The sequence below is a fragment of the Orbicella franksi genome, chromosome 5 (assembly GCF_964199315.1).
Source record: "Orbicella franksi chromosome 5, jaOrbFran1.1, whole genome shotgun sequence".
Taxonomy (NCBI): domain Eukaryota; kingdom Metazoa; phylum Cnidaria; class Anthozoa; order Scleractinia; family Merulinidae; genus Orbicella; species Orbicella franksi.
The window spans coordinates 6,868,410-6,939,865 of record NC_138149.1 but is presented as its reverse complement, the minus strand read 5'-3'; the positions used below and the strand labels follow the sequence as shown (position 1 = coordinate 6,939,865).

At 38.7% G+C, this 71,456-nt stretch overlaps 7 protein-coding genes and 1 long non-coding RNA gene across 10 annotated transcripts in view; 4 read left to right on the top strand and 4 right to left on the bottom strand.

Annotated features, from left to right (window-relative positions):
- The window catches only part of LOC145486603 (G2/M phase-specific E3 ubiquitin-protein ligase-like), a 2,152-nt gene extending 2,137 nt beyond the window's left edge, over positions 1-15 (top strand). For both annotated transcript variants that reach the window (XM_081465297.1, XM_081465296.1), the window contains one exon: positions 1-15. This exon is cut by the window's left edge and continues 734 nt beyond it. The gene's annotated coding sequence lies outside the window, so the exon portion shown is untranslated.
- Positions 16-4,186: 4,171 nt separating this feature from the next.
- Positions 4,187-9,666, bottom strand: LOC145486615 (uncharacterized). The gene is made up of 4 exons (XR_014049314.1): positions 9,416-9,666; positions 7,600-7,647; positions 6,128-6,165; positions 4,187-5,070 (listed from the first exon to the last, which is right to left on the bottom strand). It is a non-coding gene; the product is annotated as an uncharacterized LOC145486615 (long non-coding RNA).
- Positions 9,667-14,930: 5,264 nt separating this feature from the next.
- LOC145486613 (uncharacterized) lies at positions 14,931-27,143 on the bottom strand. Its single transcript, XM_081465311.1, has 2 exons — positions 26,690-27,143; positions 14,931-17,510 (listed from the first exon to the last, which is right to left on the bottom strand). The coding sequence occupies exons 1-2, from the start codon at positions 26,952-26,954 to the stop codon at positions 17,200-17,202; spliced, it is 576 nt and encodes a 191-aa protein (XP_081321437.1). The 5' UTR covers positions 26,955-27,143; the 3' UTR covers positions 14,931-17,199.
- LOC145486976 (uncharacterized) lies at positions 27,074-36,144 on the top strand (the record flags this gene model as incomplete). Its single annotated transcript, XM_081465684.1, has 2 exons — positions 27,074-27,707; positions 33,708-36,144. Coding segments are annotated over 2 exons (753 nt in total), but the record flags the coding sequence as incomplete, so codon positions are not given.
- A 4,029-nt stretch (positions 36,145-40,173) lies between these two features.
- On the bottom strand, positions 40,174-41,959 carry LOC145486610 (uncharacterized). The gene is made up of 2 exons (XM_081465307.1): positions 41,590-41,959; positions 40,174-40,460 (listed from the first exon to the last, which is right to left on the bottom strand). Exons 1-2 carry the CDS (start codon positions 41,957-41,959, stop codon positions 40,174-40,176), a joined length of 657 nt encoding a protein of 218 aa, XP_081321433.1.
- A 153-nt stretch (positions 41,960-42,112) lies between these two features.
- LOC145486611 (uncharacterized) lies at positions 42,113-44,599 on the top strand. The gene is made up of 2 exons (XM_081465308.1): positions 42,113-42,617; positions 43,840-44,599. The coding sequence occupies exons 1-2, from the start codon at positions 42,113-42,115 to the stop codon at positions 43,968-43,970; spliced, it is 636 nt and encodes a 211-aa protein (XP_081321434.1). The 3' UTR covers positions 43,971-44,599.
- Positions 44,600-44,687: 88 nt separating this feature from the next.
- LOC145486597 (uncharacterized) lies at positions 44,688-63,968 on the bottom strand. The gene is made up of 12 exons (XM_081465285.1): positions 63,596-63,968; positions 61,752-61,877; positions 61,201-61,269; positions 60,831-61,092; positions 58,292-58,425; positions 54,635-54,842; positions 52,404-52,788; positions 51,814-51,940; positions 50,160-50,393; positions 49,102-49,206; positions 48,012-48,090; positions 44,688-46,809 (listed from the first exon to the last, which is right to left on the bottom strand). The coding sequence occupies exons 1-11, from the start codon at positions 63,908-63,910 to the stop codon at positions 48,031-48,033; spliced, it is 2,025 nt and encodes a 674-aa protein (XP_081321411.1). The 5' UTR covers positions 63,911-63,968; the 3' UTR covers positions 44,688-46,809; positions 48,012-48,030.
- Positions 63,969-64,123: 155 nt separating this feature from the next.
- Positions 64,124-69,086, top strand: LOC145486606 (vesicle-trafficking protein SEC22a-like). 2 transcript variants are annotated; one of them, XM_081465301.1, is made up of 6 exons: positions 64,124-64,308; positions 65,199-65,362; positions 66,587-66,757; positions 67,043-67,170; positions 67,632-67,694; positions 68,585-69,086. In XM_081465301.1, exons 1-6 carry the CDS (start codon positions 64,133-64,135, stop codon positions 68,783-68,785), a joined length of 903 nt encoding a protein of 300 aa, XP_081321427.1. In that variant the 5' UTR covers positions 64,124-64,132; the 3' UTR covers positions 68,786-69,086. The 2 variants fall into 2 exon arrangements, with proteins under 2 accessions (XP_081321427.1, XP_081321428.1); XM_081465302.1 differs by lacking the exons at positions 64,124-64,308; positions 65,199-65,362 and adding an exon at positions 65,413-65,860.
- Positions 69,087-71,456: the final 2,370 nt, after the last annotated feature.

The window sequence follows — 71,456 nt, the reverse complement described above, 5'->3', positions numbered from 1 at the left end:
TAATTAAGATTTAACGTGATGTGTAAATTGCAGAAGTTCATGTACATGTATGACCATTTTTTAACTTTCATACTGTACTTTCACTGGCATTGACTATTAAAAGAGAATATTCAGGGAACATGCACTCATGAAACCACAGTGTTAAGTCATTTTCACCAGTAGTTTTGAGTTGTTTTGAAGCTAGCTATCCTTAAATTTGGATTGATCAGGAAATGATGCTGGAGCTGTTCACAATGTTTGTTCGTGAGCAGGGAGCACCTGCATCCCCATGTAATTTACTTACTTGTAGTGTTGCATGACAAACAACTTTTTTGTGTAACAGTGGAAAAAAATGACAAAGTGACAATAAATGTTGTGTTTTATTTGCCATTTTATGCTTCCTCAATTTGTAACAAGAGTCACTTAAGTCTCCACATAACCAAGGTACCCGTAGTTTTTTGCCAAGGGTAATAATATAATTTGTAAAAGATGCTATTGAGTGAATTTAAACATGAATAACTCAGTTGGAGTCCCTCAATACAGCAACACATGGACCTGACTGTCCTGCTTGTTTGTCTTTATAGGATCTTAGCTGTCTAATGATTACCTAGTGACCTGTTTTGGTGCTGCTGATGCCAAAAACAACAACATTAACTAACTGTGATGTTAAAAGACAAATTTAAGCGGTAACCTGAAACACAATGGAAATACCAGTAAATTAAAAAAAAACAATTTGAAAGAAAACCTTAGTTGTCAATACTGTGTGGCATTTGCAAATTGTTTCTTTACTGAACTCACATGCTACATCTGCTGCTGTGAGAGAAAAGAGAAAAGAATTCCTGGGTCTTGTGAAATGAGTGGAAGACACTGATCCAGTTATTCCCAGTTATGGCAAGATTGTATACAAATAAATTTCTAAACTTGAAATTAACTTAGCAAACCCAGACTGAACCTCCATATGTCGTTTTTTTCCACTACTGAGCAAGCATTTTTTGGTACTGACATTACTTTTCCCAGTCCTCTAAAAGGACCTGTTACTTTTCCTCAAGTTACTCCCCATACAATAGTTATGTTCTAATTATTCCTGATGCATAGCATGAACAACCCCAACAAGCTCAACATATTTGAGGATTCTTTCGTCCTTTCTCAGGTTTGTGGGTATTAGGGAATGAAGGTGGTCTAGTTGACTTCCACTCAGAGGTATGTTACTACTTGGAACAACTACCTCTTGGTCCTCTTCTGTAACAGAACTGTCATCTTCATCTACTCCGTACCAAACTAATTCTTCCTCTGTTAAAATAACATCTAAAGGCGAGTTCCTGTCTGTTGCAGTTCTCAGAATGCCCTCGGTCCAAAGCTGGAGAGGAGATGAACCACCTTCTGTGCTAAGACCATGGTAATTCCATTGTCTGGTAAATTCTTCCAGAGATTTGTTAATTTCCTGCAAATACACAAGATGAAGTGATAACAAATGAACTTCATTAACAGGGTCTAATAGGCCAGAAGTCTCCATCATGTTGAACTCGTCGATATAACTTTTGAGGACACCACTGGTTACATCCCTATGAAGCCGTTCAACTCTTTGATTGTGCACAGAACTTCCGGTTATCATGCTTCCTCTGTTGACTCCCCGGCACTCCAACATCATTCGGGCCACGCCCATGTTTTCAAGACCATGGTCACTTCTAACTCTTGAAGGTATGCCAGAAGATTGGCAGGCATTCTGAAACAGTTCAAGTACGGTATCTGATTTGTTATTGTCTGCACAGTACACATATGGTATCAACCTGGAATATCCATCAATAGCCGTGTGTACCACAAATCGCCAGCGTATCATCTTGTGATTTCCGTCGATGTGCCAGAGCGCATTTGGACATTGTACATTGTACTTTCGTCTACATATGGTTCCTCTCCACCGAAGTGCTGTTCCAACTGGATCCAGCTCGCGCATCATTTCTCTGACTTTCCATCGTTGCACTCGTATTCCCCTGCTATGTAATGCACCTAACATTCGGGTTTGACCAATTCCAGGAGTGACCGTCATTATTTCTTGCATGATTTCCCTTAGTGCGCCATTTCCAGCAGACGACCAGTTCATCTCTTCCTCGCCATCGATTTGAAACTCTTGCCGCCTTCTTGTTAGGGTTTTTGTGGAGATTCCGAGAAGTTCCGCTATTCTGACCCAAGGAAAGTGCAACTCGCGGAGAAACTGTATTTGCCTTTTGGAAACCTCCAGTTTCGGTTGACCTCTCATACCTGTGTACTCCCTCTTGCATTGGTGGGCTGGCACATTTACTGTGTCTTCACTTAAATAATCTGCCATATTCTCAAAATAGACTCGCAGTCTTGTCAAGTGTGTGGACAGCTCATCCATGTTGCTATGAAAATTTGCCATTTCTAAATCATGATCCGAACTGATGAGTTCGGAAGCGCTATCTTTCAAAATAAAAACAGTTTCCCCAGCCTCTGAAAGCCTCTCGTGTAACATTTCTATTCTGTCGATGTCCCCAGCAGATGAAAATATATAAATGCATTGTTCTGCCTCGGCAAGTAGTGCTTTTGTCCGTTCAAAAAATGATATGAGTCGATTCTCTGACCCAGCAATGCCACCTAGAGCCGCCATTTTGGTTCCGTCACTGGCCGCGAGAGACCTGGTTACAAAATCAGCATATAAAGCGCGTGGTGCATCATACCATACTGCATACGCATGGAAGTTTAGAATGCTCAATATAAGTGTATATGGGCATGATTATATGACAAAGACCTGAAAGAATGTAAAGTAAGTTAAGCATATTTATTTAGAATTTGGCATGGTTATATGACAATGACCATACAGAATATGAAGTAAGTTAAGCATATTTATTTAGAATTTGGCATGGTTATATGACAATGACCATACAGAATATAAAGTAAGTTAAGCATATTTATTTAGAATTTGGCATGGTTATATGACAATGACCATACAGAATATGAAGTAAGTTGAGCTTCTTTATTTAGATTTTGGCATGGTTATATGATAATGACCATACAGAATATAAAGTATGTCACGCTAAGTAGGAGTTAAGCATGTTTAAGAAATCTTCGTAATATTGTCCAGTACGGCGCCCCATACTTTTTCTCGGAAATGCCAAGATATTTGAAAAAAAAACTACATAGCGTTTTTAGTTTTACTAATTATAAGGCATACTTATATGCAACAGTAGGGCAAATTCTATTTTTCAAGCCTTACCGAACTATTTTTGATTCTTGTGTACATTTGCTCTTAAGGGAAGTCTTGGCTGAAAAACAGTGCAAGCTCCACTGGTCCCGGAGTTTTAGGAGCTACATTAGTCACATTACGTTCTGTGGCTATTGAAAAGTTTATCCATGATTTTTTAAGTTAATCCTTTGTAATCCGTATCAATCCTCTCCATACTTATCATCCTTGTTTCTTTACGGTTTATTAGTGTCTCCCAGGTGTTTTTCTGTCTTAGTAAACTATTATTTTCAGGTTTTCTTCGATAGACCAATTTCGATATATTAAAATTCAGCCTAAAACAATAGACCTCAGCTCGAGGCTCCGGGGAATAACTACAGCGTTTGTGGGGTTTATCCCCGGAGCCTCGTACTGAGGTCTACTGTGTTAGGCTGAATTTTAATATATCGAAATTGGTCTATATATTTAAAGGTAATTTTGTTCCTGGCCGAAATGACTCAAAAAATGCCATGACTGAGCGCCCTTAAGTCGATGTCCCAGTAATTCTGTCACTTTTTATTTTAGTTTAATCAGTCAACCTTACTTGATGGTAATCAGTGTGTGCCAACGGAGATTGACGTTTGAAGTGAACAGACGACGATTTGCAGCCTTAGAACCGTGCAAATTAAGTCGTAATACGTATAACAAAGAAAATCATTTATAATTTTGAATTGTCTATTTAAAAAGCGCGCGTCAAAGTGCCTCATCATGTCCCGTTCTTCATTTGCTGTACTCGGTAACTGAGAAAATTTCTTCATTGTGATTGGGTGAAAACAGGCACAGTTATCGTTGATTATTTATTTGCACTGCATTACAAATTAACGAGCGCGCAATCCATTCGTAATTATACGGTTCGTGTAAAACACGTGTAATCGAATGAAAGCACGAGTAATTTTAAAGAATTTACGCCACGAGGAACATCTGAAAATAATTCTTTCAAATTACGCTCGCTTACTTGTAATTCTGAAAAAAAAAAAAAATCAAATATCGCTTATAGCCAGAGATCCTTCAACAGGCTATGTCACACTATGGCAGTCAGTTCTTTATTTTAGAACTATGAGGTTCTAAACTTCAAATTGGCTAAGAATCAGTCTTTTATTAGCAAAATCCCGCCCATATATCAAAGAAGGAGGATTTTCGAGCATTATAACACTTTTGTGCAAATTGACGGGACCATGTTTTTCAAGCTTACTCTAATGAAGTTCGTCTCATTGTGAGTGCTGAGACCATCAGACTGACGAATATAATGTAACTCAACGGTAGAAAATTTTTGCTGACGTCCCCCATCCCAATCTTACTGACAAAGCATCATCATACAAAATAAAATATTTCTGTAACTGGCCACAAAATAACTAATCATTCTCCAAGAAGGTAAAAGGATAAACTTTAACTTTAATTTTACAACTTCTATCATATCTTCCTGAGTTAAATAAGACATTTTACACTGGCTTTGCCGGGTTATTAGTCTGATTTAAAATTCAACAAAGGGCTGGAGTATGCCAAGATTACCTTAAATAGAACGTTTTTCAGTTGAGTGTCGTAAAACCAGAACTAGAGCAATTAGACTACTCAGCCAATCTCAAAACGAAGTAAAATCAAAACCGAAACCTAATTACTTGCCTGATTACTTGCGAGGCTCAATTGAAAACCGCTCTATACAGTTCTTGTAATAAAATCATAATTGGCGTTCCTATTTAGTCTTATACATTCAGAGATCAGTTAGCATGTGTTATCTGTCATTAATGACATTTGCAAGCTTGCTGGAAGCGCGGAGCACGGATAAAGTGACAAGGCCTTCTTGTACAAGACACAACTCTATATTGAATTCCAGTTGTCATATCGCCTTGACATTCACACTGTGGATTGAAAACGGTCGTTGTTAAGTTATGTAATAAGATTATTTAAAAACTGGATCATTGGATAATGTAATTCGAGAGTTTTCATTGGCTCAGCTATCATGGGTTATGAGCCATTATACCATGCTCTACAAATATGGTAAGCGTACGCGTGATGTTTTGGGGGCGTTTTTATTTTTATTTTATTTTAGTTTAGTATTTTGGTTGCGTTTTTAATAAAACAATTATTCCACCCACTCGCGCTTGTCGAATACGAGTTGGTTATAGCCAAATCGGCGCTATGCGCCTCGTTGGCTATCTACCATCCCATATCCAATAAGCACGATTGGAATAATTGTTATATCGACTATGCTGTATAATGGATACTGATATGATTGAGAAAAGTTTATTCCGAAAAAGCGAATCATTTAAAGCTGAAGATTACAAGATGGAAACGGATAAAAAAATTAAGCTTGAGTGGTTAACTGCAGGCTTAAGTCAAGTTTTTTAAAGACATTATTTCCAATGAGTATCGCAATGGCAGGGCCAAAGGGGAAATTGGTAACGGCTCAAAACAAAACTCAGTCATAAAATCGATCATGTAATAGATCTTTTGATTCTGACTGCTTTTAAGTCTTGACGAGTTTAAAACATTTTTGTCCTTGCATATTTTTAAATAACTGAATTTACTGTATGTCTTGCTTTGATTCCGTATGGTAGAATTATATCACCAGTGATATGGCTACCTTGTGTGGCTGTTACCTTGGGGTTGCTGATTCAATGATATTCGCGCACAAAATGTTACAATTTGAGAATTGGGATCTAATTGAAAACCATTGCACCAGAAATACCAGCAATGCCACAGTAGAGATTACAATGAGGTACCTATCCAGAGTGTTAGCCTTTTCTGTCTATGATATCCACAATCTTTTTCAATTTTTTTTTTATGTTTTTGCTTTTCCTAACGGGCGGTGGAAATCCATCCCCCCCCCCCCCCCCACTCCCCCAATTTTCCCCTGATGGCATTAACTAGCTGGACACATCTCTTAGTCACATTTGTCCTTAAGTTAAAACTTACTGGGCCCCAAGCTGAAACGATCCAATAATATCCTCTTTCTGTATAAGGCAAAATAAAATAACAAGTTAATAACTGATTAATATTTAATTTTGATTTGTACATGGTAACAGACTAAACGAGAAGGAAAAAAAAGAAAAGCATTCAGTCTTAAGGTTGCTTTCCGCGAGTTCATAAGTATTATGCCCCGTCCACACATACATTTTATTTTGTTTTCAAATTAAAATTACAATTATAACATGCCAGCGGATAGCTGAGCTAATCTAGGCGGGTGACGTTTACACATGTAGTCCACACTACTCCGGAGAAAGTTTACAACGCAACATTAATTCTACGGCTAGGCCTACCGTCCACGCTAATCCGTAACGAAAATAAAGCTTGTCGAATTGGAGGAATTTGAAAACGCATGCTTTTCGTTTTAGGGTGGACGAAAACACTTTGGAAACGGAGCTTTTCGAAAAAGATGAAGTCATAATAATCATGTGATATCCCTGGCTCAAGTTTTGCTCAAACACAAATCTAAAATGACTGGTGATTGTTGCGTTTTCACTGAATTTCTCCGGCGTAGTGTGGACGGGCCTTAGAAACATTGGGAGACGCAGTATGTTATGATGTTAATTAGTGTGCATTTTTTGGTAAATTGCCTAACACAAGGTGCTCTAAACCGCAGCTTACTGCGTCGACGTTCTTTGTTATCCTTGTTTATATATTAATCAAGTGAATGCGCGCGTTCTGATTGGTCAATCAGCTATGGTTTACTGTGCCAGTAAACTCATGGAAATTTCGCGTGTCTTCTGAATTATTATATAAAAGCAATAGACCACAAGTTTTTATGGTTTAGAGGCATGATAAAACACTTGGGATGTTGGAAGAACACTCAAAGAAATCGTAAATCACGAGCCGCAAGCGAGTGATTTACGAATTCTTCTCGGGTTCTTCCAACATCCCGCGTAGTTTATCAGCCTATAAACCATAAAAACTTGTGGTCTATTGCTTAAATATGCATGCTTTATACCGTACGTACTGAAAACCAGCCTTGACAACTGCATACCAAGACACATGAGCTGTCACTTTTTGCTTCTGGTTAACTGGTAATTAATATCTCACTGCGGCTAGCTGAGCGTAATTAACCAGTTCGCGTTTACATCAGTCTTGCGTTTTTGTTTTTGTTTTGTTTTGTTTGTTTGTTTGTTTGTTTGTTTGTTTGTTTGTTTTTTAACTAAAGGAGTCACGTGCTTCTGATTTCATAAAGGAGGAATAGAAGTGTCAATTGAAAAAAGTAATTTTTGCTATATTTTTTTTTCTCAAGAAGCACTTCATTAAACCAGAAGCATATCACCTGGGTGATATGCTTCTGATTAAGTTTATAAGTGAGATAAGAACCATTTGCAGTACTAGTTTTATTAAGCAAAAAAGAAAATCAGTATTAGACTCCTCCTCAGCCTTGCAGCCGACCAAATAATGCAAGCCCTTACTTTGTAAGTCAGCTTGATTTCCTTCATCTTCGAAGTCATCAGTCATGTCTGAAAAAATGGAAAAAGCCAGAATTATTGTAAGTTCATCAACTCATTACTCCAAAAAGTAATTTACAAAACTTAAAGACGGATATTATTAGTTGCTGTTTGTGTTTCTCAGACTCCCTTTGAGAAACCCCAAGCATTTAATTCGCCAATGGCTCTGAATTTTTTTTCTTAAACGTTTGTGTAAAAACTTGGATATATGACTTGCTAATTATAATTCGATAATAGATAATAAGGTTCACTGAAACCGTTAACGAGTCCTAAGCACTTAAAGTTAAAATAAGGGGAGCTTCAACAGGTACTGATACCGTTGCTATGAAGAAAATAAATAAATAAATAAATAAAATATAAATGAATGGTTATTTGATCGATGCCATTCTTTGTCGCATGCACTGAAACTGTTATACACCGATAAATATTCATGCTGTAGATATTTTGACAATACTGTAAACTGTTACCAGCCATCTAATTTATTTTTAAAGTTGATGTAAATCGATGGAGACAGGAGTTAAGCGTCTTGCCAAATTAAAGTACGTGACGTCACCTATGAAGAAATCAAACTAGTGCGCATGCCTGAAAGCGCGTTTCCTTTGTGACTTCAGTTTCTTTTTTAACATGTCTTTTTTTTTATTACGTTTTCCCCTTGACATAATTAGGCAACCTACAGAATGATGTCTACTTCCGAGGATTTTTCGTCGATATCAAATTTGCACATTTATGCTCTATTTGCTTTGCATATTTTCGTTTGAAATTTCATTTCCACTTCTGTAAAGAAGATTTCGCAGAATGCCGGACTTTTCCATTTTTCTGTTTTTTTTTTTTTTTCTAAACTACTAACGATTTTATCAATGAACCTAAAGGGACAAGAAAAGTGTTTGAAACAACCATTTCGGTAGCAATAAACAGTGTTTGTTGCTTGGGATGAGAATATATAAGTAATTTCAGGGAATTATTTCCTTTACACGTCCACAGAAATGGCTAAAAATAGTGTACTTAATTACGAACAGTCTAACACTGAAAAGGTGAGAGCAATATTCAATATTGCTGTTAAAGGCAAAACGTACAGTGATCAGCCTCGGATCAATTTGAATTGAATCTTGACTTTTCTACAGTGCATCGCTACAACCTCGGCTACCAAATTCGCATTTCCACTTTTTCTGTGAATATTTAACGAACAAAACATTTGATCGAAATATCTTGTTGGTTCTTTCTGCTCCAAATAAAATTTTGAAAGTGATTGTTCACTCTGTTGCGAGAAGCATGGTGTTGCTCAATTCTATTATCTAATATAAGATTGAGCAATTACTAGAATATAACGGAAATTTTGCTTATGCACTAAAAAAAAAATCCCTCGAATATTTGATATATAAGTTCGTTCTCGGAAAAACTTCACACATATTCACTGTACACAGGTTCTAGTGTACACTGGTAAGGAATGTTGCAACTCTTCTATCCCAAAATTAAAATTTAGTTCCATTTTCTTGATATCTTTGTCGTTTATTATTCTTAATTTTAGTTTTGAGAATTTGTTGTAAAATCAAGATTATGTCAACAGAGCGGTTGACGATTTCACTACTCTTGTCATTTGAATACTTCAAACTGCTTTGATTTATAAAGAAAAGGAGTTTAGATATTGCTCATTCTTGGAGTAAAAGAGATTTTCTTCAAAAGCTGTATTTTTTTTTTTTTAGTTTACAGCAAGTTGACGCTACCTATATACGAACGACGTTGTCATTTGTATAGACAGAGCGTTCTTCAAAGTACGTTTTACCTTTTGTTTCAAAGACTTCTCTGACACTCTTGGAACAAGCCATTCCAAACAGAAGTACAACAACTGCAAATAGAAGTACTGTTGTGATTTTCATCTTTTCTCTAACAGTCTGATCTCTGACCCAGTGCTTGTTTTATTGTAGTTCCGTCTGCTTCACCCCCACGTGCCAGAAACGCGGCGTTCTATTCATCAACCTTGTTAATTTATAGGACTTGGCGACAAAAGGCGAAGGCGTGTAATTGTCAAAAGTAGCACAAATGGAACATCTGCAATACAGGGATTATGATTATGATCTCCTATTAAAACCGCGAAAACGACGCTTAAAAAAGCGTATCTCCGGCAAACATGTTTTACGCTTGTTGGGTGGACCTAGATGAGACAAAAAACACTGCGCGTATATGGAAAATCTATTTTAAGACGTTTGGTGAGACGTGGTTAGTCTCGACAGAATCTTCGCGCATATTTACAAGATATTTTAAGACGCAGCACCATTCAAATGCGATGTTATCTTCTCAAATTTTTTCTAGTCATGGAAAAGTTAATATATTTTGTTCAAGTTTATATCTCAGTTGGAGATAGCTGGCGCGTTCTCTGTGATTTAGCCACTAGAAACCACGAAAAAAATAATCAGTGGCATGTCTAGTTGATAAATTGAACAAAGCTATGACTAAAGTGTGTATTATAACCAATGATTGAACACTATGCGGTCATGGGAGGAAATGATGTCATCCCACATACGGCGAGAAACGCTATGAATTAAGAGGTCTGCAAAAGACGCTATTGTTTGTGCAATTTCCTGTATCATAAGTATAGATAATTAAATCACGAGGGCGGCCGACTTAAAGTGACTCTGCTTAAGTCTAAACAAAGAATTATTGCGTAAAAATTTTTGAAGCCGAAAAAGTAAGGAATGTAATTTAAACTACAAAATTTTCGACAATTTTGTCCGCATGTCAGTACTAGTTTTAAGAAATACGAAATCAATTGGCAAATGGGAGCCATTTTGTCTCCGCTGATGTTTATTCAAGTTCATAACACGAATTAAACAAAGGAAATAAGGCAGAATCTAATTCTCGAATAGCAGTCAGCTTTTAATTATCTGAGTTGTGAGAGCGTAGCTTAGAAGCGTTATGATTTCGAGTAAAGTGTTTGAAGGGCCATCGTATTTCAATCAAAGTTGGGCTTATTCTATTTAACATGAGCGTCAGTTTTAATTTCTATTGATAATACAACTCCTTTTATCAACTCGATCAAGTTTAATCTCTTATCACCTTACAAGGCAATGAACGAAAATTATCTTAAAAGAAGACTTCTTGTTTTTGAGTAGAGTTTTTTCGTCGGCACGTATTTTTATCACACGGAAATGATTCAATTTACCTCAAATAAAAACATCCTGAGCAGGTTTATCAAACGTGGTTTAATTAAAAACAACCTACATGGTTCGCTTCATCCAAAAAGCGTTTTTTTTATTATTTATAACGTCTTCTAGCGCGTCAGCCGTGGTACGGTTTTAAAAAATGTTTCAAAACTCTACGACATTTTTTAATAGTACACGATATATATACAATCGAAAAGAAGTTGTTGTAAGGTTGTGGGGCGCGCGCGACAGTGTTTTCGAGTAAATAACTGAAAAAAAAAAAAGAAAAAAAAACAGAAAAGAAAGAAAAGAAAAGAAAACAGCCTTAAAGGAAAGTAATCGGGCCGCTGTATTAACACGTATTTTTTCTATTTTTTTTTTTTTTTTTCTAGTTTCTCTTCTTTTTTCGAGTTGGCATTCTTTTCAAGACAAGAAGTGTAAAGAAAATTTTAAAGCCACAAAACAATGACCCAGATGAACCTTAAGGACAAAGCAAACAATGCAGTTAAGATTAAACAACAAGTCGAGTCGAAATTTTCACGGAAATGTAAATAACGGCTCTACTTTTCTAGATCAATTGCGTTTATCATGATTTTGAATATAAAGTTAGAAAGGCGTAGATTTTTCACCTGATTGATTTAGTTCCAGAATATAGTTATTTATGTTTCAGTTAGTAAAATACAAATACAATGTTTTTATTGCGATAAAATGTAAACGACATACAGCAATTTATTCCCATCATGGAGATGCAAATAACTTTTAAGATATTTTGAAAGGCATTTTGAAAAAAACGAAATGTACTTCTCGTCTGGGCTACTCTAGAGAAACGCGCATTCACTGAGAGGTTGGTTTCTCCACTATCATACAGAAACGCATTTTAAAACCTAATCAAAAGAAACCATTATCATATACACTCCTAAGTTTGTAGTGCTCTTTACGGGGTGAGAGGACGAACATGGTAGTTTTCTTTGTTCCGAACGTTTCCCAAATCAGATATACTTGGTACTTAATTTTCTCCAGAACTTGTTATTTAAGTAACTTGAAACAAAACGTGATTTAAAGTACATCCCCCGCTTTATATAACGCAGCTAGCTCTGAATTGAAAATTTGAATACAGCTGTTTCATAGTTCCACGTAGATATACTATTCCTTAATCTTTTGAACAAAATTAATACTTTTTTCTTCTCTATTTTTACCTGCTTTTTCCCGTAATGACTATATGTATGAACCCGGGTTTCACTGAACAATTCAAAATGGGAAGTATACTTGTTCACATGGCCTCAATTTGTTTTTTGCCATGATTATATATGATTTAATTTAGCGACGCGTCAAATTCCGCTTTGCCTGCATATCTTCCAATCTTTTTCTTACAACTTACATTTTCATTTATTATTTGTGAAATTCTAGGTGTACAATCCAGTATAATAATGAGTTTACTTAACCACGACGTCGACGCCGACGACAACGTCAAGTCAAAAGTAATTTGATATTTTACCTACAAATCTCGGGATACTCCAAAGTCATTTACTTTGTTGATCACGGTCAAAACTATCACGAGACTGAATCTGGAACATAGCAATAAATGAAAAATAAATTTTTGAAAACTTAGCCGTCGTGGTTCACGTTCTACAGACAACGCAGAATTTGGTCATTTCACGCTGTCTTTTCTTTCAGAGGGTGGCAAAGAAATGTACCAAGAATTGCAACGCACGTGCACAGTCTTTGTTCTGCTCATTAAACCTCCCTTATTATACAGAATTAACAAGGCCAAATACAAGAAAAAGTGAATGTTAAGCCCCGGCCAAACGATCGCAACATTGTTGGGCGCAACATGTTGCGTGCGTTTGGCCACCCTGTTGCGATGTGTTGCGACATGTTGGGATTTGAAAATCGAACTAGTGCGCATGCCCTGGCCAACATTGTTGCACGAACCTGGCCAAAGGACTACAACATCGTGCAACATCCACAAATGCTGCATGAAAAATTTGACCATTTTCAAACTTGAGCCAACAGCACCCAACATGTCGCAACATGTCGTAGCAAGTGGCAACAGGATGGCGAACCGCGCGCAACATGCTGCGAGCAACAAGGTTGCGTTCAAATGTTGCGCTCGTTTGGCCGAGGCTTGAAACTGGTCAAATTCTTTGATGCAACATTTGTGGATGTTGCATGATGTTTTAGTCGTTTGGCCAGGTTCTTGCAGCAGTGTTGCACCCGGGCATGCGCACTAGTTCGATTTTCAATACCCAACATGTCGCAACACGTCGCAAAAGGGTAGCCAAACGCGCGCAACATTCGTTCTACTCTCATTCGTTTTACGGTCCCAACTGCACCAAGGACATGTTTGATCGTCTCGATTCGCTAACTGTGGATGAAGACGGAGACGATCGACGTGTCGTCGTGGTCTTTCACAATTTCAAAGGTTACGATGGCTGTTTGTGTTGCAGTTGTACAAACACCACCGTGAAGTCAAAGATCAGATCACCATCCTCTCGCTGAAATCGGACAATCTCACCTTCAAGGACTCTCTGCTCTCTTCCTTTTCCTCTCGCCATCTTTCCTGCCACCTTCGGACTGACCGAGTTACGTAAAGGTTTCCTTCCTCATCTCCTGAACACCCTGGAGAATCAAGACTACCATGGTTCCATACTACCTGCGTCCAACAATGTTGCAATATGTTGTGTTCAAATGTTGCGATCATTTGGCCGGAGCTTGCAAATGTTGGGCCAACAATGTTGCGATATGTTGTGTTGATACGTTGCGATCATTTGGATGGAGCTTTAAATAAACAAGCAACCTTTAGTAATTCTTAAATTAGTTCCTTAATAAAGGTCCGGTAATACGGGCAACATTTTTCTTCAACTTGTCTCTACACTTTGTTGCATTGTAAGTTGAAACCCTCTGTTGCGCGTATTGCCACGTTTGTGACCAACTTGTCTCGCAGCAAAATACAGTGTTGCAAGTCTGCGGAATTCTTCACGTACAATTGGTCAATCGTGTGTAAATAAAGATGGCGCCTTCTTTCATATAATTTAGTGTTTCCACGAACTTCCACTTTGACTTCTGGCCGTCATTTTCTTCTTAATTTTCCGTGCCAGTGAAGTTCTCTCAGTATGAAGCTCAGTGTCGTTTCAGATAGCTATGCGAAAAGTTGTGTTTTTGCGATAGTTTTTCCAAGCCTTTTGCCCTTTTTGCTTCTTGTTTTGAAGGGACAAGCGAGGTGTCCCAAAGACTATGATGGCCCTCGAGGTCTTTGTACAGGGTAAATTTATGACTTTCCGAGAGTTACTGGTATACTTCGAATTTACGCTCGTCTTCACCGTCCGCCACGTTTGTTTTGTTTGCCGCGTTGCCGCGCCTCGCGACAGCCAATCACAAGCGTTAAATTCAAATTTGTTGCGAGACAAGTTGTAGCGTCAGTGGTAATACGAACAGCAAAACTAAAATTTGCTGTAGAAAGTAGAACTCGAGTCTACTTTGCGCAACATGTTGCCTCAACTTGCAACATTGTATTTTGCTTCGAGACAAGTTGGTCACAAACGTGGTAATACACGGAACAATGTGTTTCAACTTGCAGTGCAACAATGTTGCGAGACAAGTCGAAGAAAAATGTTGCCCGTATTACCGGACCTTAAGTTCGATTGATTTGATTCAACAAGCATTTCTTTTTCAACAGTGCGCGCTTTCATTGGCTACTTCGAGGCCACATGACGTCAAGTCTTTGAGCAGGCACAATCGAAAAATCTATGACCTGACAGGGTTACACATTGGCACAGTGCACTGTTACCTCTGAATTAACGCACAGTGCACTGTTACCTGTTACCTGTGAATTAATGTTGACCGATGATCGCCGTTGCACGCCGTTGCACACCTTTTAATGGCTTCATTGTGCTAAATAACGAATCAATTTATGACTGGTACCTCAGTACAGTCTGCCTGATTCTCTGGAAAACAAGTGAACTGTTCCACTCGGGACTAGTCAATAAGTGTTAATAACTATTGTTTCACTGACGCCGTAAAATACTCAGCGATATGTCACTGATATGTCACTGTACACGTATCTTCCCGAGCTGTCGAGGACGCATGTGTAGTGCACAGGACAGTGTTAACAGCGACCGTCGTGTGACACCAGCTAATGAAAGCATTAGTGACTGATTAGGCGCCATTTTGTTTAGGGGGTTTTATGAAGCCGTTTGAATGGCGCGCGCCACAGATTGTCACTGGGTCGATCAAGGAAGGTTACGTTCTCTATAAACCGTGTGCCATACACTTAAATACTGGTTTCGCGGGAAACAGTTCTATTTTCCCGCGAGTCTCCATTTTTCCCGAGACGAGGACGAAGGGACAAGTGGTTTGTTTATACAGCTGGACAGCACTACACAGAACACTTGAAAACAAGGGTTAGTCTGGTAGTCCCATGCGAGAGGCATGGCGGCCTACAGCGACACCAGAAATGAGGGTCTTAAACTACAGGTGGAAAGCAATCTAAAAGCCGACCAAACCAGACTGCGCTAGAAGACCTCTGTTGCTTCTCTACATATTATGTTAGCGGAGAGAATGGAGAGTCATGACTGGAGTGGGTGTTTCATAGCTGGAGTTAAGTGCATAGTAATAAAGCAAGAAGAATTTCTCTAGATCAAGATCAAAGGCGTTTCAATATTTTTTGGAGCCCACTTTCAAATTTAACTGACCTCAGAGACACTGTGCATAAGTGGCGCCTCAATTTGAATAACAATACCTTGGCATCCTTAGCCTCGTACTTATGTTTCCGACAAAGAACTTTTCACATGAATGTGAGGCTTAGAATGTACAAATAAACGATAGCCTCCATTTGGCGCGAAAATAGTTTCGGATATTCCCCAGTTTTAGCTGAGGAATATTCGGTCACGTGACGCGTTTAGACCAATCGCGCGCGAGCGAAAATATTTGATGGATTATAAGTATTGTCATTCACTGAATATCGGCGCCATTTATGCAAAGGTATATGGAGGACTATGTACTATACGCAATACTTTCTCATCTTCCCGCCCTCCCGGAGCGAGAGAGGAGGAGGGCAGGAGGGTGAGAGACCCTGGGAACGAGGTTGTATGTAACACACGTTGTGTAATGTGTATGGATATTTAGAATGCCAAACTCAGAACTTAAAAGCTCAAGCGTGGATAACGAATTCCTCAGTGGTGTTTCTATACCACATCAATGCGATTGGGGCTACTATCCAGAGAGACAATCAAATAGTCGTTTACAAAGACAGATGCTGTCTGCTGCGCAGCATAATCTGCAGGTGTAAACTGGATGTTTTTCCACTGAAAGACATCTATTTTTTGTCAATCACGTAAATATAAATTCGATTTATTGGGTTCGACAAGGTGAGTTGAGAACCATTTTGTGTATGAATCATATTTCGAGTGATACTCGGTTTCATTCCCCTTCAATTCGTAATCCTATGGATAAGTCAAATTAAATCAGTTCGAGAAGATCTACCTGCAGTGTTCAGACACGCTTTTGATAAGCGAAAAGGCTCAACTGCCGAATGCGGCTAGCTCAATTAACACCGTGAAGATAGCAGATGCATCTGCCGAATCATGTTTGTTAAACTTAAGAGTGTCGTGGTTTTCCATAATGAAATTACAAAATAATATTTAAGTTATTGATTTACATTTTACAGCAAATCTTCATGCTAACCCATAAAGTTACTCTAGAGCCCTAATTGAGGACATTCTAATACAAAGCTCTAAGCTCAATCCTATGTACTATATCTAAACTTCACGAAATTAGTTTAGGCCTAAGTGGCGACTATTCCTTTTGCAAAACTGATCCAGAAAAGTTGTATCATTTCAAACAGTTGTCCTTATTCTAGAGCTTTCCGTTGTCTGTGGTTTCTGTGGTCTGAAGATCTCGCTTGTGATTGAGTATAACACAAAAAATTCCAGATACTGATTTTAAATGTTTGTCACGCTTTTATAAGTTTGAAAGTAAAGGTCGCTATCTAGGATATGTCGTCACGCATCAAAAGGCTAACTTTGTGCGACGTTATCGCCACTGCACATTTTTAAAAGAGACTAAGCACGATAATGCGCATATGCAGCTCCGAATGTCAATTAAATACAACCAGAGCTGGCCTTTCTATTCTTCTAAAGTTTTAAAACAAATTATTGCATCTTGGCTTTAGCTAGCCGGTCAGTTAGTTATTCAGTAAGTCATCAGTCAGTCGTTCAATCGCTCATTTATTGTCATTCATTGGGTCAGTCAGTCAGTCAGTCGGTCTGGCGGTCGGTCAGTCAGAGCAAGTCAGTTTACCAGACAGTCAGTCAGTCATTCAGACAGACAGACAGACAATCAGTCAGCCAGTTGGTGACTGAATCAATGGAGAAAGTCATTTGTTAGGTCAGATAGTAGGTTGTTTAGAATTTGCAGGTGGTGCAGACATTCAAGCACATGAGAGGTCAGCACATTCTTCAATCGCAGACACTTCATTGTAAGCGGGAGGTGGACTGCTGGGAACGCTACGACAACGTGGACAACTGGAAGCTGTGTTTTGATTTGTAGCAGCATCCGGCTGAGGAACATGGCCAGTCGTAGGATGAACGCTTGAATCATCCTTGAGTAGTTTGTATAGGAAGTAAATCACCACACACATGACAATCAGTCCTCCGGTACACGTTCCTCCGATTAGCGCTTCACCTGAATTTGTCACAACATTGGAGAATTCATCCAGTCGTTCATCTTCAGGACACACACCTGGAAAGGACAGCAAAACATGAGACTAAAAACTTCGCTAGATCATGACAAAGAAGCTAACAGCCTCATCTTTAATTAGTTTAAGTTTGTCTGATTTTCTAATTTGGCGCTACAGTCAACTGAGAAGAATTCGTCTTAAGAGTTTCTATTAAAGAAAAATGCAACATTTACAGAGGTTAGCTAGTTTTCATGCAGGTCCCCTTTCCTGGTCGAATTGGAATTTGGAGTGTTGGAGAGTTTTTCTTTTTTCTTTTGGAGTTGTGAGTGTTCTCACAGCACACAACGGACTGACTAGCTGGTTTTACCTTATAGAGGGGGGCATTAGGTGGTTTTGTTGGAGTTGTGAGCGTCTCACAGCACACAACGGACTGACTAGCTGGTTTAACCTTATAGAGGGGGGCATTAGGTGGTTTTGCTGGAGTTGTGAGCGTCTCACAGCACACAACGGACTGACTAGCTGGTTTTACCTTATAGAGGGGGGCATTAGGTAGTTTTGTAGGAGTTGTGAGTGTCTCACAACACACAACGGACTGACTAGCTGGTTTTACCTTATAGAGGGGGTTCTGAACATGAGCATGAGGGGATTCTGAACACCGCAAAAAATTCGGCAAATACTGCAATATCCCAAAAATAATCGCAAAATACCGCAATACTTCAATACCGAGTCGAAGTTCGATGTTCTATCGAAACCACTACTCTGTATGCTGGGTACTCTGTATGCTGAGTACTCTGTATGCTGAGTACTCTGTATGCTGAGTACTCTGTATGCTGAGTACTCTGTATGCTGAGTACTCTGTATGCTGAGTACTCTGTATGCTGAGTACTCTGTATGCTGAGTACTCTGTATGCTGAGTACTCTGTTTGCTGAGTACTCTGTATGCTGCATTTAGAGCTAAAACACGGAAATAACAATCAAGAATTTGTTAACGAACGGTAAGTCACGTTATTTTCGATGTAGACATAATAATCAAAATATGTGACATGCTTTGCCGTGTGGGCTAATAATTAGAAAAAACTAACTAACCCTTTGGGGCCCATTCTCCGAACAGCTCGTTGAAAAGATGGGCAGCAGCAGCATCGGCTGCGGAGGACAGAACAGCCTGGAGGCAGACAGCTTAGGCCCAATTCTCCACTTGGAGAACGGATAAATGATGATGAACTAACCCTTTTCCGACTGGGACACAAGGAATTGCAGTTTTCCGTTACCATAACAGCTAAGCTTCATTGAGTATATCGTCCAATCGGAAAGTGGAAAAGGATCAGAAAACGTTGGAGGACTAGGAGGATAATTTCTAACGCGCATCCTGCAGGTTCGGAGAATACCGCAATACTCCAATACGAGATTAACATGTCGGATCCAAGTCGCGTCGAATAAATTAAAAAAAAAAAGGTGGACAAAGAGTGTGGTAACAAACGTCGAACCTGCGTCGATCCCATTTCACAAGATTCACTTCATTAAGACACGGGAATAAGCACATGTCCCTGTGCTATTCACTCGATGCGCGCTAGTTGCTGCTAGGACTTGCTAGCCGGAAATGCCGATACTCTGCACCATTCGTGCGTCTATTTCAAAATTAATAGGTTCGACGAATTAAGTTCCACTAAGACTCGACGTTTGCCTCAGGCCTAAAATTGCCGCAAACCTCAATGACTGTTCTCAATTCCTACTTCTCTAGCAATTAATCTTCTATCGCGTCCGTGGGTCAGGTTTTAGTATAAATCTACTAGCCTTCTATCACGAATGCTGTCCTCTGATTGGCTACGCTACTCACTATCTATTCTGTGATAGATAGTGAGTAGCCTAGCAGTGTGCCCTTTTTAACAAAATGACGGCCGCTTCTTGGCGTTTTCGACGTGTTTGTGAAGAGGATTTACATAAAGTTTTGAACGACTGGTAGATTTATACTAAAACAATTAGATTATTCGCTCTAGATTTCTATCGCGTGATAGTTGACGAGGACTATCACGCCATAGAAATTTCGAACTCATAATCTAATTGCTTAATATTTTAAATGAATTCGTGATTATTACTATTTGTTTCTTTTTGCGAGGAATGTGCTTTGATAACACAAAGCCGGCGTTTAGCTATTCACGCTGAAATGGGGTCACGTTCACGCCGAAAGGTTAAACGACTTCCTTGGTGACCAAGAATATCAACAATTCACGTTACTTGAGCTACACTGGAAATAACAAGCACGTTTTTCAGAAACAGCCGACTTAACAAAGTTACAGCATGAAACCAAAGGGAGTTTAGTTTTCATTGTTCTTATAAATAATTGTATCAGGATAGCGCGCAGCTATAAAGTTTGGAATAAGAAGATTACCGCTAGCTAAGACGTGGGATCAAATTCAGACCTCTTGCTTTCCACGTTATATGGTTTAAATTTTGCTCCTAGAGATTCTTCATATCTCCTTAATTTTTGCATTTCTTTAGAAACTGGAGCTCCATCACACTGTTTTCCATTTCAATTGATTTCCACTAAATTGCGTGCGACTGAACACGATCGCCGGATCCGATCGTCTGAATATCAAAATATGGTCGTTCCGAATGCGCGCTTAAACACATTTTCAAACGACTTAAGCGATCGGGGCGAATCATATGAAATCCACGCTCAAGTTAAGTTCCCTTTTCTGATGCTTTCATTTTGTCTAAACGAAATTTGAATAACAACCCTTTATTGAGAAACATGTCTAAAACTTTTCACTCTGATGAAGGTGGGCAGATGCCACCGAACACTCAGTGAACAAAAATCTACAGATCGGATTGTTTAAGTCAAATAATTAATGTCTATCGATCGCAACAATCCAAGTATGTCTAAAACTCTAAACTCTTTTTAATTATGTGTTTCCAGAGCCGACTTGGTTACCTCAGATTATATTCTCCTTTAAGATTTTTTTTGGGTAACCACGCGCTTCAAGCCGTGTTTTGAAGTTGGACATGGCTTAATCGAAAATTTTTATTGAGGAGTTTTTGGTAGTAGAAGTCTGAGAGTAAGAGTCTCCTAGCTTTCATGGAACTTTTTTTTTATAACAGCTGGTGGGTGAAAAGAGAAAAAGTGTTTATATCGAAAGGCATATTAGGTCTGCTTGTAGTAAAGGATAACATCCTTTTTGGGATCATTCTACTTTACACACTACGGTGTACATACCCCGCACAGCAATGTGATTTTCTTTCTCCGGAACTTTAGCTGTAAATTTTACAGAAGTATGGAATTTGTAAGCTTGTTCTATGAACCGATCAATGCATTTTTCGTTGACATCCCACAGAGAGAAAACGTATCTCGGGGAAGTAATGTTCAGGACATACTCTCCGTGACTTGATTTTACTTTGACTAAGCGCGTTTGCTTTAATTTTTGCCATGAATATGTTGTCAAAAGCGACCACCATTTTAGTTTCCATAGCTTCTTTGAGGAAGTCAGGCGCGATGGGAGGGTTGTTGAGGTTTCGCTAGTGCGGTGCTTCCCTGTTCTCGTGGACGTTTGTTTACAAGCTTGTTCGGTCACACTGATCAGTTGGTACCGAAATAGTATTACGCGAAACTTTTGTCTCATCTGTAAAAGCTTATAAAGTTGATGAAATCAGATGTATTTTTGAGTTAAGACGGATTTCTGTCTCTCATACGTTTTCTCGGGCATGTCCTAGGAAGGATTTTATTGCTGGTTTTGTCCTTGAACTGTCTTCTTCGTGTATCGTTTTACGGCTCGTTCAACTTTTACGAGCCTTCGTTTATTCCAAATTCATCAGTTAAACAGCCATTAGAACTGAAATGGAGGTAGGTTTCGCCAACATATTCATGGTAGAAATCGAAACCAAAATGTTTCGTCAAAGCAGGAACAAGCGGCCATATAAAGTCGACATCTTGCACATCTCAGTGGAATGTCAACAGAGACATTTATCAATTCATAAACACATTCCCTAGTGTTCGGCTGATATCTTTGAGAGAGAGAAACCGCATTGCTAGACACCTGACAGTACTGTATATTGAATTAGGCAGAAAGAATCCCAAAAGAATGCACCCTGTAACGTAAAATCTCAAAACACCACAAGCAGGTCGATACGTCCAAGTTTCAATGTACGCGACACTATCCCTCTTGTCACCCACTAGCCGTTAAACAAGTATGTGTAGGCCTGTGAAGAAACTTTTCAATTTGACGCACTCATTTCTGAGAAATCATCACTTTTTTGTTATCTGGCTTTAAACACCTAGAAACTCTAGAGTCCAGCTTTGTTGATGCCTTTTTTTAGAATCCGTCACCAAGGAAGTTGTTTAACCGTTCGGCGCGATGCGTTTCCGCTTTAGAGCAAATAGGTAACAACTTGGGTATAAAGTTCAACCTTTTTCATAGCCAAAATGATTTCGAACAACATATCAGTTAAAACCTCTGACAAAAAGGGGAGAAAACGTCGAACAGCTGCAGCGACTGAACAGTTTTGGACGCTCCTAGTCCATTATATGTTTGTAAGAGATTTTTAAGACCTCCTATTATTTTTAGCTTGGAAAACCAACTTGGTCATTATAATACAAGCAACTCCAGACCATCACATACGGGTTTAACGCTTTCTTAGGTTCTGCGCCCCTCTAACATTCCTATGAGATACATTTGTTTAAGACACCATTCCGAACAATGATTCCTGAGGATTCGGAAGGAAATGCAAGGATAAAGGTGGTTTAATAAAAGATAAAGCCTCTTCGGAGTTTGTACGAGATCATGAACTCTCTCATCGATAAACGTCGATGAATAAATTAACGATCCGTCAACATCAAACAAAAGTGACGTACAACCTTTTAACCTTTATCACGACATACAGCAAGCATGTATCACGAATGCTCAGGAATATCTTAACCAACGTGGAAAAATTTTCAAACTTTCAATTTTACTCATAAAAAACTCAAGTATGAATATATTACTCGGTTTACCTTTTCGAGTAGTTTTGAGAACCCAGGAGAACTCGGTCAATAACCAACGATTTCGATTCACTGAAAGCGGCTACCGTAACTTTGCTGTTTATATTTCTGCTGCCTTTCATATTTCCATCTAACCTTTTTAACATGTCCTCCTATTATGTTTAGCATATTTAATAACTAGAGATATTGTGTAAGTTCGATGTACGTTTTTCTATGAAAATGCGGAAGTCCAATTTGCCATATTTAGCTCCAAAACAGGTATCAGCGATTTATTGGATCTTTACACAAACGAAACTGAGCAATATTTACAGACGTAAAGTTATTGTGCCTTGATGAAACTTCAAGTTTTGCTTTCAATTTAGGCGAAATTCAAACTCACAAAATTTTACTACTTTTCGGTCGCGATAGACTCCTGCAAACTGACGGTGTAGCATGAGAGAAACTTTGGAGTTCTGAAACGCACCTATATCCAAATATATCCAGCTATTTTTTGCTATGTTTGATATGGAAAAGCTGTTGATCCTCAGCATATGTAAATTTAGGGTGGGGTTGTGTTGAACTCTCGTAAAAGAAGCAGCGGAACACAACCTTGTCATGATAAGCGGGACATATCTGCGTTGGACATTGTCTTACTTCACTCAAATTTGAGCAGCTTACGATTCGCCCTGTTCAGAACGACCATGTTACGACCGTGGTCGCTTAATTGTCCTTAATTGGGTCGCTTCAAATTCTACCCAGGCGATTAGCAATTTTAAAAATGGCAATCAATTTCATGGGACTGAGTTTATTGGAGCTCTAATTCTAAATAAATGAAAAACTGTGGGAAAAATAAAATCAACCCACGTGGAAAGCAAGAGGTCTGGATTTGATCTCTCGGCTCCACTCAGAAGTAGAATTTGAAGCTCATTTGCATCTTTCATTTCAGACCCTCCAGACCTGCTGTCTTGACTCTTCATATTCATGTAAACAGTGAACAAATTTCATTAGCTTGGTGTCACGGTGTAACCTGAAGTTGTTTGTCCTCAAGACACGTTCACGGCGTTGTAACGCCACACTATGCCGGAGGAATTTGAAAACGGAGATTTCACTCCGAAAACGCGTCAAATGGTTTCAGTCCACGTACTACCCAACAATCACCGGTCATTTTGGAATTGTATCTGAGGAAAAATCGATCGGGGAAATCACATTATTATCGTGACGCTATCGTTTTCGGAAAGCTCCGTTATCAAAATGTTTTCCATTCACACGAAAACGTAATGCCGGCATTTTCAAATTCCTGATTTGAGGACCGTTTTCGTGACGGATTAGCGTGAACAGTAGGCCTAACCGTAGAAATAAAGCTGCGTTTTCAAATTTCTCCAGCGTAGCGTGGACACTGCCGTATTGTCCTAAGTAGTTTGTTGATGTTTTTCGCATCAGCGCGAGGGAGTCGCCTGACCTACCCGTGTGACGGCATTTCAGCTTGAATTTAATTTGGGACTCTTTCTTATTAGAGCAATTTTTTACGAGAGCCAATATGGCAAAACTTAATATGTTTGGAAAAACTAGGAGACAGGAGGTTAAAGTGCCACTGAAACGAAATTTTCGTATGTGAGATTTTTGCTTAGTAATAAAGTTTCAACCTTACTTGGAAACACTGCGGACTTTTTTTTCGCATACGGTAAGCGAAAACTGCTTTTTCAGCCGTTCGAAATTGGCTGGTTAAGCCCAAAATTGGCGGCCATCTTGGCGCGGCCAAAACAGCCTAGTGACGTCACTGGTTGTATTGCTCTCATGCCGCGCTGAAAATTTAGAGTGATTATGGGAGAAGAGAATACTGTTCGAAGCCCCCCAAAAAACATCTTAAGGACATCTGAGGGCTGTAAAGCAGATAATAACAGTAGCCTTAGACATGAAGAGGTGGAGAGTCGATCCTGGGGCTTTTCAGTCTATTTAATTGGATATTTTATGTAAGCAAGCAAACGAGTGGGAGTTCTTAGATCGCAAAATGATCGGGACTCTTAGTGAAATGGCCAGCACTCAATTAAACAATATCTACACTCATAAAGTTAAAAGACATGAAAACAAGAGAAAGCGGCTTTTGAAAATATTATCCGGAGTGCTGCTGCACGAATCGTAGCAACAACGTTTCGAGTTTTCGAGTCGCTTCGCTTCGAGGAAACCGGACGCTTTGTGAGTTTCACCGCGGACGAGATTGTGCCACAGTGACCTTTAGTCTAGTTGTATCTGCTACATCCTACAAGTTATCGCAACAGCAACAATTTAAGAAACCCTCTTCTTTTATATGAGGGAGCGAATTTAAACTATAAAGGCAAACTTAGCTGCCATGACCCTACAATTATATGTTTTCAGGAAACGAGAGAAAGCGTGACAATGTCGGCGGCGAAAGGTCTATATGCAAATTAGTTCAAATTCTGTTTAATAAACCTTCGACTAAATAATAAACTAGTGACGTTTAACGAATTGCTTTGAACTTGAATACTATTAAATGAAGATCATAGACATAAGTATGTGCTAAAGAACTCCAAGTTATCCATCGACCGTGAAATATTACAATTGGGAGATACGTGTAAAAGAGAAGCGAAATTCCCGCTTTGTTTACACTGATACGTATGCGGCGATAAAGCAAACCCTGCTGCGGATTACAATTTTCAAAGATACATTTTGTCTACCACAAGAACTCTCACTTATTAGTATCATAAAAAGATGCTCTCTGTGTGCAAAGAAGTACTCGACTCAAAGATTGTGGACCGTTAATAACTTCATGATTGTGCGGATGGCTGATGCGCTTACGGCTTTTAATGCAGCAAAGTTGCCGAGGATATATTCGAACCTTGTTAATAGACCTTAGATAAACGTGAGAATCCAAATTTCAGAACCAGGCGAAAACAGACGACGAAATATCGTGTTTAGGCTTCAGGACGTGATACAAAAGTTGCCACACTCGTCTTCGAAATCTCCAATCGAGTACTCAAGATGTTCGAAAAGTATACTGAGCTGTTCTAATCTGTAGCATTCATTTTGGTGAATCTACATTCTTTGGCGCCCTCCAACGTTTATGATGTGTATTTCCTGTCAAGGCTGGACTGAAATTACAAGGTAGGAAACTAGTAGGTATCGACAATATGAAGAATAAACTTAAATAAATCAAGTGAAAACAAGAGAGAATCTTAAGCGCTTCTTGCGTGAATACAACCAGTGACGTCACAAGGTCCTTAAACTCGGTTCCAGAGCCCGGACACAGTTTTGCTCCAAAAAGTCGATTTCAGCAGCTAAAAAGAGCACTTTCCGTTAGGATTTGACAGAAATAAAGTTCACCATTATTTTAAGCACGTTTGAAACTATAAATTGGGCTAAAAAAAGAGAGTACGAAAATTTCGTTTCAGTGGCACTTTAAGTCTTACAGAAGTACGTGCTGGAACAGGGAATAGTTACATTAAACAAGCTGTTTGTTTGTTTGTTTGTTGAGTTTCTCACAAGTGAAGTCATTTTTAAAAAACTTTTAAATACTGAAAAACAATTTCTTTGTTTGCAAATCAAAAATCTTTATGGCCCACTTGCAAGACGTTGTTTAATATTACAAGCCACCTAAAACATATCATGGAGATGCGCGTATCAATTTACGATTCACTCGTTTCACTTCCGTATTAGCTGTCAATAAGCCAGTCATGATTTGTTTATGTTCCTCGTGGATTCTGTTAGCAAGGAAGTCATTGTGACGCGTTTCGAGCTTTGGAACAAATAAACAGATAACAGCCGCATGGAATATAAAATCATATGTTGTAACTAAGGAACTTTTTATTATGTTTAGCGAAGGCAAACAACTTACTTTCTTTGTACAATATTAAATGCAAACATTCCCAGACGGTTACACACAGCTTTGTTAACGGCTGAACTGCGCGTGCCTAGAACATTTGTCTGAGAAATGAAACACTGTAATATTCAAACGATGATTGGTGAAAGAATTTGAAGAGAAATACGACAGAGGGAATTTAATAATAAATAAAGTTAAATCACGGAATTTTGAAACGAATCTATAAACTTTCTATGTGCTACATGTCGAGTCAATAATTGTAAATGATATGTCTGTGTCAAACCAAAGCGATGTCTTATCAGGTCATAAAGCGAGTATGTATCACGTATACATCAGATACATGCTCCGGAGAGATTTTTTTCTTTTACAATCCAGATAGTGCGTAGAATAACGAAGAATGAAAAACTTTAAACTCTCAATTTTTCTTTAAAAAAGATCAATAATATAACAGTGCTTACCCTCTCGAGTCACCTGTTCACAAGTCTCACGACAATCTTCTTCGTTATCCTTCCAACAAACGAAGACGTTAGGGTACGCTGGACCAGAGCAGCTTTCGTTTGTAGATGCAGCACCAAACTCATTGTTTTTCCATAACTGACAGGTGAGCGGTAAGAGTTTGACTCCATTTAGAGGGAAAACATCACGGCTCCCAGTAAAGGAGTAAACAGCTACAGAGGTCTCCAAAAGACCAACAATAACCACAAAAATGGAAAAGAGAAGCATTATAACATTGCGCTTAAACGAGAAACTGTGTTGGTTTTTATAAAATGTTCAGATTGCCATTCACACCGGGTCATCAGTAATCTGAAAACAGGAAATCTCACCTTTAACGGACTGACGTACTTGTCTTCTGCTCACGCCAATTCCATCACGTCCCGATTAACACCGCAGTACGGTTTACTTCAGCTTCCGGGACGCCTAAAATTTTTGTGCCTAGAGTTGAACGGTTTCTACGCGAGTCTCTAGTTGAAACGGTTTCGGTTAAGATCACAGTTCTAGTGGCTTTGCTGATCTTTGTTCATCAGTGTGACGCTTGGCGAAGACGTCGCCGTCGCAGATGTCCAGTGCGAGATTGTCAAGTCAGTTCTTGGTCTTACTGGAGTTCGTGTAGCGCATCGCAGTGTGGACAACAAGGATCACAAAGCAGATCAAGACAGAAAGAATCTTCTGTGTCTTGTGGCGGCGCAGAATGCCCTGACTTACACGAAACACGGCAGTGTTATGCCAGTAAACGAGTTGATTGCCAACTAAGCTCGTGGTCGGAGTGGAGTGCCTGCACCACTCCGTGTGGCGTGTCAGGAACACAGCAAAGCGCTCGCCACAGGATAGTGACCGAGCAGTGTGGCGGAACATGCACGTCTACGTTTCGTAAAACACGAGTCTGCCCAGACCTCAGCTGTTCGAACGGAGGAAGTTTAAAAGATGGTTCATGTTTCTGCAAGGAAGGATATTCTGGAAATTGTTGTGAGAAAAAAGGTAAGGTTATTTTACTCAAAGGTGTCCTGATTCATTTTTGTTTTGGCTCTATGTTTGGCAAATCATGAAGGTCATATTGGTGTTAATGAGAGTACATTGACCACAATGAAACAAATTTGGACACAAATAAATGGATATTTTCTGTAAATGAACAGTAAAAGGTGTAATTGTTTTATCATTCGATAAACCAAATTTGTTTTCTTATTTGAATCACTCTCTGACAGCTCAGGGAATCAATCTGCAATTTTTTACCAGAGATCTTGACTACAATTACGCGTGAGCAGAGTATTATTTGCAGCAAAACACATTTAGACGGTGCTACGCATGATCAAACCATTATTTATAGGCAGTTATTTGCAGGTTATATGGTTGGCTCTCGACCAACGAAAAGGAAAAAATGCATCGAATGACAAGTGCTGTTAATTCATTTGCTATCAGCAGAGCTTGAAGACTGTCCTTTTATAATGATATAAACCGACTGATAATCTGGATCGCTAAGACGATGAAATTTTTGTCCTGGTGGCACTCTTAAAGTCGCAAAGCTAGAGTGTCTTATCTTCGCGGGTCGCGGGTAAATTGTCGCGGGACAAAAATGTCTTGAGGTCTTCGGTAAAGTATATTGTCGCAATCGAATTCGCTTTGTATCATCTTATGGAATTGCACTATTTTGTGTCCGAGCAAAAGTACTTTTGTTACATTTGCGGCCACCCCGTTAATACGGCCAATGGTCACATTCTCAAATCCAAACATGTATCTGATAATCCTTTATAATTTTACCCCGTTTATACGGCAACTCAAACCAGTTATGTTCATCTTTTCCTTTGATAATATTGTATCTACTGATCGAAGGTTCATTTTTTCATAAATTATATCGCATTCGGATGCTTATTGAAGGACAGTTGTATAGTTTAAAAGTGCAATTTTGATATATCTGACAGCTAAAAATGGTGACGTTTCGTTATCAACACCCTAAGTGAGACCAGATTTGTACCTGAGACGACGAGCATTCCTGACCTTTTCATAAAGGAGTTTCCCCCCCCCCCCGTTTTTCGAATATCCACCATTTTACAGTCCCTTGCACTGTGTCAAGTTAGTTATTCTTTGAATTTCTGGTGCAAGTACTCAATATCTTACCGCAGAAATGCTCTACCAGGGCCGTAGCTAGCATGAGGCAGGACGAGGCAATTGCCTCGTCATGGTTTTAGCCTTTTTCTGTTGTTGTTTTTTGAAGAAACGTTTAATTGAGAAAATAATCCCTAGAAAAAATTGGATTGGTTAAGATAAAAGCAGCTAATATAAGCAAGAGTGTATCGAAACAGATAATTGAGAACTGAGCGTGATTCTGTATATCATCTAAGAACTAACTTCAAAAAAGTGTTACCTAAGACTTCTCCTAATTATCTACTGTATAAAATCCATAAACGTTGGCTACTCTCGTGGATTCATTTCATTGTTATAGTACGTGTTACAACATTTGAATGCTTTAAAATGCAGATGGTCATTAACTTGGCACCAGTATCGCTCAGCAATAAAAACGCGAACTTCTACACTTACCCAAGATTGACTTTTCTGAAGAAAAATGCCACGGAAAATGCTTAAAAGAACATTTCTGAGCCTCTAGATTTCAAACTTCTCTGGGGGGGAGGGGGGCATGCCCCCAGACCCCCTAGCGGCTCGCGCCTTCGGCGCTCGAAAATTGCCTCGTCTTGTTCTGAAGACTGGCTACCGCCCTGTCTACATTGAATAAATCTTCGCACGAACGTTTTTATAAATAGAAGCTACCTGTAATTGAATAAATAGCTCATTTCCCGAAGGTGCCCGCTCATACTGGTTTAACTATACTCATATCGAGTGACACTGAAAGTCACAAAATTGACGAGCTGTATGTATTTTCGAATGATTCAAGCTGTGATTAAATGTTTTAGACGATCAACAGTCAAGAGAATTGAGGAGAATTCGAACGACGCGTTCCGCTGTTTATTTATACGATATTGTAAATAAATACACATGAACGCGGACATGGCAAAATGAGGAACAAATAGTTGATAAATAGAAGAAACGACATTACACAAGGCTGGGAGTTCTGGAGTCTTTAATATCGCCTTGGAAAGGGAAGGAAAAAAAAAGAAAAAAAAAAGAAGTTATTACAACACAGGGTATTTGGTCACCTATCCAAGTACGAACTCCGCCGAACAGGGCTTAACTTTGTTGAGCGGACGAGACGTGGTGCTGTCCTTGTGATATAGTGACTCTACGCTGAATGTATATCACTGATACTGGCTGGGAAAATAAAGAACAAAAAAAAAATGAGAGGAATGAAAATGAGAATTGTTACTTGCTTTGGTGATCGGACATGCATGAAGTGTTACTTTCTTTATAATTGTCTCGGTCTCTCGGACGAGGATAACTCGGTCTCTCGGACCGATAACTTCATGAATGTTTTCAACAGTGTTACATCTCCTCGTGTATTCTCTTACCGTTGCGTTTTGCACTATTTCTTATCAATGCTAGTGGCATTCAACTTTAACTTAACCTACGGACTAAACCCTGAAGTCAGTGGCATGAAAATTGTCACTGTTTACAGACGATCCGTTTTCCAAGTTGAGTGGCTCACAGCCATTTTGATTTATCAGCGAGAGGAGTCAGAATAAGCTACGTTTCAATATTTGGCGAACACGCTACCTCATTATATATATACACTTTCTGTTTGATCTCTAAGATGACAGCTAGATAAATCAACACAGCAGACCATAAAAAAACTGGCTGCAAGCAAACCGCTTTAAGGTCAATCAGTAATTTGTTTTTAGTTTTGATTTCATTCTTTTTTATTGAATATTACAATAGGCACTGGAAAGATTCGATGGCCTGTTCTCTTCAATGGAACAGGCAGTTTTATAGGTCTTGAATTTCTGGATTTTACCGCGCCTACTTCAAGGAATAGCGCTGCCTGGCCGAATGGTCTTCTGAGCGGGTGTAAATACTGGATTGATGCCTGAGAAGTTTTGTGCCAGTTTTTGCTTGCTTCCAGCTGTTATAATAAATTGGTAACCTGGTATTACTTTTCTACTCTCAGGTTTTTACATCCTCTGTTTTGATTTGTTTTATAATTTTCCCTATATTTCTTCTTCTGTGGCTAATAAAAAGATTTTTAGAAAAAAAAAACATCGGGTCAATGGCTTAGTTTTTAAGACAGGTGGAATTGATGGGAAAAAGGGGGTCAAGTTTGTCGCTATGCAACAGAACGGTACAATCTTAATTTATGACTTAAAAATAATGAAAGGTACAGGGAGAGTTACCTAAAAAAAAAATAACACAGCCATTCAAACCAGTACAGCTCCAAGCCTGAAAAATTGCACCTAGCTCTAGAAGTCTAAAAATAAAATATAAAAAGCAGGAAACTCTTTTGAGCCACCTTAAACAGGCTGTTGTCGCTGATGCCCGTTCGTCCCCATGATCTCATCGGCGCCATCATTGTCCTTCTCAAAAAAATGAGCGTTGAAATCTCGGATCACATTCAGCCCATCATGTGACAATACCTTTTGAATGGCTTTGCTTGTACTGTCTAGGTTTACAATGAAGAAACAGTTTTATAGAATAGGTTATATTAACAGTCGGATTCTATGAAAGTCTACACGAATGATTTATTACAGAGGTTGTACGTGCAAGCTTTGACAGGGAACACTAGGGCATGTTACACAAAGCTGCTAATTTATCAGCTATTGAGAATCTAAGCCAAACACAAAATTGTACTCTTAGGTCCCCTCCACACGTATCCGGATATTTTTGAATCCGCATCTTTTTCTCTCCAGATTCAAAAATTTCCCCGTCCACACGTGACTTATTCAAATCGAATTCATCTGTCCACACGCATCCGATGGCATCCGGATTCACTCCAGAGAAACTAGGCCTACACGTTGTGCCACCATATTGGTTTATTGTTCGATAAGAGACTGGACACAATTTTGCTGCGTCATCGGATTCGAAAATATCCGTATTCACCGTCCACGCGTTATCGACCACTCCTTACCCAGTTTGTTTATTCATTTTAATTGACGTATTTTTATCTTTTTTATTCCTTTTGTAACTGAAAAGCCCCTTTGGAGAGTTGCAAATAAAGTATGTATGTATGTATGTATGTATGTATGTATGTATGTATGTATGTATGTATGTATGTATGTATGTATGTATGTATGTATGTATGTATGTATGTATGTATGTATGTATGTATGTATGTATGTATGTATGTATGTATGTATGTATGTATGTATGTATGTATGTATGTATGTATGTATGTATGTATGTATGTATGTATGTATGTATGTATGTATGTATGTATGTATGTATGTATGTATGTATGTATGTATGTATGTATGTATGTATGTATGTATGTATGTATGTATGTATGTATGTATGTATGTATGTATGTATGTATGTATGTATGTATGTATGTATGTATGTATGTATGTATGTATGTATGTATGTATGTATGTATGTATGTATGTATGTATGTATGTATGTATGTATGTATGTATGTATGTATGTATGTATGTATGTATGTATGTATGTATGTATGTATGTATGTATGTATGTATGTATGTATGTATGTATGTATGTATGTATGTATGTATGTATGTATGTATGTATGTATGTATGTATGTATGTATGTATGTATGTATGTATGTATGTATGTATGTATGTATGTATGTATGTATGTATGTATGTATGTATGTATGTATGTATGTATGTATGTATGTATGTATGTATGTATGTATGTATGTATGTATGTATGTATGTATGTATGTATGTATGTATGTATGTATGTATGTATGTATGTATGTATGTATGTATGTATGTATGTATGTATGTATGTATGTATGTATGTATGTATGTATGTATGTATGTATGTATGTATGTATGTATGTATGTATGTATGTATGTATGTATGTATGTATGTATGTATGTATGTATGTATGTATGTATGTATGTATGTATGTATGTATGTATGTATGTATGTATGTATGTATGTATGTATGTATGTATGTATGTATGTATGTATGTATGTATGTATGTATGTATGTATGTATGTATGTATGTATGTATGTATGTATGTATGTATGTATGTATGTATGTATGTATGTATGTATGTATGTATGTATGTATGTATGTATGTATGTATGTATGTATGTATGTATGTATGTATGTATGTATGTATGTATGTATGTATGTATGTATGTATGTATGTATGTATGTATGTATGTATGTATGTATGTATGTATGTATGTATGTATGTATGTATGTATGTATGTATGTATGTATGTATGTATGTATGTATGTATGTATGTATGTATGTATGTATGTATGTATGTATGTATGTATGTATGTATGTATGTATGTATGTATGTATGTATGTATGTATGTATGTATGTATGTATGTATGTATGTATGTATGTATGTATGTATGTATGTATGTATGTATGTATGTATGTATGTATGTATGTATGTATGTATGTATGTATGTATGTATGTATGTATGTATGTATGTATGTATGTATGTATGTATGTATGTATGTATGTATGTATGTATGTATGTATGTATGTATGTATGTATGTATGTATGTATGTATGTATGTATGTATGTATGTATGTATGTATGTATGTATGTATGTATGTATGTATGTATGTATGTATGTATGTATGTATGTATGTATCGAATTCGTTGCCCAATTCGCCGGATGCGTGTGGACGGAAGCCGTATCCGGAAAGAAAAGGTTGCGGATTCAAAAATATCCGGATAAGTGTGGATGGGGCCTTAATGCCAGTCATACAAGGATACCTTCCACCAAATGTTAGATCGAAAGGTGTAATATCGAAGCCCTACAAATTACTTAATTGATTTTGTAATTTGTTTATTTTATATCTAATTGTTTGTGTAATTATTTATTTCTTATTTAGATAAACACTGGATAAATACCCATTGACAGTACTTTTTCTTTTCTGTAGGCCCTTCAAAACATTGGTTTAGGAAGATCTTCCCGCCTTGTATGATAGTAATCTCTGTCGTTATAGCTATCTTGATATATCGTAAGTACAAGAACAATAGTGTAGGCGCTAACGGTTAATAATAACGGCACACTCTAACCTTTTCACAAGCATGTCAATGGTTCAAAGAAACAAAATAACGCCCCGTCCACACTAATATGTTTTGATTTGAAAACGTATACTGACATTTTGATGTATTTTTCCCTACTGTCCATCGTCATCATCGCCGGAAAACGCATACAGAGTGGAGACAGTGAAATTTGAAGTTCAAGTTTCTTTATTTCCACACAACAGCAACAATAACAACAACAAAATATATAGATTATACAGCGACTCGGAACGGAACCCTACCGAATAAGTGTTGACAGTGGAAACGTAGGCATTCATGAACGCTGACGCCATTCATATCATGTGTGCATGTGCAAATGACAGTTGTGCTGTTTTCTCGTAGCATATCATCGTTATCGAGCTCTTAGTGTGGACGGGGAAAACGCTACGAAAACGTTTGGACGGACTGAGAGCGTATTTGGCTAAAAAGCATAGTCGAAAGCGTGTGTATCAATCGGTGTCGATCGGACGACGCCTAATATCTGTTACCTAGTATAAATCTACTAGCGTTCTATCATGAATGCCGTTCTCTGATTGGCTACGCTACTCACTATCTATTATGTGATAGACAGTGAGTAGCATAGCAGTGTGCGTTTGTTAACAAAATGACGGCCGCTTCTGGGCTTTTTCGAAGGCTCTGTGAACGTTTTGAACGACTAGTGGATTTATACTAAAAAATTAGATTATTCGCTCTCGATCTCTATGCGTGATAGAAATCTCGAGCACATAATCTAATTGTTTAGTAGACAGTGAGAGGCCTAGGAGTGCGCGGATGTTAACAAAAGTGCGTTTTCGGAGTGTCTGAACGGCTAGTAGATCCATGTTACAACGATAAGATTTTTCATCCTCGATTTATGTTGGTGACAGAAATCTCGAGCTCATAATGAAATGTTAAATATTCACACAGCCGTGATAATGAATGACAATCTTCTAAACAATTAAAGGTTGATCCCAGTTGGGGGGTGGGGGGGAACCGCCATATGAAAAGGTCGGGGATGCTCGTAGGAAAATTTGAATTAGACCCCTAAAGGACACCAATCTGGGTGCGACTCGAGCTTTTTAGGATACCGCTTAAAACGAAATACACTCGATTTCTAGCATTGTTCCAGATAGGAGCCCGCACTAGTAGACCGGACTTGAGAGAGCAACGGAAATCGAGCCTGGAAACGGAAATAAGAGCATTTTTTATCATTATTTCTTTAAATGCATCCTAAAAGATACTTTTACAGCTAAAATAGTGGTGTTTCGTCATGAAAAGCCTAAATGAGACCAGAATTCTTGATCATAACACCCCTAAGTGAGAAGACGAGCGCCCCCAACCTTTTCATAAGGGAGCCAATTTGGTCAATCCATCAATTGGTGAAAATCTACGTAAGAGGGGGGCATGGGGGCCTCCTGCCTCCTCCTCAGGCGCTTCAAGAAAAGTCGACGATCGTCACCGCAACATATATTTTTAGCCCCATGATACGAACGTCTACACTTGACGTAATACTTTTATACCTCAAAAATTTTCCACAAAATAAACACATGATAAGGTTTGTCATTGGCCAATGATGCTGTGTCGATTCTGCTGATGCCTGTAAAGGGCAAAAACAACTTTGGATTAAACACAATGGTAATTGCTTGCAGCACGCATGAACGAAGTTTACATGCTACATTTAGGACTGAGAAAGGTCAAACAAGAAACCACAGCGCCGCAAACAGTTCATTTCAGCGAACACTGTAGCGTGAAAAACACCAACATCGCACACCGTAGGGTTTGAGATCACCGCAACACCGCAGGTAGGACTTTATTCACCGCGTAACCCCATTAGGAAAGCAGTCAACACCGCAACACCGCATGTCCCCCTCACGCAACTATGATGGCGAATGTAGAAGAAGGGAAAAGATGAATACCATATTGCATTGCATTTACGATAGAATACGTACGACACTGATAAATGTATGTTTTATCACTCTGTTTCAATTGTCTCAAGCCGACAATGCAAAACCCAAATTACACTAGTTCATGCGGTGGTCTTCTAAAAATCAGGATAACACTGCGACCCATCTTCCCCGGGAGGAGGAGGGGGGTGTACTCCCGTATAAAAAGGACGGGGATGCTCTTCGTACCTGGGTTTTGGTACCTCTTAGGGTGTTCAGCCTCAGTTAGGTCCACAGCGGTAACTTTTAGGGGATTGAGCCAAAAAAATATCTGCCAGGAGATAATGTGTTATTTCAGAATTGGTACCTCTTAGGGGTGACAAACATTTCTAAACACATCCACACTTGGGATCTTGGCACCTCTTACGGGTTCTTTTAAAATTTTCCGACGAGCACCCCCGTCCTTTTTATATGGGAGAATCCCCCCCCCCGCCCCACCCCCACCGGGCCCATCTCTCAGTATCTCCATTCTTTTCAAAAGTCGAACTTTGCTTCATTTTTTCCGTGATACGTGGGTAGTAATGTGCCGGCCGAAAGTTGAACATTTGTTACCTGAAATTGATATCAGACAGTTGAGACAAATATATTTCAGATCAAAGACAAAACACGAGCTTCACATATCCTCTTCTTCGCTGCTCGATTATTGAAACAGGCTCTTCATGTAAAGTCGGCAAATGCAAATGCAGGAATTGCACCCTTTAAAGAGCTGACCTATCGGTCACCGGAGTGCTACTCAGGTTAGCCAAAGTGGTATTTAGGCTGCTAACCGGAGTACATTTTAGCGCAGTACAATTCCTATTGGGGCTTTAGTCTGGCTCTCCATGTCGCCGAGTAGAACAACTGAAGAAAAATACGCTCCCTTACGCATGCTTAATTAGTTAAACCGCTCGCCAAATACGTTGTCATAACTGAATTGCAATAGGTTAGGTACATGAAAGTGCGGTGTCTGAATGAAAGCCTTTCCAAAGCCGTTCCTAATTTTTAAGGAAAAGCGAGTTTCTCAGTTCTTAGGCAATGCAAGAAACTCCACTCTCGCAGTGCCTCTCTCCACTCAAGAGTATAAATGGGTATGGGCGATTGTTGGGACTATCTGACAGGATGCTGGGTAATAATCTGCCATGAACTCGATCCAGAGTCCTGCCCGCTAACCATCAGGCCACCGCACCTTCACCCTTGAAGTAGTAGAGCTTTTCAACTTTAAAAATAATAGACTTTGAACGCATGAAATTAAAAATGATACCTATATTTAACTGGGGAGGCGTGGTAGGCTCATGGTTAGTGCACTCGTCTCCGGATCGAGCGGTCCGGGTTCGAGCCCTGGCCGGGGACATTGTGTTATGTTCTTGGGCAAGACACTTTACTCTCACAGTGCCTCTCTCCACCCAGGTGTATAAATGGGTACCGGCGAACTTAATGCTGGGGGTAGCCCTGCGATGGACTAGCATCCCATCCAGGGGGAGTAGAAATACTCATAGTCGCTTCATGCTACGGAAACCGGGATAACCTCCGGCCTGATGGGCCACTTGGCTCGTATGCAGACTTTACTTTTCCATATTTAACTACAACTTACTATTAATACTCGATTAGTTCTCAATCCTCCGGCTGAGTTTCTTGCCCTGGTGGTCTCTACTTCGTGAAGATTTTGCGTCAGGTAAGGATTGCCATAGACCCTATTCATACATGGCTGCCAATTTAAAAATCTTTTGTATGTAGTTAAATTAGCCCAACTAACCTCGTCTGACATCAGGTCTGAGTAAAAATTATTTGAAATTATCAACTCAAAAACGGGTTAGTTGGGTTTATTTTAATACTTACAAAAGAATTTTTAATTGACAGTCATTTATGAATAGGGTCTATAATATTGCATGGAACAGTAAAGAAAATCATCCGCATCTTTTACGTTACTGATTTGTTAATTGTCTAAACAAAATCTACTCGTTTGAAATAAGAAGACTGCAATTCAAAACACACATTTATTTGCATGGACTGGACTTTGATAATCTGTCCCACACTTTCACACCATCAACAACCTGTCCCACCATTAAGTAGACCATGGTCTTTTAACTGATGTATGTATTCGTTTGTAAGTCGTGTAAGCGTTCATTATATTATAAGCGGTGTAAACACTACAATAATAAAGTAGTAACGTTTGTTTCACGATGTGGTCACTTGGGATGTAGATCGCGATGTTTCGCAGCACATGTTAGTCTTTATCAGGCGATGAGGTCAGCTGGGTACACATCATTCATAAAACACAATGTTTCGCTGTGATTGGTTGGTTTTAAACAGCTGTGATTGGCGCATTTCGATCCTCGCTGTTTCATCAAGTCGTTCTCTCGGCGGTCCACTGTCGTACTGCTCTACTGTTATGTTTGTTGATCGCGGGCTTCCATGCTTCTGGAATTTCTATTCCACTCTCTCTATTGCTGTTGCTAGGGTGAAGTCTTATGTGAATCGCCTCTAAGAAACATTTGTAAGAGTTCTACTATAGGTCCTATAGTATTGTACGAAGTTTTCGTTTTATCTCAGTTGAAATGGATTAAAAAATTAAAACTACCTACCAATATCACTATTGATGTGCTTTTGATGTGTAAAACAATATAACTAACTTTAAAAAGGCAAAGACACAACTACCGAATGCAGCAAGTAAATCATAAAAGGTCTTTTACTGAAAAGAGTTACTCTAGAGCCCTAACAAAGGGCAGTTCAATACAAAGCTTTAAACTCAATGCTATATAATAACTCTCACTACACTTCAAAAAATTAATAAGTCTCACCCCAAGTGATAAGAGTTCCTTTGAAAAAAATCATCCACGAACGTTGTATCATTTCTTTCTTAGTTATCTGCCCTTACTCTGGAACTTTCTGGGACTATTTTGAATTATTTTGGCACTCGCTCTTCTAAATAGAGAGAATTAGTCCGACCAAACAAGGTGTAGCATCTCAGGCGTTCAGTTAGCTGGGGCAGAGCACGGAAGAAAAAAACGGTAGATCGAGATAAAGGAACGTCTGGAAGAGGCTAAACAAGGTGCTATGATCGGTGATATGTATGGGTTATTGACCAAGCGTGAGGTCAAGCTGGCTGGACATTGGCCAAGATCTTTATGGACCGAGACGGAGTCGAGGTCCATAAACTCGCAAAAAAAGAAGGAGGCCAATATCCAGCCATCTTGACTGTACAAGCTTAGTCAATGAAGGATTTATTATATGGTTTTCGGGGAATTTATTTTTTTTACGGGACACGGCGGGTAGTCCTGAGCGGGCAAGATAGCTCCATCTTGCCCGCTCGAGTAACCAATCACAGCGCAGGATTTGATTCATCTTACCCGCTCACGGAGCTAGCCATATAATAAATCAAGTTCATGCCCATTAATTAATTACCTTCAGTTTCTTTTTATCACTGACATCAATCTAACAGACCAAACTTTTCTGCTGAAATATCAATGAATGTATCGGGGTAATCAATAAAGACCAATAACAAAGGCAACTCTTTAGAGTGAAATGTCGAACTTCCAGTACAACGAGTTCCCTTTATCGGATATTTTAACACAATTTAGCATACTGATACGGGCAGTAGAGTAGTAGAGATCTAGAAATATCACTATGTCCCTTTTTGCGGGCATTGGATTCTACATGATGTATTATACGTAACGATACACAGTTTTATTTCATGTAAGTTTTGTTTGTGTGGATTAAATTGTGATAAAAATTTGACGTAGTGTTTTTTACGGCTAAGAAACTCATCAGAAATCTTCTCCGCTTGGGCAGACTCGTTGATCATCGCCGGCGCTCACAGTCCCGTTAACAAGTAACGGTCAATCTTTATTGTCATATCTTCGTGAAAATTACGTGCGATCGGGAATCCTTATGTGATCAAAGGCCGATTACTGTCATCATATTTTTGTTGCGAACGGTACTTTGAGTGCGATGCTCAACGAGTTCACCAAAGGAGAAAAGGTCCCTGAAGAGTCTCTTGGCCAGGACGAAAGTACTGTGTCACACTTGGTGTTCACAAGTCAGAGAGACAATCAGACAGTCAGACAGACAGACAGAGAGGCAGTCAGACAGTCAGACAGTCAGGCAGTCAAGCAGTCAGACAGACAGGCAGACAGACAGACAGGTAGACAGTCAGGCAGTCAGACAATCAGACAGTCAGGCAGTCAGACAATCAGTTAGATAGACAATCAGACAGTCAGGAAGTCAGACAGTCAGGCAGTTAGACAGTCAGGCAGTCAGTTAGATAGACAGTCAGACAGTCAGGCAATTTAGACCGTCAGACCATCAGACAGTCAGACAGTCAGACAGTCAGACACACAGTTCGAAAGTCCCTCAATCAGTCATATAGTCGTTCAATAAGTCAGCCAGTCATCCAATTAATATGCAGAGGGAGTGGCCGCTAGGAAAGCATGCAAGCACATACTTCAAGCACAGCAGCTGCATTTACGTCTCCATCACCATGGCGACGTGAATCACTACGAATTCTGCCACAGCGTGCACATTTGGGATCATCATGGATCCTGTTGTCAGGTTTACACAGTTTGTAGAGGAAGTAAAGGACGACCAAAAGCAAAACCAATCCTCCTCCGGTACACGATCCTCCGATAAGAGCTCCGCTTGAGTTTGTCAAAACGTTCGGGAATTCATCAAGTTGTTCATTTTCAAGACTCCCATCTGTGAAAGAAACTGCAAAACACCAAAGTGGACGTGTCAATTGCGGGATCATGTAAATTAGTGTAAATGAGGAGACAGAGAAATCAACGGACCCAATTTACTTAGTCCGCCAAACTTGTAATAATATTCAAGCGCTATCAACTCAATCACAATTTAGACCCGCAGTGAGCACGAGTTATTTCGAAGGTAAATACCTTGGAAATAAGGTCTTATGGGGTATTTATTCTTTTACAGTCTTCATCTTCTCGGCTTATTTGTATTGTTCACCGAAAAACCCATTTTTGGGAGTGTGCAATAAAGTTTCATTCATTCATTCATTCATTCATTCATTCATTCATTCATTCATTCATTCATCCATTCATTCTATTGCAAATCAAAGGTCTTCAACGTTCATCATGGCATGACGTTTATGTACACCGTGTCCCTCTAATACGTCAAACAAAACGCGCGTATCAATTTCTGATCATTCATTTCACTTCCACATTGTTAGCTGCCAATGCGCCAGTCATGTTTTGTCCATGTGATATTCAACGCGACGCGTTTCAACTTTGGAACGAATAGATAACTGGAGCATTACGTTGGAGGTTATATTGCCAAAATCCATGGTCCATTATATGAGACCTACTTTATTTAACTAAGGAAAACAACCTGGTCATTATAATGCAAACATTCTCAGACTATTACTGACGTGTTCAAATGCTTAAGGCTTTGTTATAATTAAGTAGTGCGCCTGTCCAGAACATTTGCATGAGGAATGATACTCGGTAAAATGCTTCAGATAGAAAAAGGACACAGGGAAGATCTTAATGAATAAAGCGTTTACAGATTTATAAACTCTATCTGTCATGCTTCAGATAGAAAAAGGACACAGGGAAGATCTTAATGAATAAAGCGTTTACAGATTTATAAACTCTATCTGTCTGTGATGCACGTCGATTAATAACTGATAGAAATGATCCGTCCGGATCAAACAAAAGCGATATACAACCTTTACACCCTTATCACGACATAAAGTGAGTATGTATCACGTGCGCTCCAGAGGGATATTTTTTCCTTTGGAAAGCAGTTTTGAAGGTAGTACAAAAAACTTTCAAACTCTCAATTATTCTTTTAAAAAAGTCAGTAATATAACAGTGCTTACCTTCTTGAGTCACCCTTTCCCAGACGCAATTTTCAAGACAATCTTCTTCGTTATCCTTCCAACAAACGTAGACGTTTGGGTACGCTGGACCAGAGCCGCTGTCGTTTGTAGATGCAGCACCACACTCATTGTTTTTCCATAACTGACGGGTGAGCGGAAAGAGTTTGATTCCATTTAAAAGCGTCCTGTCGCCTGGATGTAGAGTGAAAACATCACGGCTACTAGTAATGGAGTAAAAAGCTACTGAGGTGTCGAAAACACCAACAATAACCACAAAAATGGAAAAGAGAAGCATTATAACATTGAGCTTAAACAAGAAACTGTGTTGTTTTTTTATAAAATGTTCAGATTGCCATTCATTCTGGGTCATCAGTATTCTCAAACAGGAAATCTCATCTTAAACGGACTGACGTACTTGTCTTCTCCTCACTCCAATTACATCACGTACCGGTAGTTTACTTCCGCGTCTCAAAAACCTTTTGTGCCTAGAGTTGAACGGTTTCTACTTGAGTCTCTGGTTGAAATGATTTCGGTTAAGATCACAGTTCTAGTGGCTTTGCTGATCTTTGTTCATCCAAGTGATGCTTGGCGAAGACGTCGCCGTCGCAGATGTCCCGTGCGAGATTGCCAAGTCAGTTCTTGGTCTTCCTGGAGTTCGTGTAGCGCAGCCCAGTGTGGACAACAAGGATCACAAAGCAGATCAAGACAGGAAGAATCTCCTGCGTCTTGCGGAGGCGCAGAATGCTCTGACTTGCACGAAACGCGGCAGTGTTATTCCAGTAAACGAGTTGATTGCCAACTAAGCTCGTGGTCGGAGTGGAGTGCCTGCACTGTCCCGTGTGGAGTCTCAGGAACACAGCACAGCGCTCGTCACAGGATAGTGACCGAGCAGTGTGGCGGAACATGCGCGTCGACTTTTCGAAAGACACGAGCGTGCCCAGACCTCAGCTGTTTGAACGGAGGAAGTTTAAAAGATGGTTCGTGTTTCTGCAAGAAAGGATATTCTGGAAATTGCTGTGAGAAAAAAGGTAAGGGGAAAAATCTATTAACATGCGCAAAAATTAATCAAAGCTGGTAGACTAATAGGTCAGGGTAATCCAATGCGTTATTCGTTGAAACCTTTTCACAGTTCTTAGAAAGGAATGGCGGATTTCACTGAAAGGTGTCCTGACCCGTTTTTATTTTGGCTCCGGCTGAACTTATTGGTTAGGATAATGCAATGCGTTAGTCTTTAAATTTTTTTTCACAGTTCTTGGAAAGGTATGGTGGATTTCACTGAAAGGTGCCTTGACCCGTTTTTTCCTAGGCTCTATGATTTGCAAAGCTAGACTAGAAACAGAATCCTTGATATTCTGTTGTGCGATGAAATCTCGAACGAACAGAATTATAGAAAACTAAACCGGTGAAAAGCATTGTTCAATCGCGTTTCTGTGCCTATTAGCCGAACTTAAAGGCTAATAGACAAGGATTAGGATGAAATGTCGTCCTAGAACGGCAAGACTAGAGTGTCTTATCTTCGCGGTTCGCGGTTAAATTGTTGTGGGACAAAAATGTCGCCGGTGAAAGAAACATGTCTCGGGCAATTAACTTGTGACAGTGTAGTGTGTAGTCAAGAGGTTGTGGGTAAACCACGTTGTCGCAATCGAATTCGCTTTGTATCATCCTTTGGAATTGGACTATTTTGAGTCCTAAGCATGTTTAAACAACCTACTTTCGTGAGCAAGGGGTGACCGCTGATATTAGATGAACGCTCTGTGATATTACTTAGATTTTTATCCACAACTCGTGACAATTTACCCTGGACCCGCGACCCGAGATCCGAGACCCACGAGAATTTGATTCTCCCGTCACTGAAGCAACTGCGTTTAGCTTTGTAAATTTTGAGTTGAACCAAATGATTATACTTCCATATGTGTAGACACATTTTAATGGAATTGAGGTCTTAATGCCAAAGTTTTAAGCTTAAGAGTATCACTCACTCAGAGCATTTCCCAATATGATCGAATTCGTACACTAAGAAATAGGGTGGCGAATAGTCCTTTAACAGCCTTGCGTCTAGCGAAATTCAAATTTTGAATCGATAAAATCAGTTTACCGTTGCTTATTAATTGTTCATGACAAATAGAGGATGGACCGATGAAGACACGATTGAAGAACCAAGCAATGCCAAATCGATTCATTTTTTCCATTGTTTTGATTTACTAGTTGAATTTTCACAGCAGATGTAACACACTTATTTCTCTTACACAGGCTCCAAAACAAAGTTGATTTGTGGAATCTTCTTCCCAACTTGTGTGATTGCAATTGCCATAACTGTAATTTGCTGGTGGAAGAAAAGATCCAAAGACCGGGTACATCCAATACGAAATGGAAGTCGCTAAGCGTGAAAAAAAGTAGCTTCCGATGCGATTCCGAAGTGATTATAATTCTTTACATGAAGCACATTCAAGCTTGCCACTGAAGTGACTTGGATATCGTAGAATAAACTAGAAGACAATACACCACAAAATTGCTCGTGCTTTTTAATAAACACAATTCATTTACGTTTAGTCCAGACGTCAAGATCTCTTTGTAACTAGAATATGTTAAGCCAGTCTGTAATGCCATAAATTTATTTTGTAACCTTTTGCTAAATATACAATTCAAGAATATGTACCCTAGTTTATGCCTGCTTGTAACTGTGATGAATAGTGAACTGATAATTTTGCAACTCTTCGGTAAGGTTTTCTGTTTATAATGTATGTCCTTTAGTGTTGAATTCGAACAATCTCAAACTATAAATAACATACGCAGTGGAAAACATTTATATCCAAGAAAAAGTTATACTTCAGTTAACTTTTAATCCTGTGTTAACGTTAACCGGTTTTCGAATAACCCGGCCGAGATTTGTAACTACAATATATTAAGCCAGCCCGTAAATCTACAAATATATTATGTAACCTTTTGCTACAATTCAAGAATATGTACACTAGTTTATGTTTCTTGTTGAGTGTAGAAGTATTTTAAGCCTGCTTGTAACTGTGATGAATCCATAGAGTTAGTAGGTTATGTAAGGTTTTGTGAGTTATGCAAGAACCACTCGAAGGCATTTCTGTCAATTATTATTGCTTTATTTATTTTGTTTTGCAAGATTTCGCTAATGATATGCTTCGCCGCAATGCATGACTTACAGTTCGTTTTAGTATATATTCCAGATGTGAATCTTCGACATTCGGATTGGTTGACAAGCTCGGCTTATGACGCTGCATCTCTGTCAACCTCAGTGATTTTATTTATATTTCTTACCGCTGTATTTTCTTTATGATGATGTAACGCTCGCCGTATCCTGTATCAATAAACGAGATGCTCGCTACTGATGTTGTGTTTATGTTTGTTTATTAAGATCAGTTATAAAATATTTGATTTCGTTTCGGTGTGATTAGAGTAAAAAATTTGTTATACTTCGGAGACAGAGGTTCTGAATGGGTTTGCTTTTTGTGTACACGTTCGTATTTTGATCGAGCTTACTTAGCACTCAGCTTGAACAAATAAAGTGTTGATTGTTGACTGGTTAAATGTGCTTGCTCAAATTCAGTCTCGGTCATCATGAATTTTCGCAATTTCTCAGCTATCAGTAAATTTGGCAAATCTAAGATGACAGCGATCAGTTGAAGAGGCGTCATTTCTCAGCCATAGTTGTGGACAGTTTTCAAACAAACAGATTCCATGTTGCTTTCCTGAGAGGTACTCCGAGACAAATTGGGTGGGGTGTGCAGCCCATTTTCCAAAACCCTTACTCTTTTTATGACCAAAATCTGCGATATTGCCTACCCTATTTATGTCGCAGTTAGGCCATTACGTTCCTAGTGGAACAAAGGGCGGTTACAATGTTGCGCCAGCGGACTCTGTTCGCGGCTGTTCTTTTTGCCGTAGTCCAGGTGATGTTGGCTTCTTTGAGCTCCTCTTCCACTGACCTCCTCCAGGTTTTCACTGGTCTTCCTACCTTCCTTTCACCCTGCGGATTCCATTCAAGGGCCTGTCTGGTTGTATCAGATGTTGGCTTCCGCAATGTGTGGCCAATCCAATTCCATTTGCGCCTGGCGATCTCTGCTGGAATACATTCTTGCTCTGTTCTTACCCAAAGTTCCCTGTTGCTGATTTTCTCTGGCCAGTATATCTTTAGGATCTTTCTCAGACATCGATTAGTAAAAGTTTGCAGCTTCTACCCTATTTATGACCTGACCATTAAATCAAAACCCTGTTTCAGACCTGCGTTTAATTAGTTTCCTAGTTCAGACCAATGTTAAATTAGCGTAAAGATAATTTGTGAAGGGCGTTTGTTGATTTTCTTTTCGATAATGATGAAAAAGTGGCTTCTTCTTAAAAACACTAACCCATATTAAGGCTAGAGTGCAAAAACCATACCCTATTTATGACCAAAACGGCCAAAATCAGCTAAAATCGATACCCAGTTATGACCAAAACGGCTGAAAAACCATACCCCTTGGGGCCACACATAACTATATCGCCCATATCAGGGAGTACCCTCCCCCCCCCCCCCCCGCTGGGGGTTGCTGTACGTCTGTTTAGTGACTGATCACATAAGACGTCAAAATGCGGAATTCAAAATGGCCGCCGTTAAGGTAAAAAGGTTTATTGGCAGAAAAAACTTTATTCATTTTACTCAGTTACACCTTTTTTAGTTATTCTTCCCCAAAAAATACCTCTTAGTCATTGCAAAGACGTATCTAATTACTGGTGTTTGTTTGGAGCTACTTTGACAGCCAATCAAGAAGTCGTTTACAAAGGGGCATGATGTCTGCTGTGCAGTAATCTGCAATTGTCGATGCAGTTGTGAACTGCATGTTTTCTCACCAAGAGACATTTTTTGTCAGTCACATAACTACTATTTATTGGGTTCGACAAGCCGAGTTGAAAATTGTTTTGTGTTTGATTTATTTTCTCACTCAGTCTTATTCTCCTTCCGTTAGCCAATGGATAAGTCAAATTAAATCTGACAAGAGCTACCTGCAGTCATAACCAGTAAAAGGGTACTCAGTTTCTCCATAAAATAGGACTCAAAAAAGATCCCTAGGCAGAGGAGCGATCTTAAATCCATGTTATCTTTCTCCATGAAAAAATTTAAACAAGAGCCTCCATAATCACTTTCTTTTTTTAGTAAAGAAAAATGGTCAGAAGTGAATCTTGCATGGTCCACTGAGATCAACAGTTCTTCTTTATCTGTAAAAATAAAGGAAAATGCGATAACTAGGATATTCCTCCGGCAATAACGAACAAACCTAACAGCTACGATGCTGACATTTGGAATTACTCGCAAACTAATCAGTAAATATACATTGGTTACCCTAATGCTGATGGTCACAGCTGTATCATTAAATTGTATGGGAGATGATTTTAAAGCTTTCTTACAAGGAAAGTAGTAGGGCTCTACCTAAATGTTGAAACACTTCTATTGTAACATCTTTTGGGATGAACATCTATAAAATTAGTGTGTTTTTTCCTTTCTCCGATGGTTCGCACAATGCAATGTTGATGGTTCAGCAAGGGCTATTTTGGCAAGGGAAGGCACAACTGGCCAGGCTCGTTTTGCATAACGCTGGAAACAGAGCATGTCCTTTAACAATTCACCAATTGTATTCAAGAAAAATTTGAAAAGCGCCGAATACGGAGTAGAGTTGATTAGGCCGCAAGAATCATTAGTTACAGCAAGTTATGGCAGCTGTGCTTTTTTGCCTGCCATCAGCAAACTGGATGTGAGACAAAATCACATCAGCAAAGTTAACGATAATAACAGCTATCAGTTCACAATTAGAGGGAGCATTTCCAATGATTATATATCTGTAGGCCTGTCAATTACAATGAATAAGGCACTTCTTTGTTGCTGGTTACTTTCATCAAACATTGACGAGACTCAAAAGCAGTAGAAAACTGTCCTAATAGGAGAATCTTTGTTTACAATATTTGCCTCATTAGCATAAACGATGCAGTTTCTGATGGAGTAACAAAAACATTAGTTCTGAATATTGAAAGGGCACAGCACGATTATCTGTCCCAGAGAATTTGAGCTCGATGTATTGAACACGTTTTGTGCGACGCGGGTTCAAAAACTCAAAATTTTTCAAACAACGTATGAGCTCATTTGCGCTTTTGCCACCCAGAAAATTTGCAGTTTTTTAAAGCCAATTTCTCCTAGGATATCACACACAGAGTGCCAAACACGTCACCAGTTACTAAGTTTCACAAGCTCTTTAAATGTTTGTAGTCAATTCGTGTCTAGCGTCATGTTTTCTCTGCGCAAAGTTAGTCGTATGTTGATGTGGAAAAATGTAAACAATGACGTTAGCAAAGGTTCCCCTATAGTCTTGAAATCGAGTCCTGTCTATTCCGGTTATATTTAATCTTTGGGACGTTAACTGTCATACCTAGTAACAGAGTCGGGATTCATGTCTCGGGTTTTGAGGATGTAGCGTTACCGGCTGACGCGCTGTTATCACCAAGAGCCTAGAATAGAAACAACAACAAAATCACCTCAAGTGTCACACTCATTATAATTCAATGGACTCAAAGTTCTCTAGCCACATCTTTTTACAGGACATTAGGGAATACCGAACATAAATCCATCTAGTTGCAGGTAGACTTGGACCCCGGGACCTTCGGCTTCCAAAGCCAGCGCCCTAACCACTCAACCAGATCGCGTCCACAAGTTCATTGAAGTGGAACAGAGAGGTAATCCTTCAAGATGACCTGCACCTCCTTAAATCTTCTATTTTGATTCGTTCTTGTTAATCTGCACCTCTTTTGTTTTAAAATATTGTTTGTGTTTTATACCTATTGTTTCGCTTGGCGAATCATGAAGACCCCTGTAAACGGTGCGTGGTCGTCCTAATCCTTCGTAAGAACAAAATGGCGTCTGGTTCATTTACCCATAATTCTTAGTGCACGAAAACCTTTGCAACGCTCATAAAAACGTAAAGAAAAAGTCCAACATCTTAATAATAAATAATAATAATAATCGAATATTTACCTAGGAAAACCCTTCAGTACAAAGTACTGTTATCAATAGGGTCCTGCTGACTAAGAATGAAAACTAATAAATCTAGAAATAAAACTAAAAAAATCCATTGTACTTGATGTTTTTAATACAGGGAGAAATACTGTAAAAATATGGTCTTCCTTGCGCCTAATCGGCTGTGTTAGGTTCTTATGGTATTGTGGTAAAATGCAGTCTCCACCTCAGTAAATATATATCTTTATTTAAGTGTCAAATGTACTTAGCACTGTTTTGCTAATTAGGGACACTGTAAATAATTAACCAAGTATTGCAAATAGAACATAAACTACAAAGAATCCCAACTGGTGGGAGGCTGACCAGTTGTCTATTTACACAATGCAGTCGAAGAGTTGCACTCGGCGCTACCGATAACAAAAGCAGCGGTAGGTTGGCTGGCCACGCCACCTCCACTGTGTTTTTTCCTACGTGGGATTCTCGTACTCCGGTCTTTTCAAACTCACCCCTTGCGGCAAGTTGTTCATACGGAACTGAAGTAGAGCCTGTGTCAAGGCATTAGACACCTGTAAAGCCATTGAAGCATCTTCTTCACTGCTCACAAGTTTCCCCTGAAAAATGCAAGACAAAAATCAATCAATCAACTTACAACTTGCAAGAGAAAAAAACAAATGAGACCATGGATGAGTGAATCAATCTATGAATTACTGATTTAGAGAAGTTTTCCATTGAGTGTCGTAAAACCAAAACCAAAGTAATCACTCTAGCCAATCACAAAGGACACAGACAATCCAATGACCAATCACAACTCGTAGTAAATACATGTACATGTAGCTGACGCGAAGCGCGGGAAAACGAGTGTGCCAGTGAGTTACAATTGGTTTTGGTTTTCTTCTGATTCGATGAAAAAGTGGCGCGAGTCTTTTGAGCCAGTCGCGTAGCGTAGTAAATGCAAAACCAATTACTTTCCGACACTCAAAAGAAAACCGCTCATCATTGAAAAACAAAATAACAAACGCAAAAAGGCAAAGCATATTCACGCGAAAAAACAACCCCACACCAACCCCCGAGGGGGGAGTACTTAACTGTTTATTAATCTTTACTGTACACTTGGACAACAATCCATTGGGTTCATAATAATTAACAAAGTACACAGTGTTTACTTGCCCACCAGCGAGAACAGTAGCCGTAGTACCCGTAATTTCTGTATTGAATGTAAGAAACAAAAAACATTTTCCGTCTGTCGAGAAATGCCATGGGAACACGAGTCGTAGGCGAGTGTTTCTGTAGCTTTTCGAGTGCTCTTAATTTTTCATGAGTGTTTCTTTACCTCAATAGAAACACGAAGGAAATGTTTCCTAATTCTCTTAGAAAATGCTTCGAGAAAAAACGATGATAACCACTCGTTTATTTCGATCATCAAAATGCATATTCTCTTTGCTTACGCAATCATTACGTCAACAGCTCGTTCTAGTTCTGAGTTTGTATCAGCATGACTTTTAGTGCGTCCTCTCTTACAAGGCGTTTTTAATCAGTACTGCTCAAAATAGTCACATCTTCTCACCAGATCTGCAATAGCTCCTTGAAGAAAGCTCACACTTGATCCTCCTCCTCCTCCACCACCACCACCACCGCCACCGCTGGTCATGACAGTGCTGCTGCCGGTACTGCTGCCGCCGCCACCACCGCTCATGCTGCCACTAGCACCAGCCATGTCTCCACTGCTAACACTTGGAATTTGATCATATGGCTGGAAGCCCGGATCATTTGGGATTTGACTGGAATACGAGTCATTGTACTAGCAAGAGAAAACATTAACATTGGCAGATTACATATAAAGGGCACGGCTTTGTACACTGGTGTCTATGCTTTCTGGTCTCTGGTGCATCTCTGGATGAAAACACACGAAGAGAGAATGGTAATTGAAATTAGAAGGAAGAAGTGAAAATGGATCCGCCACACTCTAAGAAAACCGCATGACGAGTGGGGCCAGGCAGGTCCTATTGCGGAACCAGCAAGGGTCGCAATGCCACGAAATGGAACTCAAAGCCCACGATCGAGACAAGTGGAAGGGAACTGGGGATGCCTCGTGCTGCATAGAGGAGTGAAGGGGATAGGAGAGTTCCGCCTGCCTGGCTATCTAGCTGTCTTTTTGTTCAGTCAGTCAGTTGACCAGATGCTTGGTCAGTTGGTCCGTTCGTCTCTCTAACTTTCTGACCTGGCACTTTCTCTGTCTAATCTGTATGCAAAAGATTAAAGGGTTTATTTTGTAACCTAATCTGATACACATCATTCTACCGAGAGAGATTTAACAGAGTGAATTGACTGATCAAGATGAAAATGATCATAGCATTCACTCATCAATACTAATCTTTACCATAACTGCAGAAACTCTCGCCAATTCATTGGGTAAGTTTCAATGTCAATAATTGGACAGACACACGAATTTGTAATTAATGCGATAATTTATTGTAAAAAACAAATTGATGTTAGTTTTTTGTGGGTCTGTCTTGTTATTGACGATGAAGTTCGTCATAACATTGTCAAAGTAGTGTGCGGATCCACTCGGGTATCGCCTTGTGGATCCACAGTTACTTTAACAATGTTATGATCAATAACAAGACAGACACAACAAAAAGGTATAAGGTAATAATAATAATAATAATAATAATAATAATAATAATAATAATAATAATAATAATAATAATAATAATAGGAAAATATTTATATAGCGCCAATCCACTATTTGTCCATGGCGCTTTACATTAAATAAAAAAAATATTTAAAAAGCTAAAAAAGGGGAGGGGAAAAAAAAATCATCTAAAAATTAAAAGAGTTAAAAAGCTTGTTTAAAAAGATGTTTTTAAATGCCGTTTAAAAATGTCAGTCGAACCATTGGATCTTAGTTCAAGTGGGATCGAGTTCCATAGTCTCGGTGCCGCCACAGCAAATACTCTCTCTCCATATGTTTTCAGTCTAGCTTTCGGGATCGCCAGAAGGTGTTGAGAGGACGATCTTAATTTCCGTTGAGGGGTGTTGTACTTAAGTAATTCACTGATGTAGTAAGGTGCTGTTCCATTGAGAGCTTTGTTGCTTAGTAGGAGAATTTTAAAAATTATACGGTAGCAAACAGGTAACCAGTGGAGCTGTTTTAGGACAGGGGTGATATGTATTGTAGCGACACATGTATTGTAGCGACACATAAGGATAATGATCACCTCATAATTTGAGCCACTGTAACTACCACCATAATAGTCATCATAATAATTATCATGATAGTTGCCGTACTGTGTTGACCTTGCTGGAGATCTGGGCTTGAATGCATCAGGAGGTAGCATCTTATCTCTACATGAACATAGCCACAAGAGTTAGAAGAAGACATGACATAAGAGGCCAATTACATATGTACATGTATAGGTGGGTGCAATGACAAAAGATGTCATGTCAAACAGTGACACAGCGACATCAAAAGGCCACAATGTCCAATCAAACTTTATCTATCCTTACCAACACCTCCAAAATATTGATACAACTATATAACAGATAGTGTTTGGTGACAAGATGATACCAGTGTGCCGATATTTAAAGGGAGAGGAACTGTGAGAGTCGAGTGTCTTGCCCAAGATCACTGTGCAATGTCCCCAGCCAGGGATTGAACCCGCTCAATCCACAGACAAGTGCACTAACCACGAGGACACTGTTCTCATGGTCCTACAGTAATACTTGGTAAACTTTATTTTCCAGTGTGGTCACAAACCATGCGAGAAGCATAAATCAATATTTTATGGTGTTCAACATCTATACTTACCCTCCGCTTTGACCTCCACTGTTCCACTGTGAACTGTCATCAAAACTGCCATAAGAACCAGTGGGGAAGGTCTGGTTTGGAGCACTTTTGAAAGATGAGTAGTTCTGATTCCAGGATTGGTTCTGATGATTGGCTGAAGATCCTCTTCCTCTGCCTCTTCCACCTCGGCTGGACCCTCGCTGCTGCTGTTGATTATGAGGTGCTCCTTGCTGCCTTCCTCTGCCACGAGTACCTCCTTGGCTTCCTCCACCATATGAGCTTCCCTGTTCACCTGCACCATACAAGGCTCCCTGTCCACCATATGTACTTCCACGTCCACCACGTCCACCACGCCCACCACGCCCAGCCCCCTGTCCTCTTCCTCTCTGACTTTGCCATTGCTGTCCTAAAATGTTCAAGCCCGAAACGAAATGTTTACACCTTTTGCTGTTCATTTACAGAAAATATCCATTCATTCGAGTCCAGACTTGTTTCATTATGGTCAATATACTCTCATTAACACCAATATGGCCTTCATTTGCGCATAAGGAACGTTCAAGGATGACACTTGCATGTGTATTAACATTCAAATTCATCAAAAGACAAACAATACCTTCCTTTGACATTCATTGGCTGTAAATGTACTTTTATTTTTGTCGAAAAAAAATTTGTTGTCGCGAAACGACAATCATGTACACTTTGGAAAATCCTTTTTCAACAAGAGACTTTCAATGACACAATTTGCATGAGCACTCACAATCAATTGCATTATTATACAACCATATCCATGAAGGTGACAATCTTAAGTGCGGTGAGACAAACATTACAGCCTTAATAACATTTATTTTTGGAAGAGAGAATATCAAATTTGTTGAACAATAATATTTATCCCTCAAATGCCTTACTATTGAGGCATCGTGGCAAATATGTTTGCATGAAACGATACAATCGTCCACATTTAGGCCCTGATTATCCTTTCACTGTGTTCAAATGGGATTCTATTTCTTCGTGGCATTTGTGGGGAGATCTAACTGTCACTTTATCACATGCTCATGTATACTGTAGTGCGCCCTTTGAGTTGTACGCAAAAGGTTCGTAAGAGGATGGATTTATATCTGCAAGGGGAGGATTGTGAACATACATCTATTAAAAAAAGGTACATACGGTCGCTAGTCCTATAATCAAATTTTTGAGGAAAATTGGGCGCGATATTTCTGTTCAAAACAATTACGCTAATGAGCTATTGTTTTCTCTTAACGTTCGGTGAAAACACGGTAATGTCTGTCTCAACGTACTAAAGATTGTCACCTTCACAGATATGGTTGTATAATAATGCAATTGATTGTGAGTGCTCATGCAAATTGTGTTACTGAAAGTCTTTTGTTGAAAAAGGAATGTCCAAAAGTGTAAATGATTGTCGTTTCGTGACAACGAATCTTATTTCGACAAAAATGAAAATACATTTAGAGCCTATGAATGTCAAGAGAAGATATTGTTATTCTTGAACGTTCCTCACGCGCAAATGAAGGTCATATTGGTGTTAATGAGAGTATATTAACCATACTGAAACAAATTTGAACACAAATGAATGGATATTTTCTGTAAATGAACAGCAAAAGGTGTAGTAAACCAGCCACTATAAATTTTTTGACACATTAGCGAACCTTCAGCCTCATATTTAATATTTAATTTGTCATTTTCTTTGCCTTTTTAATTCATAATGGATTATTGTCTTGCAATAATTTTTTTTTGACCTTAGTGAGTGACTATCTTTAACTTCGACAACTACTGTTTAGAACATGGTCCACAATTTAACGTTTCACTTTCTACAAGTCAAACAAACCTACATGTACATTTGTGTATACGTGTATGCATAAAATGTTCCCAAGTGATTGACTGGGAGATAAGTATCTTATCCAGCAACAACGACCAGGCAAGTAAATAACAGAATGATTAATTTAATTTCACAGAGTGCATCCTTCAGTTTTGTGAGTAAACTGTTATCAACAGGATCAAATGCTCACAATGCAGAGGAAGTGTGATTTTTCAAGTCCTCGATTTTGCGAGCCTATTGATTAAATTTACCCTTGAATTATTTTGAGTGATATCAGTTGTCTGTTCCCCTGGGTGTCTGGAACAATTGGGATTCCACCGTAACTGGTAAATGCCACTCACCAGCTTGACAATGAACTGATGTCAATAAAGCAAAAACACATGCTGACCACCCTTAAGAATTAAACGTGCTAACCAACCTCCTCTTGCTGTGTGTTGCATTGTTGACTGGCCAGATGCTTGGTTATTGATGACATTGAATGGGCTCTTTTCCACTCTTGTTTTCACCTGCTGTCGACCAACCATCATTTCTAGCTTACGCGCCTCTTCAAGCAGCTTGCTCGACAATTCTGATCTCTTTTTGACATCGCCACGGACACTGTGAGCAATATCTGGGACCTTCTCTTTCTGTTAGTGAGATAACAGTTGTTTCATTGCTGTTAGAGAATTAGTGTCACTACTCTTGGAAAAATCAGGCTGTGACAGTTAATTATCACTTGATTTAAAAATTATTTTTCATCACTGATCAGCTGTTATTATTCATGACTCATTAACGCTAAGCTGTGAGCTGTCTTTACTGTAGTTTATGGCAGAGGAAAAAACAATATTTGTTTGGGTTTTGGACTTTAGAGTGTACAATCTCATGTTATTAAAAGAGCACAGTAAGTTGAGTACTCTGAGCATGTAGTATCACTTTGCTTCTCAAAGACATTCAATTCGGCAAGTTTAAAAATCCTGACCATAACAATATTCAATCTTGATAAGCATCACATTTTACAGTCGTTTTTCCCTATCGTCTTTTAGTTTCAGTTTCAATTGACAAAATATATCAAACACTGAAGACAGTCTTTGACTACATTTACAAACACCTCAAGGTTAGTCAAAACTACTCCGCTACATGCAGTATTTTCAACTCTCTTCTTGGCATATTTGGAAATGTGGTCAAACATGGGGCACTTTCTATTCAACAAAAATTCCAAAATTTTTGAAACAGTGACAAATAGAATGGAAATTCCCTGGGAAAGTTTCCAGAAAATCCATAAATTGTTGAATTTCGAACAAGCAACCATTCAACCAAAAATTCTGGAAAGTGACAGCCTAAGAGAAAAATGAAATGGAACAGAAATTCATGGTGTGAAATTTCCGAAAATGCAGTTGTCCTCTTTTGAAGAAATTCTGGAAAATGCTGTTCTCTTTATCACTAGAAATTTGCCAAAATTCAAACCAGAATTTTTCATCTAATGGATATTGCCCATGGTCTGACGTGTTTAATATATTTTACATGACACACTTTTGTCAATGAAAGTGTGGTACAATTTGTTAGTGAAATGGTTTGCAAGAACCATTTTAATTTCCAACAAACAGCATGTCCCATCATATACAGCCATTAAGTTATGGCTATGAATTGGGAATTAGAGTACACTGGCCAAAAAATCTTGACAAGAGCATCCATGGTTTTGATGAATGATGCAAGAACAAACATGTTGTCAGTAATTGCAAACAATTTGCAGTCCAAGTAAACACTGCAGAAAGCAAATGCAAGCAAAAGGATCAAATTTATATTAATTATTGATCCTTTCCGCTTGTGATTCTTTTTTGCATAAATTAAAATCAATGCACTCTTGCTTGCATCTCTGCTTGCATCACACACAAAAATCACACTACAGTACGTAATGTATTTCCTTACTCTCGATTTAGCCTGTCTATGAAAAAAGGAAAGGACCATATATTCAGTTTGACATTAAAGCAAGCTGGTTGCCATCTATACATGTACATACTTGGATTGGATTATACAATTTTTTCATAATTATCATTCATTTGCCAAAATTTATACTAGGGACAAATTATCCATGTGAGATGAATTAGCTGTCTGAGGCAGGCAATTCGTCTTTCTGAGACCGATAAATCGTCTAGGTATAAATCTGGTGTTTAGACGAATTATGTGCTCAAATTCTTCTTTTGCAAATTCATATGTCAGCATGTCAGCATGTCTGTAAGACGTGTTATCAGACGAATCAGTTCACGACAAATTTGGTCTTATAGTTCGTTTAACCACCAGATGTATACCTAGACGATTTATCCATCTCAGATGAAGAAATCATCTCAGATGAAAAAATCCTTTCGTAATATAATTTGGCATGTGATAATTGGTCTCTAGTATAAATTCAGCCATTAAGAGATTAAGCTCTCATTAAAGTGTATGGGCCTGCCGTACATGTATACAGTATCGATGTAGGTCATTATCAAACAATCTACCATCAAAAGCTTTTCTTTTGAGCAAACAAGGAACAGTTGCATGTTACCAGATACAACTTTCTTTTAGCAATTTAAGGAGGATGACCTATAAAGCACAAGGAATGACAACATCTGCAGGGATTTAGTTTTCCACTCATGATAATTCAGTACAAATTTAGATTTTGTTTCAACAATTTCAACAGAAGAAGTAAATAATCCGTAAGTTTCAGCTGTTTTCTTACAGTGCTACTCACCTTACTGTTGCCACCTACATATATAGGAAAGTTTTTGATTAGTTGTTGACATCTTTTTGACAACTTCTCATGGCTTCTGTTTCAAATGGCCAATCAAACTGTGACAACTTGCCACCAGCTTCAAATTGAAATTCCCAGGAGAGTAAATGGTGAATTTGACAATTTAACATCACTGTCTTTGACAGTTCCCATGTTTTGATTAGCCAGTTGAAAAGAAAGCCAGCAAAAAAATGTATCAAAATGTTGTCAAAAAGATGTCAAAATTTCACCACAAACTTTCTCAAGTCACGTGGCAATGGTATGATAAATAGCACTGTAAAGCTTTACCCAAACTCTGGTCAACTCTGGATCTTGAGAGTTTGGCCATGCAGGGACAGCTGATTTACGATCAATAAAATCCAAATTCTGAAAAGATCACTTTTGATCTTGTGTGAGATTATTGCACAGGACAGTTTTCATCACATCACAAAAAAAGAACCCTGTCTCAAATAGAATGTTCTCGAGGAGACTGGCAACAGTTTCCAGCACTTTTCTAACAGTTATTCTCTGAAAGATGAATACTACCACTGTTTAACAAGTGATGCTACATGTACAATAATGGTATCACACAAATGCTTAATCATTGGTAAAACAAGTTGCGGTCATCGTTTTTATATAGCAGGTTACCATAGGGACAATACAATCTGTTAAAAACACACTTAATTTTAGCTTTAAGTACAGTTCATACTGTTGCTATTATAATATATTGTTCCCCAGGATATTGACACCAAGATGCTCTCCAATGATTGGGCAGTTTTTTGATACCATGATTGTGGCATCAATTGATGTAGAGTGGTTATAATGACCCATCAAAATCTACCTCTTGGAAATTGCTGGAAACTGTTTTGAGCCTCCTTGAAATGCTTAATTACATTTCACACCACTGCCCTGAAATTTGACAGACAAATTAAACTTTCACGACAGCTACATGTAGAATTCTTTGTCACCCCTGAGATTCAAAAATAACTTTAGTCCCAACAACTGGAGCAACATGAATTTCTTTGAGCAGCTCTTTATTTAAAGAGCTATAACTAGAGCTGAAATTGTTTTAAGACCTAACCCCAAGTGATGGTCACTTAATTGCTGCTGATTTGAATGGTTGTGATAATTTTGACATACAACAAAACAAACCACTCCATCATGATTTTGTTCATTTCTTATCACTACTTGTCTCTCTGACAAAGTAATGATTTGTGTGAAAACTTAAATAGACACAACCATCACTTTTAAGAGCCAGACAGTTACTTAAAGACAACTTTCATGTTGATCAACACATTGGAACCAAAGCAATTCCACTTTGAATTTCAGCGGTCCATATCTTTTACTCACCAAGACGTTAAAGCGATGTTTGCTTCCAACAAGATGCGGGAACTTCAAGTTGTGATCAAATTTGGAGTCACATAGCTCACAATGGTACCTTGGACTCTGTCCTATAACCTGGATTTCTGTAACATACTCCAGGCCTACAGTAACAGAACAAGTGACGGCACAAACATGCCAGAAGGTGAAAATCAACCACACAAAAGTTGCATATTTTCACCCAGTAATGATGCGACACAACTGTATCGTGCATTCCATTGCTACAGCTGTGTCTACAGCGCTCCAAGCTCAAGTTTTTCAGAAATCGCCTTTTGGCAACCTTCTTCTGAATAATGGTTGCCCACTAAGACAAATTTGGTCACCAAAATCTGAACTTTTTCATAGAATGACATTTTATGTCAATTAACATGAAGTTAATATTGCCGACCACAATGAGCCCACACTGGAAGCATTCAAAGAACGTTCCGATGCTATTAGATTTCATTTGTACCTTTTTTTTGTTGAATAGTCAACATCTGTTCAGGAAAGTGAATAAAAGAAAAAAAGAAACAGGTAAGGAAGACAAACATGCTTTAAATTGTGGTTGAATTTGTTTGGCTTACTGATTATACAACAAATTAGCCTTTGGCTTACTGATTATACCACAAATTAGCCTTTTGTACTGCAATCAATGCACTAGTCATCAAATTGGCGACGTATATGTACTTGTAACATTTTGTTGCCAAATGATTTATTTACTCGCCATGGTGACCAAAATGGTTGCAGCTTGGAGTGCTGATCTACATGTATTGAGCCAGTGGAAGACATCAGACTTGAAAATGACATTCCAAATGTGACTCCTCCGTTTATTTTAAAGCATCTATTCAATAAATACAATGAAAGGCAAATTACTCCCCAATTTTGAGATAAAATTTTATCACAAGTCCAATAAGAAATTTGAAGGCTACTAGCAAGTTCACAACCTAGTTGCCTGGCAAGAAGTTGCAATTTGTCTTTCACTGTCAGTATTGTCACATTGTTTACTCAAATCATGAGTCGCAAAGAAATTTTGAAATAATTTCACTTACATTTTGTTAATGAAAATTCACTTAAGAAATTCCCTACGCCTTAAGGTATGCACCCCCAACTGTTCCCCTGTAAGCCAAGGGTTTATTACTAACAGATGTTGTGCTGGTCTGTGATATTACATGTATGACTTTTTATTTGGGTAAATGCAAGTGCAAACACAACAATTCCTATGTTATCAAGGCCATGTTTTTGCTGCAACAGTCTGGTCACACAGATCAGTGCCTCAGACTTTCATTTTCTGTTATGTAAAATGCTGATAACGAATGTTTGCAAAATATTTTCGGAAAAACCAGTCCGAAAAAAGCCTGCTTTTAGAAATATGACTGATATACTTTAATTTGTACAATGTATCTTGAACTACATGTTCCAGCACATATATTTCTTACCATGACAGCCTCACAGTATAATACTAGTACAGCACATGCACATGTATGTATATGACACACGATTGTAAAATTTTCTCTTTTCATGTCCTGGTTTTTCAAAAGGTGGTTAATATCATTGCCATTGGTCAGATCATAAATCACATCCAGGGAATAAGTGTTAGCAAAATGAACTTATTTACGATAACACTTATCCAGTAGATATCAGGTGAACTATCAAATGGCTAACATTATCCATCCCTTGGACAACCAGGCCTCGGATGGTTTGATTGTTAGACCTCCACTGATGAAGGACTAAAATTAATGTCAGCTATAATCTGACCTCATTGACTTCCAAATTGCCCATTAGTCTCTGTAGAAACTATTGTGCCACATTAATGGCAGGCAAGTGAAATACTTAGCTATTTATCAACAGGAAGTCGAATGTGGTAAATTAACTGCTGTCATAATTTACCACAATTATCTCCAAGTTGATATTAAATAGCTAAGTGCCCCAAATTGCCAGCCAACTACTAACTGCAAAGTGGTTAGAGCTTAAAAATGAATATTGCAGCACAGTGACACTGCAGAATGCCTGACAACATTCTGCGAATTATTATGAACTGCATGAAGGTTTAATTGGTAATACTGTCCAGTGACTATCTAATAAAATCCCGGGGGGGGGGGGGGGGACTCCCATATGGAGTGGACGGGGATGCTCGTCGGAAATTTTGAATTTAACCCCTAAAAGAGACCAATCTGGGCGTGGCCGAAGCTTATGCAGACCCCTAAAAGAGACCAGTTTATAAAACAGACAAATAAAAAGTACAGTGACATTTAATGATGGTGAATTTGTTTATATGAATTGAGTAAATATAAAGAATCAAAATTCTTTCTGTTTTGTTATTTCTTCGTGTGCAACCCTTAACGAGACCTTGACGGCTAAAAATAATGACATTTTGCCCAGAACACCCTAAGCGAGACCAAAATCCGAAATTTACACCCCTAAGCGAGACGACGAGCATCCCCGTCCATTCCATATGGGAGTCCCCCCCCCCCCCCCCCCGGGAATAAAATACAATGTATGTGTACATGTAAGCTGGTATTCATACACTTACCAATTAGTGGCTCAGGGTAGGTGGCAAAGTCTTTAGCTCCTATTGGACCATTGAGGCTGGGCTGCTGTACAGCGTGCATTGGCTTGTCATACGGCTTACGTGAGTGACCTGGACCAAATGTTCCTCCACGTATGGGACCCACACCTCCCCCTCTTCCACCTGCACCTCTTCCTCCCCTGGTAAATCCTGTATTCATGGGTTTCATGATACTCTTCTCTTGTGCCTTTTGCTGGGCCCTCTCAGCTCCTTGTTTCTCTAGAGCCTAATGATGGGAAAACAGTGTACCTTTAAACACCAAGGGTGTGCAACCTACCAAATTCTCAGCACAAGCCTGTGTAAGATCTGGACTGAGAGAACTTTCAGCATTTACCTTTCGGTGTTTTTGACCAATGAGATGAGAATTCCAAGCAGAGTCACTATTACATGTCACTAAGCACACCTGTTGAAACAGTAGAGGAAACACATCATTGTGTAAACAAACATGAAAGCAGTGTTGGATCTTGCTGGGAGGAGGGACACATGCACCCCCTTACGCCTAACAAATACATGTACATGTATAAGGTCCCAAAGCCTGAAGACGTTACGCCTCCATACCTCAGAGGGAAGAACAAAAAGAAAGCATAAGGGTAAAGCCCTGCTTCCTCCTTCAAAAAAAAAAAAAACGTTGCACAGGGTTATCCTAACAAATAACTTAAAAGAGTACATGTACGATGTAAATTGTACAGTTTGTAGACTTGTGTAAGATGTTCATGAGATTCATAAAGCTATCACCAAAATCTCCAATTACAACTTTAGTGCTATAATGCATATATCAAATTCTCCCAACTTGCACTGTAAGAAATGCATCAAGATAAAGGAGGATAATTCATGTATATTGACAAATAAATTATATACACATAAATAAATTATATACACATGTACCTGGCAGTTATATTGGAGAACAGGCTTCTTCTCCTCTTTCTCCTCCAGTCTCTTTGGAAGCTTGATATTAAACTCTTCAATGGCTCGTTTTATGTGCCTTGCACACATGCAGTGATGCTGAAAAGCCTGGTACAAATTAAGTAAATGAAGTACAGTATTGATTGCACAGTGGAGAATTAACCAAGTCAATTAAGGTATGGGTTTGACACACATGCAATTACTCAGCCGAATTACATGTACTTTGATGTTCTTGACAATCATTTCACTAAATTGGTGATCTGCTTTAATATGGGGCCTTTGACTCTTTTACATTTCATTCTTTGCCTTCTGTTTTTGTATGCCATAAATTGTAATTAATTAATTAATCAATCGATCAATCAATCAGTCAGTCAATAAATAATGGTAATTCAACTAAGTGGAGTGCAATTTGGTCTGAAATCATACGAGTGATTTCAAAATCGAACAAGCGCACAGCGTGAGTTCGATTTGAAATCACAAGTATGATTTCAGACCAAAATTGCATGACATGAAGTTCAATTGCCACTTTATTAGATCCATTTTGAAATCGCACGATTTTATTGCCTTAAATTTTTGATTTTTTGTATATTGTCCCAGTAGCCAGTTTGTTAAAAAAAAGTGGAACCAGAAACGTCTTTACGTCTCATTTAGTATGCAAAACGATGTCATGTGACGAAAACTCATTCGAGCATGACAAAGAAACAAGCAGTTCTGAAATCAGAATGAAAATAGTCTACTTCCGGTACAAAAGTTCAGTTCTCATCGCCTGAATCAATGATGAAAGGCCTTCCTTTCTTTTGTGGTTTAGGCTGAGACTTTCATTGTCTTTGGAGAAGGAATTTGAAGATGCATCCTGTGTAGTTCTGCGATCGATTTCTTTTGAGTTGTGAAACTCCCTCGAGTTCATGATGCCCAGTGGATAGTATGTTTTTTTTCTTTTAAACACCATTTAATGGCATGATTTTAAGGGAGTCCAGCTCGTTATCATCCCCGTTTCTTTTTGTGACCTCGGTGTAGGACTCAACACTCAGGACCTTGTCAAGTTCTTGCAGTGCCATTTGTTTCAAGATATTTCAAAGATGGCGGGACTGGCACCAGCTTCGTAAGATGTTCGTTCATTCAGTGTTTTGTGCAGTGGGGCGTATTTTGACTATGTTTATTCACAGTGACAGAGTTAAGCTCTTTTGTTGCTTCGTTGGAAACTACCGCAAACCTGGAAACATCTACCTTCTTGAGATGACTCTGAATTTGTTGTTGTGTGGTTTTCGTTTGTTTCTGTTTTACTGGACTCGGTATCATACGGATCTTTAGCAGATGTTGAAGAAAAATTGCCAAAATATTCGTCAAAATGGACACTGAAAGTTGGAAACTTCCATTAAAGTAGGTCTTCAGCCTAAAGGAGCTCATAATCGTCATTCAGAAACTGTAATTAATTAAATTTGTCAATTTTTTTTTGGAAAAAACTACAATAACAACAAAGTTTTGGCAATAGTAGTTGCAAAATTCTCCACACAATGGCTTTTTGTCTTTCATTTTCCTAAAATTTTATTGATCACTTTAAACTTATCTTGAAATCTGATTGGTTGTTTTGTTCTACTGTCCCATTTTCATTGAGTGAGAAAAAGATGCGATTTAGTGCCAAAAATAGTGCGATTCGTGAATAAATCGCACCACTGAGAGCCAATCAGACTGCAAGGATAACCAGTGATTTCAAAATGCATTTAATAAATAAACAAATAAATAAATAAATAAATTCTGCATTGAATACTAGAGCACAAAGGTTGCCTCAGTTTTATTTCAATTTTGGAATTGAAAAATGCACCAACCTCCATACAGTCCATATTGTAGTCGCACAGTTTGCAATAGTAAGGTTTTGTCTTGTCAGTATTAATCCAGTCTTGACGCGGATCAACTCTCTTTGTCTGATTGGCATTTGTGTAAGCACCCGTTCCTGAAGTTTCTGCCGGCTGATTCTGACTCGACACAGGAAGTGCGTCGCTTGGGAAGTCAGCGTACAATTGATCTTGCTTCTCTTTCTCTTCCCTCACAACCTGGATTCCTGCATCTAGGTTTGCATTCCCTGTAACAACCGTATTTTCAGCAGTAGAGACATCAACCATGTTGGTCGCCATCGTCGCCATGTTGAACGTAAATCTCGACAGTGCGCACGTCCTAAAAGAGAAAACCACTAAGCATATCTCGGGCTCAGTATGAAATCCAATATGGCTGCAATGGCCGCACAACAAAGACTGCTTCGGCTACGTAAAGAGAGTGCGATGTTTTGTTCGGTAACGGCGTAAAGACGACTGAATTGCGTATGCCTGTGTAGCTTAAAGCTTGAAAATTCAGTTTGCTGATCCGCGATGGTCCTGTTTGCGATGATTACACGGATTTCCGATGGAATGCCGCTCACAGCGTCTACGGATTTGGATATGCACTTTGAATTGAAGGAGAGCAAGAGATTCGCTAAAACTTTAGCACGAAAAGTTAATCAGTACCCAGCTAGATGCACCATGCAATGTGGAAATCACAAAATCTAGTGAGTAAATTTTATTGGTTCGAAGAAGGACTTAAATATTTCACGTCAGGATTAGTAAGGAAAAAGTGTACATGTGTCCAGTAATAGATTGTTTGAAGATCAAGCACTGCACGTGCAGTAATCTTTCTCTGTTCTTTTGATCTTTGATGTTCCATTTGCATGTTAAGTCTTATATGTTGGTTTTGGTTTATACTCATATTGCCATTCAAACAAACTGTGAAATAAAGGTACATGTATTTTGTTTCAATGATGAAATCTCACATCGTGAAGATTCATCATCATGGAATGGTAATTAAATATGTTTTTAGTCTCTTAATTTGTAGGGATAGGAACTGCTCCTTCAAAAAATGCGACACGAATGTAGTATTTAATTAAGCAGGTCCTGTCAGTGTGATTTTTCGTGACACTGTCCAGAGTCTCGAATTCTTTTACCAGCTGAGGATAAGAAAGTCTTAAGATTGCAAAACAGGATATGTGTCTTGCTGTCTCACAAAGTTGTATTGCCATTTTTCAACCCTACAGCATTTTGTACATTTGACAGTCTTCCAATAGTGCAATGTATACTGTGAAGTGGATATAATGCATTCCAGGCATTTCACATCTACATTACATTTTACATCAAATGTTGATTAACGTTACTGGTATTCTTTCTTGTTAAATGCTTTAACAAGCAACTGATCATCTTATCTGTTATAAACAATATATATTGTGTAGATCCAGAAAATATCCATACCCCTCCCACCGAAGGGATTCTTCTAAGACCCCCTACTCCCCAGGGAATTCCAATCCATTCTGTGGGAAGAGTACCGCATATGGATATTTTCTAGAACTGCCATTGTTTTCATTCATCTCTCACTTCATTTCTTTTTTTAATTTGTCTTCCATTTCAGCTTTGTAAAGGCTGTTGGGGTTTGCTTCTTGGCAGTTTGTGAAGGAACATATCCAGCTGTTTTAGTCTTCTGTTTCCTTGAGGAACTTCAGCGTGAGTTCACAATAACATTTCAGAGTCATGATGTCCAAAAAGCAAGGAGACCTTACTCATTTATAGAGTTTGGTAAGCATTTGTACTTGTGTTAATTTATTATTTACTTTTTCATACAATTACATGGGATCAGGTAAAGTTTAGAATTATTATCAATGCCACTTGTAAAGTACCCAAAGTTTTGGAACTTGAAAGCTTTGAACACAAGTGATCTTAAGCCTAAATTGCATCAGGAAAAGTGTGATTACTTGTTAAAAACGGCAGAATTACAGGTTTTGTGATTGAGTCATCAGGTGGCTGCAACTTGTTTGCTCTTGAAGTGTTCTGTAATACCAAGGAGTGAGCAACCGCCATGCTCCGTCAAAGAAAACAAACAGTGAAAACAAAATACTCACTACATACTTACCATGATAAGAGGAATAGCTGGGCTGGGAAAATGGCTCTATGAACACAATCTGGCAGTGAAAAACATGCAGAATGAGTTGGCATCTGAAGCCAAGCTGAGAACTACAAGGAGCCCCTGCCCAAACCCCTGGCTACCCTACACACCAACCCTGTGGGAGACTGCTGGTGAGCAATATTGTCTTGCATCTAACTCACTGAGCCTAAATTGCATTAATTTTAGTCATATTTAAAATGCAGTTAACAATAAAGATTAGCGAAAAAACTGAGCAACGACGTTTCGGTGTCATCCTGGCACCATTTTCAAGTTAAAAAATATTTGTGCGAAAAGTAAACTAATTTATACCAATGGTAGAGGTGCGAAATTGAATAAATTAAGATTAAGATTAAGATTAAGAAGAAGAAACCGAGCCTTAACACACAGTCAGACTCCATTCGCGCAAAAGTATTTGTTTAGGCTTTGAACAGACACTGAACTCATTACCAGTGTTTGACACCTCATTGGAATGAACATGAACATTGAACAGCTATCTTAATCTTAATTTATTCAATTTCGCACCTCTACCATTGGTATAAATTAGTTTACTTTTCGCACAAATATTTTTTAACTTGAAAATGGTGCCAGGATGACACCGAAACGTTGTTGCTCAGTTTTTTCGCTAATCTTTATTGTTAACTGTATTTCCAAATTTAATCTTATAAGAATATTTAAAATGAAAATGATAATTTGTGCGCGCTAAAAAATTTGACCATGCTGATACAGGTTGGTTACAAGTGAGCTTCAATTTTAAGTGTATTAATATCATATAAATGTAGGAAGAAATAACATCTACTTGTACGCTGATCACTCATGGTCAAATGATTGATTAATTTTCTTTCATATGTAATTTATAGATTCCTTCATTCAGAAAACTAAACAACGATACAACAACACAAGAACTTTGACATCACGGCTTAATTTAAGCGAGATGAGTGAAGACTTACACAACAACCCTCCATTTGAGATTTTACAAACTGAACTTGGACCAGAAAATAATGCTGATGTCAAGACTTATAAAACAGGAGGTGAATGCTTGTATTTCTACCTGTATTGTCATTTAAGTCTGTTTATGGTATGAAATTTGACAAAAAATGTAATTATGAGCCAGTCTTTTCAATGTTATCATCCTGGCTTGCAATTACCTGGCTGCCTGCCTCAAACCCATGGCTAGTATCCCCGTGCGGTACAAAATGTTCTTGGGTGAGACACTTAACGTTCTCACGAGAACCTGTGATACACAGGCATCTAATCCGTGGGGAATAGCAATGTACTTTAACTTACACACAGAAATTTCTATGGATCTCTTTCAGGTCCCATGAGACGGCTTGAACCCTTGACATGGCAAAGTCTCACAGCCTGTGTTTTAGCAGGTGTTTGCGGACTACTGAACTTTCTCAGATGTTTCCCATTTTTAAATATTATTGTTATTGATGAGGAGGTGAGGAAATTATGATACCAGTACATGTAGGAACATAACTTATTTTTTTTACTATTCCATGATTAGTAGTCAAAAACATATATGCATACATCTATCAATTAAAGACATCTCGTCCTGGATATTCTTTCGACACACTGTAAAAAGCTCTTACGTTTAAAGAACTGTAAGACTGGCACTACAAAATGTACTTCGCTAAAACACTAGCTTCGTCAGTTGTATGCCGTATTGAACTCCATAAATCCATTCATATAAGCAGCCACGAAATGTAATTAATTCATGTACATAGTCACAGAATATCCTTCCTGCTCTGAGACCACCGAACTGCACATTGCTCGAGCGAGCATTAAAAAAACAAAACAAAAAAAAAAACGAAAGAACATCAAACTTATAATTCAGTGACAAAAAAGATAGCAAAGCAATTTTAACAACTGTCTATATCTTCTGTTGATTTGTTTTTCTAGACCAATGATACTTGGTTTTCGGCTGCTGGATTTTTTCTTGCTGGTGTTCTAAATTGTTGCCAGGTTTGTACATGTAGTCTGATCTTTTAAGAGTCAAAAAGAGAAGCATTCAACCCATGGTCATAGTGTATGGGTAGAACATAGTTATTGCGGTCCATGGAAAATGACAACGTACAGTATGGTTCCAGAAAACTATCCATAACTCCCTTACGGAAGGGATTTTTTCTAACACCTCCCCACCTCCCCACCCCTCTGGAAATTCCAGTTAAACTTCTTACATTTCTTTAAATGTTTTGGTCTTACAGAACAACCACCCCCCAGGAAATTCCAATCTCTTCTGTGGGGGAAGTATGGATATTTTCTAGAACTGCACAATAGCCAAATTTCAGAGGAAGGAGTCATAACCATATGAACATGATGCTATTGCTTGTCAGGCATGTTAGATTAGGAAACTCATTATTGTGTCTTGGTAATACCAGTGTAAAAATTTTTATTGACAAATGGAGTGTGATGCTGGCCAACTGAGCGTCATATGTAAAACAACTATTTTAGGAGTTTCAAGGTACAAACAGTCAGGTAGGCTTGCCCTTCTAAAAGACAAAAACGATTTTACAAATAATAAAGCACAACATGGTGAAATACATGTATTCCAGCTAGCAGGAGACAGAACAGTTGGCTGTTTACATAGCTTAATGGAGGTGTTGACCTCCGAATTACAAGCAACAAATCCAGTAGTGCACAGGTTTAGTTGTATTCACATGTGGTTAGAAGACATCTTAGCTTGTACTTTTTACTTGATTTTCATTTGACTTAATTTGACTTTTTTTCAGACCCGACTGCATTTTGTCTTTTCCATGCAGTTTACACACTTTTTGAAATAAATTGTTTTATGGATTTAATGCTTATTACAATTTCTAATTATTATTTTGTTTTTTTCCTTATCCTTTCCACAGCTATATCTTCTTTTCTTTTCTGTGCGATGGAGGATGCCATTAGCAAGATCACTGTTTGTTGCGCTTCTGCTTGTTATTTATTGGCTACGAAGCCTTCGAAACATCTGGCAAATTCTCTTCCACCTCACGGTTATTGCTTTTGTGTTGTATCAAACTACAAAGAGACAACTACAAGAAAAGCCCCCAGATTACAATGTTTAGAACAAAGAGATGTGTATGTTACACATTTTTAATATAAAGACAACAGAAATTATATCAATTAGATGTAATTGTGAATTTGAGGAAAGAACTTTCTTTAACTGTACAGCTATAATTATATAATATTAGTTTTTATTTCTCTGTCTAGGTTACTCTTTTACTATTTAAAAACTACAGATACAAGAGGTGAAGCACTGCAATATCCCTGGCCTCTTTTGTTCAAAGAGCATGAAGCAACATTCTCTACCCTACCCCTTGTAAGCAAGAAAAGCTATCTTTAATTGGGAGTGCCTTATTCTGGTGGCATCTTTTGTTGACTTTGAGCCTTCTCAGGGTTAATCTATTTAAGTGTAACGGCCTTTTCCAGTCTTCTAACCAAGCCATTTTTTTGCCATTACAAAATGGCTAAGAAAATCCCTTTAGAGGGGTGCCACTGTTTTGGGAACAATTTGAATAAAATTGGAAAATTTGACTCCATTGTAACAAAGAAAACATCTTAATATTTGGTAGGAAAATATTTCAACAATAAGCTTAAGTACAGTCAACTCTCTCTTAACGGACACCTCTATAAGACGGACTCCTCTATAAGACGGACACCTCTGTAAGACGGACACCTGGTGCTGGTCCCGGCCGTTTCTCAGTCATTTTACTATAACCAAACTCTCTATAAGACGGACACTTCCATAAGACGGTCAACGGACACTTTGAAATCGTCAACGGACACTTGTGAGGTGCTGAATGTGACCGCAAATTACGATTTAGGGAAGAAAAATTCTTAAATTACCACGTACGTGACTCTTTTCAACACCAGACCTTTAATTGACAGCTCTCTTCACTGTTCGGACTCTATTTAACCCGTTAACTATTGATTCTAATATGAAAAGAGATTCAATTTTATAAGTATGTTTTTGTTCCAGTTTGTAGGTTTCGTTCAAGTAAATAACTTAAAGCAAACTTTAAACAGACGCGTATTCACTGTGCACAGGTTCAGCATTATTATCTTAAAATTCCTGGGGTCATGTTACTTCGCTCTACAAGCCGGACACCTCTCTAAGACGGACAGCTGAGGCCGGTCCCTATGGTGTCCATCTTAGAGAGAGTTGACTGTATTCTGGAATTTTCATTTTACAAACGTTTCAAAATTTAGCAGTGTCATTGTAAATGGAAGGGAACGCAAATGCAGGGGAACAGGATTTGTCAGCTGGGTTCAAATGCCCTTCCTCTCCAACCCCTTCAACATTAATAGGTGCTCTACTGAAAAGTAGTCGCAGAAATTATATTATTTATGCAAGACAAGAAGGCATTTTCTGCAATACTTGTCATATAATTGATAAAGTTTTGAGAACTTTTAATTTTCCGTAGAACTAAGTCGCATCAGGACACTAATAACTCCTGATTCACTTCAGTTTTATTCATAGTAAGTTGTCACACATTCGATCAACCTTGTTTCCAGGGTCTCCCATCTTGCCGCCCTCCCGGAGCAAGGAAGGGTGGGAAGATGAGAGGCCCTGGAAACGAGGTTGGAGTTAATTAAGATGTCTTACACAAATATAACAAAGGGATGTATATCGACATACCTTTTAGACAACAATAAAGGGATTCAGAAATACCTGTAATAAGCAGGAAGTTAATGGATGAGAAGAAATGAATCCACCATCTCATAGGTGATAATGCGGGCTGAAAATCACTAATCACCGTTAATGCGAAGTCCTTTAGACTTTTTCCAAGCCTATCATTTTTAACGAATGATGGCGTAGCTAGAGTTAGTCACGGCAGTATAATTCACTCGGTCGATGGGACGTAAATTTTTTTGCGGTTACATTCCGCTGACCAGTGGTATCCGGTAGTTTAATTTAGCCCCCAAGTCGATTAGCAACTAACCGTTTAGCCCGCAACCAGAAGACGAGAACACTGTCTATTTCTCGTTCTCCAAGCGTGAATACCAGGGTGAATGGGGGCTAATCGACTTCTGGTTGGGTGCTAACCGGATAGTGGACCTGGGGGCTAAACAACTAACATTCCGTTTATTTCGCGATAGGAGCGATTTGCACAACCATTGTGAACGAAACGGCTGCCAAAGCGATGAACTGACCTTTCGCGTTCGGAGTCGAGCAAGTGCTCCCATATTAAATACGATCTGATATACAACAAGGATGAGAATATAATTCGATCCATCGATAGCTTTGACAGCTTTTAATCGAAGCGTTGCCAGAAATGATGTGCGAAAGCTTCACACACAGTGTTCTCTTCCGTAAATTATTCCAACTCTCTATGGCAGTCTCGTTTTCTTACATTGGTACATTACCTTATGACGTAAACATTTTTATTTTCCAGCGCCCAATTAAAAACTCAAACCACGCGTTAGAAGCCCGGGAGAGAAAGAATGAAGTTCCCACACCACGATTCGAACTCGTGGCCTTCAAAGTACCGCGGCTGAAATCCTCGGGCCTGCTAAAATCTTACGACTTCATCAACCTTGTAAAACTTGAGACTGATGAGTTATTTATGAAGAACTCACAGTCAAGCACCGCGGACTCAAATGATTGGCAGAGCGAGCTACGAATTCAAATATCAGTTGTTTTCTATTGGAAATCTGACTCAATTTGATCACCAAATGGCTTGTGTTACTGGCCATGTTGTCTATTCATGGATATTTTTAGATGCTGGACTGGTT

Coding starts and splice junctions, on each gene's coding strand:
- LOC145486610 (XM_081465307.1), bottom strand. CDS start 41,959: ATGACCCAGAATGAATGGCAATCTGAACATTTTATAAAAAAACAACAC. Junction 40,461..41,589: donor GGAAAGGGTGACTCAAGAAG/GTAAGCACTGTT, acceptor GGTGTTTTGCAG/TTTCTTTCACAGATGGGAGT.
- LOC145486597 (XM_081465285.1), bottom strand. CDS start 63,910: ATGGCGACGATGGCGACCAACATGGTTGATGTCTCTACTGCTGAAAAT. Junction 50,394..51,813: donor ACAGTGGCTCAAATTATGAG/GTGATCATTATC, acceptor TTCTCTTGCTAG/TACAATGACTCGTATTCCAG. Junction 49,207..50,159: donor AAGGAGCTATTGCAGATCTG/GTGAGAAGATGT, acceptor TGCATTTTTCAG/GGGAAACTTGTGAGCAGTGA.
- LOC145486613 (XM_081465311.1), bottom strand. CDS start 26,954: ATGCTTCTCTTTTCCATTTTTGTGGTTATTGTTGGTCTTTTGGAGACC. Junction 17,511..26,689: donor TGAACAGGTGACTCGAGAGG/GTAAGCACTGTT, acceptor TGTCCTTTCCAG/GTGTGTGTCCTGAAGATGAA.
- LOC145486611 (XM_081465308.1), top strand. CDS start 42,113: ATGATTTCGGTTAAGATCACAGTTCTAGTGGCTTTGCTGATCTTTGTT. Junction 42,618..43,839: donor AAATTGCTGTGAGAAAAAAG/GTAAGGGGAAAA, acceptor TCTCTTACACAG/GCTCCAAAACAAAGTTGATT.
- LOC145486606 (XM_081465301.1), top strand. CDS start 64,133: ATGGTCCTGTTTGCGATGATTACACGGATTTCCGATGGAATGCCGCTC. Junction 65,363..66,586: donor TTACTCATTTATAGAGTTTG/GTAAGCATTTGT, acceptor TGTAATTTATAG/ATTCCTTCATTCAGAAAACT. Junction 66,758..67,042: donor CAAGACTTATAAAACAGGAG/GTGAATGCTTGT, acceptor GATCTCTTTCAG/GTCCCATGAGACGGCTTGAA.